Here is a 70,285-nt window from a genome sequence, read left to right as displayed (position 1 = left end):
GCCTCTCTTCATAGGAGAGGTGTTCCAGCCCTCTGACCATTTTTGTGGCCCTCCTCTGGACCCACTTTAATGACAATGTTGAACAAGATTGGACCCACTATTGTCCGCTGGTGTACACCATTCATGGCTGGCCTTCAGCTGGTCATTTTGCCACTGAACACAACCCTCTGGGCCCAGTCATTCAGTTAGTTTTCAGCCTACCTCACTGTCCACTGATCTAACTCATACTTTATCAGTTTGTCTATTAGGATGTTAAACCATTGAGAATGTTATACCACAGGACTCTCAAAATAATAAAATGTATATATTTCTTTAGCACTTGCCTGTATATAGAGCTAACCATAGTCTCCTAAAACATTTGGATTCTTAAATAACAGGTAGATTCTTAAATACTGAACACTTTAAGCCTGGCATCTATTTTCATGTTAGCTGGTGAACCAAATTTTCATAGAACCAAGGAAAAATTTAGATTTGGAGAGTCATCTGTGGAGTCTAGTCCAACCTCCTGCTCAGATGAGGTATAATTAGATCATGCTGCTCGGGGCCATGTCCAGTTAAGTCTTGAACATATCCAAGCTGGAGCTACAGATTCCCCAAATTTTTTTGCAGAGAGGTAGAACACCCTTAGTTTCCACTGCATATAGTGAAGTCACAGCACTGTAAAGTTACCTGGTATATGCTATGCATCAGAATACTTGGATACTCACAGGCCTTCAGTGCTTGCTGTAGTGGCTGCCTCCAAAGCTTGTATGTTATGTGTAGAGAGGAGACTAATTATGACTGTGTGTAACAGTTACAACTATAACGGTTGACAATATGAAGTACTTGAGGGGTACTGAGGCATCTAATGGTGGAAGTGACAATATACAGCTCTCATAATTACACTGAGTTGATTGCATAAGGAGAATTCCACAAATACCTTCGCTAGGTTTCAAAGATTTAACATGTATTCTGAGTGCCTGTGTCTAAGGTCTGGTTTCTCAAAGTTCCCATTGAGTTGACACTTAGCCCAGTGGTCATTACAGGTTTTGTTTGTAAATTTCCTCAAGTGTCTGCATTTCTTACTCAGAAGCACTGAAGCCTTGGCAAAACTAATCTGTGACCCTTTGCAGCTAATGAGCTTGATAATCCTCTGCCAATACTGCAAGCAGAACTCAGTCCGGTATGCAGTTATATTTTCTTAATTTATGTCAAGGTCTGCTGGGTGATTTGATCTTTAAAACCCGCCAGCAAAAATTGTAGCACTAACTCTGGGCACTCCCAGTCAAACATTTTATATCCCCATCTGCCTGGACCTTCCAGAGATCATGAGAACAGCAAGAAACCCAGAAGCTCCTGTAGTAATGCGGAAAGTATCATATGTCTGAAGCTTCAGCCCTTGTATGGGGTTGCATGATGAACAAGGTGACTTAGAAGGGGCAGAAAGGATGTTCAATCTGCTAGTAGGAAGCTTCAGAGCCAAAACTATCCTCTCTTATTGCTGACTTTTCAGGTGGTGCTGGGAAATGAATACTTCCTAAATCATGAGGGTACAGCAGAGTACTCAGTAAGAAAAAGAGGAAGGAATTTTATGTATCTTCTGTTCTTCTAGAGATGGGACTTGTGTACCTGGAATTTCTCTGATTTTATCCTTTAAGCAAAATGTGATCAGAGCTGCTTGGCATGAAGAGAAAAACAGAGTCATAAATAGAAAACCTTTCAAGCATACTTTACTTCTTCAGTGTGAGAGAAGGACGTGGCCTCTGACAGTCCTTTTGCAGTAGGCCAAAGTAGCTTATTAGCAGCTCACAGTTACCTTAATGCAAACTTGAACCATCAGGAAAAGATGTAGTGTGATGACAGACATCAGCACACATCAGTCGTGATGTCCAAAGGAAACTGCAGATGCATCAGCTTCATCAGTCCTACAGCGGTCTTCTGATCCAATGTTGTACCTAGTTCCTGTGTGATGAGTGGGGTAGAGGGAAGAGTAATGCTAACATAGCTGATCAGCTCTTGCAAGTCCTGTAAGGAGGTGCTTTAAAGCTTGCTCTTCAAAGATCAGAATGAATTCCAGATATAAATAATTAGAAGGAAGCTGGACTGTTTATGCCATCACTTTAGCACTTCTAAGCAAGAGGATAAAAAGCCTGTTATCCCACATGAATATAACTTGGACTCACAATGTCCACTACAGAAAAGCAGCAGCTGCTATGTTCAGCTGTGTGTAAAGCTGAGGTAGCTGTTTAAAATGAGGAAGCTTCCAGAGTCATGGGACATTATAGATCATTTCACCATGTCCTCAACATTCCTTCTCCCAGAAACTGGTCCTTGCTTTCACTTCAGAGCATCATGAAGTTACTATTTGCTTTGGCCTGAAAGTCTAGCAGGGTATCATGGGGTTCCCAAAGTCACCAAGGTTGCATCATACCTGTTTCCAGATCTGTTTAAGGTCCTAGGATGGGACTCAGCATAGATTTGATTTCCAGTGCTGGCAGAGAATTGTTGCTAGAAACCAGGCAGTGAATTTAGTTTTAATTCTCCAACTGTACAACAGGGCTGATAATAATTCCATGTTTCACAGAGCCATTGAGAATATATATTAATGTGCACAAAGCTCTCAGACTTTACACTGTAGACTTGAGGAAAAATCTGTTCAGTTGCTCTGTACAACTATATGGTATTAATCCAGCCAAATGAAAACTTCCGCTTTTACCCAAGGCCAAAAGTTTTACTATTTTGCCAGTTTAAGGATATTTACTAAGCATTAATACTCTAACCTTCAGTTTAGAGTCTGAAAATGGAATTAAACTGAAGGTATCTTCCACTGAATATTGGGACGGTGTTTGGCAACTAGTGTCTGGAGGTCACAACTTCAGCACTTCACTAGACTGTGAAGTTAACTGTAGATGTGCTCCTCCACAGTCTCATGTCAGAGGGCCTATCGAGTAATAGCATAACCAGCATCAGTAGTTCTTTTTCTATTCTTCTCAGCCAGCAAAACTAATAAATAATCTCATTATCTTATACATTTTTCATTTCTTTATGTCTAAAGGAAGTTTGTGGAATTCCAAAATTTCCTATAACTCAAGAAAAGCTCTCACTTCCTGCCTCTCTCTGCAATATTGCAGTAAGAAGAGGTATGAAGAAACAAGTCTGCTGATCTGGCTTGTAGCACTGTATACACACTTCTGGAGATTACCAGGAGGTGAAACTGGAAGCACAGACAGGTGTTAAAATGTTCCTCCTGTGTGGGACACCGCTTGCTGAAGGTCAGCAATCATCTGCTGCCACCTCTGAGCAAGTATTTCTGGTTTGCATAAGAAGATTCTTACTTGATATCTGAAGTGATGAGCTCCCTCTTGATAGTGTGTAACTATCAATCTTGTTTCTAAACTTAACACAGCCCACTTTTGTCATAGCTCCTGCAGGGAACTAGAGCAGGGAAGGACTGTGCAACAGTGGGAATGTCACAATCCTTGCTGAACTTGTAGGCTCTGATGAGCTGTAGAAAATGTAATAGGACATGCTTTGTTTCTATTTTCATACCCTGGAAAGCATTTTTTCAACTGATGATGCATAACATTGCAGCCTCGTTGCTGCAATATGAATGTGGTTTGCTCTACCAGGCAGTCAGCAGCCACTGGAGAAGCCAGTCAATTTCTTCAAGCCACATACAGCGGATGCTGCCACCACTTTTCAAGTCGTGGGAGGGACCCAAATCTGTTTTTAACAAGTCCAGCATGTTTCAAATTAAATGCAGCTGGCAGACTTCTCTTAGATTTTGGACCATGGATCCTGCTGGGTTACAGATATTTGATTTTTGTTAGTTTGGTGTTAATATTGTGAGCCAGTAGAGGGCACCCTGGCATTTAATTTTAATATTATTAACTTTTAAATAGATACATTTTCTTTTTGAAATTTAAAGTTTTAAAGGAAACTGTTAAAAACGTAAAGATTCCTATAGACAATGGCCATTGTGCAAAGGTAATTGTGAAAACCTGCTTTTTCAATATCCCCCAAACTGAACATTAAAATCAAAAAAACCCCAAACAACCCAAAACCCCAAGATGTGGAAATTGCTAAAGCTCACCTTACCTACTTTCATCTATCATATTTTCATAATGTAGGCAAATTTTTTTTCACGTGGATCTTCAGAATGGGTTAAACACACCTAAGGGTTGAAAAGTCCAGTAAAACAGTTGAATAGCACCCATATACTCACATCACCCATCTGTCCTGAATAAAGTTATTTTTAGCTGTCTCCTAGCTACAGATCCTTCCAGCACAAAGCTTTATAATTTCAATCAGGCACACACATGCTTATATGTAGCTTTTGCTCCCCTCTCCCCCATATAATAATAGAATTGCAGATGCCCACCTTCAGAAAACATAAAATAAAATAAAAAAAAATCATAATAGCTTCTGAAATTGTTCATTCAAGCACAAACTATTCATCATGAAATACATCTGTCAGCCTTTAGCTGGAAGAAGAGTTATGCTTACTTTGGGCCAAACTGTCTCAAGGAATATATTAGAATACGAATGTTTTGACAGTTAATAGGAGGTTTCATCTGAAGTTCCCCAAATACTTCATGTATATTAATTGAGGTTCCTTCTTGTAGCAAAATCTTTTTATTATACCCAGTTTACATTTGGGCCCTTGAGGCATAAGTGATTAAGACCCACTTTTTCCAAAGTGTGCCTTGAAGTAGTTGTCCCAGTTCCTGGTTGCTCCTCACTGTAAGATTAGGGTAATTTCAAACATGTTTTGCTTTGTTTCTTTGTTTCTCTAAAAATGTATCAAGAGTAAAAGGAGGTATGGGAACTAAGGTTGTCTAAGAATTTAATTAATCTGTAACTTGACTGTAAGAGGTAAGTATGAGAGTAAGGATCAAAAAGTGCTTTTAGGAGTATAGATAGGCTCTCCAGAGACATTCTAAAAGTTATTCATATTGGTAAACAGCTAACCTGAAAATGTGTGTTAAAAGTGCTGAAACAAGTACTCTTCGTGTGAAATCTTAAAACCATTCCCATGCACATGTGGAAAAGGAGAGAGAGTGTGGGGCAAGAGGATAATAACCTGAGGCATATGGCCTTGGTATAGACAAGGCAGACAGGACTCAAGATGTCAAAAGTACAGGAGCAATGATGGCAAATCATTGCCATGTGTACCCTGTGTGGCACCACCAGAGAACTCAGTTGATGTCATCAGCAATGCCAGTGCTTTGTAAAATGTGTTTTTGCCCAGTGGCACACAGAGACGCCTTTTCCTGAGACTTTCACCATCCCTAGCTGTCATTTTGACCCTGTAGAATGAGTTAAAAAGAAAACAAGAGTCTGACAAAAAGAAACTAGGTCTTTTTTGGCCTCACTGGAATCAAAAATTAAGTAAAGAACACAAGCACAGGGATAGAGCCCCATGGATAATGGGGACATTGCTGCATGGATACAGGCTTTTGCTTCCACCTGTACACCACTGGTGTAGGAAAGGCTTACCAGCTGTGCTGCAGGCATGACTGCATCAAGTATCTTGAATGTGCAAAGCAGAAATGTTTTATTGATGAGGTCTGGAAAATCCCTTCTAGCAACCAATCTTTGCTGCCTTTATTCCTGGGTCCTTTCAAAGCATCATTAGTGTCCGCACTTGCTTCAGCTAGTACTTTGTTCCTACAGACCTAATGGAATTCCTTACTACACAGTCCCAACTCCAAATTATTTGGATATTCTGTGTTGTGATAGATTTACAAAATTTCTGGACAGTACAGATGGCAAAATATCTTGTGATGGCTGAAAGCAAATCCGTTTCATAGGGTGTTTAATCTTTCATTCCTTTCCATATATTTAATTTGATATTTTTGTCTCCAAAATATTTTATTTGCTGGAGGAGGATCACAGCCTTTGTCCTTATTATAAGTAAGTAAGCATTATTAGCCATGGCTGACAGGCAAGCAAGCAAGCAAGAACTGAGTAGGATGAACCATGGTACAGATCATGGATCAGCAAGTGCCAGGAGAACACCACCTGAAACTGCTGGAAAGGCCTAGTATGATATCATCGTGTATCAATTTGAGACAGCATCTGGCTATAAAACCCCCCAGCAACAGAGTTTGGGAAAGCTGGTACATGGACATGTGGCACCATGTAGAAGCAGAAGACCCGAGATGCAACTGTTAAAACATTGCATGCCAAGTCCTTAGGCAGAGCCCATCATGGAGCGGCTGGAGACAGTGTCACGTCTTCTGCAGCCTCAACTTTCTGACATTGAACAGTGGGGGAAATCATTCACATAACTACATATGTTAACTATGTGTGTGTGCGCGTGTGCATGTGTGTGCATGTGTATGTATGTGCACAGTCCTTTACCTGACACAGCCTGTAGCACTTTTTTGGTTAACTTAATAAAGTCAACTCATCCATGTCATATTATCTGGTGTTCCTTTTCCCCCATGACGTTATATTATTACCAAAGAATGGAAGTTATTTTGCTTCAAAATATTTTCTCCCTTCTTGTGAGGGACTACAATTTTCCTTTACTTTTAAAATGTTTTCTGTAAATGTCTCAGCATTGGAGAATTTTTTTTTTAAGTTCTTGCTTTTAACCCAGTATGGAGACGGAAAAGGTTTAATGTTCTGCTCTCTTGTTTTAAGTGATAAATTTTGAAGTAAAAAGACCCCTATTTTCTCTGTTTTATGCATCCTATATACCAAGTTTTACCCAGGTTTCAGTAGAAAAGAAATAATGTGAAACAACAAAATGAAAAAATATGGGAATATTTCTAGCTTTGAAAAAAGTATTTAAAACTTTTATTCTTACACTCTTCAGGTATTCTGCTCTGAGTTGGTATTCTAAGGAAAATGCCACTGGAAACAATTTGTGGTTAAAAAGTCATAACATTTTTCTCTGACAAAAATAAGCTTTGGTAAAAGATTTTTAATTAGGTCTTGAGTATCTCTAATTCAGAGATATCACCTAGGTACAAGAAGACTTCTTAGGCCAAGATTAAGATATACTGGGTGTTATGTAAGATGACATCTATAGCTGCTTTGATATGAAAAATTACTGCATAACCTGCACCATGTCTTTGCTCCTATACTAGTTTTCCAGTCTGCAGATTGAAGCAACAGGCTTTTATTTTATATTTTTTTCATGTTTATATGGAGGATAACTTCTGTTTATGTAGAGGACGAACATCTACTTGTTAAGGAGTTTGTCCTGAAGGAGGTAATTTTGATAAATATAATACCAACTTCTAAGTCTCTGTTATCAAGATTATTCTTCTTACTTTCATTTTTTCCTGTCATCACATCTCTCTTGTGTATTCACTGTAAACCCTGAGAATGTGCTCATGTTCCAGAAGAGACTGAAAATAGTTACCCCTTTTCATCTCTTCTGGCTACATATTAGAGCAGCCTCTCCAACCCTTTTGCATTTGGCCTTTGTCCTCATCTACTTAACATTCTGTAAAACTTCACAGAGCTTTTTTTATTTTTGTGTTGGATGCTCAGACAACAAGAATCTAGCTGAAAAGCACTTTTAAAAATCCCCTAAATTTCTAACTCCTGCCTGCACTTAGCAGTGTGCTGCCACAGGCTGTGTGCATCTCCCCTATCTTTCAACTAGTTTGGTCCTATGCCTAGGCAATTGGTTACTTGACTTTATTTCTACAGCACTTACTACAGAAAGAGGGAAAATTTCTCCATATGTTTTTTTTAACTTTATGCCTGGCATGGTGCAAGTTCTACAGTAATTTTGCATATCAATCCTTAGCAGCTATAGACACAATCCTACATAATACCCTGTATATCTTAATCTTGGCCTAAGTAGGTTTTCTGTATATTTTCTATGATAGTATATTATTCAGACTTGCTTTTAAAGATCTCCAATACTAAGCTCTGTAATGGCAATCTAGGCTGTAAGGACAACCTTCAGATGCTGCTGCTCAAATGCACTTACAGAGAAAACAAGTAACAGGTGAAATGCATGTTGCATAAGCAACATTCAGGAACAGCTAACCCTGTGCAGTTGGTATCCTTGGGGCTAGCACTCCTGCAAACTGGAAGCAGCTAGTGGGGGTGTCTGCACACAGAGGGAGATAGAAAGGGATGATGAAGGCTAGCAGTCTGGTGAACAACTCTGGTGACAGGAAAGGGTAATTAGAAATTCCTGGCTGGCTGATATCAAGCAGGGTGCCATCCAAGGTCCCTGCTCAGCTTGACACAAATGAGACAAAAGAAGCAAGAAACTTCTGACTGAATGCTCTTCTCTCCAGAGTAATGAGGAAGAGCATCGGGATACATTCTTCTCTTCCCGTTAGGTCTGCAGACATTTTCTTGTGTGAGCATCTCATAGTTTCTGCTTTTATTATTTCCAGTTAAGAGCAAGAAAGATAAACCTTCCCACAAAACATATTTCCGAAGTGTTGATTTATCAGTCAAAATATTTTGTGTAAGCTTCTGTGTGACTATGCTTAACACAGTTTCTGACATCTTGAAAATGACTAAAGCATAGATAACCACATTGATAAGACATCACAAGTGGTTTTGTTTTGTAAAACTTAACCTTTAAAAAAGAATGGCTACATTTTCTGACCATCTTCTCTTATGTTACAGCTGCATAAATCCAGAAAAATTTCCTAATAATTTTGTGCAGGTAATCTGACATTTAGAGGAATTAATACTGACAACCTATGGTTGTTCTTTAAGAAGCAATCAAAATTCCATTCCTCATATCTGCTTAGGCTATCAGAAAAGTCTGAAGATTTGTGAGGTTTTTCTTCCCCTATCTCTTAATGTCTATGCTCTTTCTTCACCTCTACAATCTGTTGATGCATGAACAGAGCTGAGGAGTTTGCCCCATTCAAAACTGGTTTTCATTCTGGGCTGCTGTTAGAGGCTGATAAACAGATCATGATAAACAGTGTCAGAGACAACATCGGTATCAGTACTGAGACGTGGGCATAAAAACAAAGGTCACGAGTTTCTACACAAGACAACATGGTAAGAAGCAGAATTGGTGTCAGGTGCAATATCCTCATTAAGCATCACTGGAGAGAAGTGTTCAAAATAAAGCCTGGGCTGTAAATGCTAGTTTCTAATAGAAGACATATTGACTTGTTCACATAGTTGCTATGAATTTGCTACCTTTACAGCTGCTTCCAGCAATTCAAAATAAATACTACACTTCCATCCTAACAACAATGCCACTAATTTTCTGTAATATGTAAATAGGTTGGTAATCAGTAGATGCAGAGAAGTGATTTTTGTGAAACTGATGCTGGAATACTACATACAGCTCTAACATCAACACTTACAAAGAACTGAAAAATGGAAATGTGGGAAAATGCTTGCTAATTGTTTGAAGGCTAGTGAAACACCCTGCCAAGACCCAATCCTTGTTGAACTTAACAGCAAACAGAGGTAAGTTAATTTTGGTAGAAAAATATGTTTATCAGTATAAATGGGATAAAATAGAGATCATACTGGGTCTACTAAAGCTCATAAATAGAATAAAAAAAAGGCTGGTGGTCAAAATATGAAGGGAAGAGATACATCCACGGTCTGTTAGTGCTGGGTCCCTTCCAAAACACAGAGCATAATAAGGCACAGTTTATAGGTGTAATTACTAAGTGGCAATTGAAAGAAATTCTGTGACTTGAATAAATTTGTCTATGTGCTTATTAGCTCCTACCAGTCTGAAAGACAAGAAGTTGAAAGTGAAGAAACAAAGGGAATTGGAGGGTAGGGAAAGAAATGAACATGCCATTGAAGAAGAAGAGGTAGATAACAGGAAGGTAGAGCAACATCATGGTAACGACTATCCCTTGATTAAATGAACAGCGCTGACGGTTTATTAATAAGAAGTTTTGTCTGGAATGTGTGAAGAATGTTTTAAGTGATACATTATTTAAGGATTCCTCTCTAAATTCCTCTCTCTTTTCTTGAAAGGATGCCGAACAGGTCACTGTCCCTGACTGCCAACAAGTCAGACCAACAGTGTAGCCTCAGTTGAATGGGTTAATAGGATCTGAAAACCTCATATTTTATCTCTCTGGTATGCTGTCAAAAAGCAGCTAAATATCTTAATCTTTCATTATGGTAGCTAGTATTTAATGGTGATGAAGTCCAGATAAAATATGGTATATGGAAAGAATGAACTATGGAACTTACAAAAATGTGACAATATTTAATGTATTACTGTAAATCGCTATTCTGGGTCAAAAAAAGTGTCAGAAAAAATAGGCCTGTAGTGGGGTTTTTAACTACATAGTTTCTCAGTATGATTTAATATGATACAATTGCCTAAGACCAGCAGTTTTTACTCAAGTGTTTCAAAAAAGGGAAGAGCTTTGGAGAATGACTGAGATGTTGTTAATGTTTAAACTACATTTTCTCATATCTGTGGTTCACAGTAATTATGCAACATTCATGATCTGAGAGAACTTTGTTGTGATTGAAATAAACAAAAAAAATTGAAATATAAAAGCTAACTTTCGCACAAGATAAAACAGAAATATTTGTATTTAGGCACTATTTTTCTTTAGAAATTTACAACCAGTTTCTCCTCTCTCATACTTGGCCTTTTCTAGTGTTCTTCAAAGCTGAAGATTCAGACTTGTGTATTTCAAAAAGAGAATATAACACAAGGATCTTTCTAACATGGACAGCTATGTAAATTGTTTTATTTGCTGTTATAGTGTCAAACCCTTCAGCATCTTGCCTCCATAATCCCTGTACTGAAAATTTACCTGACTTCATCCATTTTAGTTTAATGGAATATGTATGTTTCTATAGTACATGAAGAGTAAGGCAATTTATGTTCATGATAGGTGATTTTAAAGTTTTTAATGGATGCTTTACCCCCAGCTAGACCTGGAGAATGTTCTTCTTCTGTATTTGGGTACTTGTAACTGCATGCTAGAACTGCACAGTGCAACAGAAGTGTTATCACATTTAAAATCTCTGCCTACCTGGCATACAAGTGCTTTTTCTTTTCTATTTCCTGTAATGGAAAACATTCCTAATGTCAAGCATTATTAGCACACCTCTGGATTCCCTGCATATTTTCATTTTACAAAAGAAGCTACATTGTCCTAGTTCTTTCTTTATGTAACTAGGGAAAGAAATGAATTCCTTGTAAAGTAAAACATATAATAATAATTGAGTAACCTTTGAAATATATCAAACAACTTCTTCAGATAGCATAAGTGGATAAAGTATATCACGTAAAGCTCATACAGGCTTTTAGTTAGAGATACACAAGACAAGCTGATAGATGACAAGAACAAATCTTTTAACAAATGATCTGTGGGCTCTTTTCCATACAAAACTAGGAAGGCTTTGTCTTACTTTCAGCTCTTCAACAACTTTGAGCAATTGGCACCAGGCCAAGACAGAAAGAAATGGATACTTACAAGTACCTTTAATGCAGTGAGAAAGGGTTACATACCATCCAGCCAAACTGAGAAGACCTTGGTGATGAAGAGGGAAACGCTGTTTGCATTTGGAAGTGTTCAATAGGTTGCTTCATTTTTTCATTTGTTCTCAGAAAGCACCTATTATAGAGTTTTGTTTACTTGATCATTAATACATTGAACTCAGTGATTCTCTTCCAAGCATCTCAAAAGTGGCTCATGAAAAGGTAAATTTCAGTTATAAATGTTGGAGGTGGAGAGGTACTGACAGAGTTGAGGAGGGAAATAATGTCCAGAATCTTCTGTCTGATATAATGGCTGCACCAAACATTCTGCTAGATCCTATATCACAGTATCTGGTACTTAATTGTTCAAACTTTCTTTATTGTCTTATATATCTTTGAAAGACTTCTAAGTTTTCCCATGTATTCTATGCATCTTAAAATCAGAATTATTATTCAACTGCATGGATAGTAAACATTAAAAATCCAAACTTCCTGGTATTTTTATGCTTTTATTTTCCTTTAAAGTGAAATCAATATCTTCTTTGTCTTAATAGTTCTAACACAGTTCACTGCTGCAAAATACTGAACATTGCCTTTCTATTTGGCCCAATTATTTGATAATTTATGATGCAGAAGATCTATGATTTATACTCAGATTTGATGTGATTCACTCTGTGCACCTGAGCAAAATACGTACTCCCTGCATACCTCAATAGCACTTGTTAAGCAAATATCCTTAATATTACCCAACCTGGTAAAAAACCTGCTGCCTATGTGATAGTTACCATACCATTTATTGACATCGCTCTAAGTACCAGTTTGCTGTGCTGTAAATAAAATGATTTTTGGTGGCTGCAAAACAGAATCTGTTACAGTGTGCACCAATTTATTCATTATTCACTATTTAAGGCAAATATATATATATATATTTATACTGGCATCACCTAAACTGAAACGTAATGTAGTGTTACATCTGGTTCAATGGGCTTTGTATCAGGACCAAAATCCTCTAGTGACTGCATCGATGACCTCTTCCCTCTACAGAAGCTTTAACAGGAAGAATTGTGTACTGATAGTGAAGTACTTGAAACACACTTAAAAAAAGCTGAAAAATAATCTCCTGGAGTTTGCCAGTCAAAATCCTCTTTAATCTGTTTATAGTCTTTCATCCTGGTTAGTTAGGCACAAGCACAAATAAGTGAAGTAAAATGCCACATGCTTCAGCCAACATAATGAGGAAAAAACTTTTTACTTTCTGTGTTTCTGTTCTGACCTGATAGAAAAATACTTCCCAGTTGTATTTCAGTAGATGATAGGTTACCAAGTTCTTTTAATATTTATTTCTGCTGCTCATCTTCAGCCTAAGATTTTGCAGCCCTCTGCAAATAGTTTAGCCTGCAGATTTGGTAGCTTTCTATGATGTGGTTATGGCGTTGGTGGATAAGGGAAGAGCAACAGATGTCATCTACCTGGACTTGTACAAAGCATTTGACACTGCCCCGCACGACATCCTTGTCTCTAAATTGGAGAGATATGGATTCAATGGACGGACTACTCAGTGGATAAGGAATTGGCTGGATGGTTGCACTCAAAAAGTTGCAGTCGATGGCCTGATGTCCAACTGGAGATCAGTGACCAGTGGTGTTCCTTCAGGGGCTGGTATTGGTACCGGCACTGTTTAACATCTTTGTCAGCGACATGGACAGTGGGACTGAGTGCACCCTCAGCAAGTTTGCTGATGACACCAAGCTGTGTGGTTGACACGCTGGAGGGAAGGGATGCCATCCAGAGGGACCTTGACAGGCTGGAGAGGTGGACCTGTGCAAACCTCATGAAGCTCCACAAGGCCAAGTGCAAGGTCCTGCACCTGGATCAGGGTAATCCCAAGCACACATACAGGCTGGACGGAAAATGGATACAGAGCAGCTCTGAGGAGAAGGACCTGGGGGTGTTGGTTAATGAGAAACTCAACATGAGCCAGCAATATGTGCTTGCAGCCCAGAAAACCAACCATATCCTGGGCTGCATCAAAAGAAGCATGACCAGCAGGTCAAGGGAGGTGATTCTCCCCCTCTACTCTGCTCTGGTGAGGCCTCGCTGGGAGTACTGCACTCAGCTCTGGGGCTCTCAACGTAAGAAGGAGATGGACCTGTTGGAGTGAGTCCAGAGGAGGGCCACGAAGATGATCAGCGTGTTGGAGCCTCTCCTGTGAGGACAGGCTGAGAGAGCTGGGGTTGTTCAGCCTTCCAGTACCTGAAGAGGGCCTACAAGAAAGCTGGAGAGGGACTTTTCACAAGGGAGCATAGTGATAGGAGAAGGGGCAATGGCTTTAAACTGAAAGAGGGTAGATTTAGATTAGACGTAAGGAAGAAGTTCTTTTCTATGAGGGTGGTGAGGCACTGGAACAGGTTGCCCAGAGAAGTTGTGGATGCTCCATCCCTGGAATTGTTCAAGGCCAGGCTGGGCGCAGCTTTGAGCAACCTGGTCTAGTGAAAGGTGTCTCTGCCCATGGCAGGGGGGTTGGAACTAGATGATCTTTAAGGTCGCTTGCAGCCCAAACCATTCTATGATTCTGTGATTCTTCGCTTCATTTTTGGTAAATTTGTCCTATCGTGTGTTAGGTTAAAGAGTTTGCAGGAGCACATGTGCCAAACAGAGAGGCAGGGGCAAAACCAGGCAATGTTAGCTAATGTCAGAACTACAGACTAGAAATGTTAACAGTCATTTGCTACGTGAAAACACCCTGAAATACTACAGAATTAAATCCTGGGTTCTTGCAGTCCTCCTCTTTTCAAAGGACCAGTGTTTTTCTCCTGTTTTTTCCCCTTCTCATAACTTCAAACTGCCTTTCAGCAAGGTTGTATAACAGTAGATAAACACATGGGTTGGGTCTTTTGTTTTTTCTACCTTTTTCTTTGGCCTGGGAGGTACCTATGCAAAGATCACTGCTTTTCAGCTTTAGCATATTACTGATAAAATGCTTTGAGACCTAAGGATGGAGAGTGCCACTTCACCAGCCTCAGCAAATGTGCTTGTTCCTAGGCAATTATCAGTGTACACTACACCTAGTGAATGGGCTCACTTACTAATAATTCCTTTTTTTGTTTTCCATGTCTCCACCAATATAAATGAAAATGTCACATGAAAAATCCTTATTTTTGGAGGGTTTTGGGGTGTATAGGACAGTTTAAAAAAAGCTAGGCAGGAACTGTACTTCAGATATTGCCCTGAGAAACTTAATTTGCAAGGCTTTCCTTGAGTGAGAAGCAGCAAGGTAAATGCAGGAAAGATAAGAGAAACTAGACTGATACTAAAAGTCTCGCTGCTCTGGTATGCTACCTCCTTTGGAAAAAAAAGGGTCAGTTCATTCCAAAGACTTTCAAAAAAGCTCCTGAAATCAATGGGGAGTGTTTCAATGAGGAATATTGCACTCAGTGATGCAATGTTTTGCAAAATACTTAAGGCAAATCTCACACTTATACAGGTGCTTCCCATGCCTTGTGTATATGTGTGTGTCTAAATATGTCTGACGAATTTGTTTTTTGCAAGTCATTAGGATATGACTGATTATTTGTTGGTATGACTTTGCACACTTAGCTAATGTTAATGCAATGTTTCAGATCCTTTTAATCCACATCTAATATCAGGTCACCACCAAGTAAGAATTAGTGCATTTCAAATTAACACACATTTTGACAAACAGGAAATGCTCTTGGTATGAATTCCTAGGTGTAAACACCTTTCACTAACCCTGGCTAGTAGCAGTTAGAAAAATATCTCAACATGCTATAATTATTTGAGAAGTGATTATGGGCTGCAGAGCACATGATAGGGTACAACTTTCTTTTGGAAATTCAGTAGCATGTTTACCAGACATTTTGTTAGCAATGGGATATAGATCTTAATACATGGTTCAATGACAGGATCACTTCAATTTGTTCCATACTACAGTATTACAAGCAAAAGACGAACAGCTTTTATTTTATTCATAGAAAACTCTGTGCTGCTTATAGTCATGCTGCAAATGCCCTACCTTGCAAATTTTCTTGCAGATTTGAACAGAATTACTCAGAAAATAATATGCCACTTATTCAATGAAAAGACAGCAAAGTTCAGTCCCTAATAAGCTCTATTTCTATTTTGCCTCCATATCCCCTGCAAATGAAGTGTTTTATTCTGCCCCTCTGTTTTTTGGTTCCTATGTTCTTCCTTCAGATCTAGGAAAATGTAGATGTTTTCAACTCTAGCACTCTTTCAGTCTGGCTATTTTACATTTTTCACCTCGGATTTCTTTCACTTATCTAACAGCTGCATAGTCGTGCTATCTCCCTAGGTGTCCCACATTTGTTCAGGTGCATACCTGCACCCCCACCAGACCATACATCCCCAAACGTGGTAGGATTTCCGGATCCCTGGGCTCCAAGAACCCACTGTTGGAGTCCAATTGCTCAAAAAACTTCAGAATTCATAATGTGTCAATTTTTCTTTTTCAGGGCACATTTGATTTTAACTCCTGGAAGGGCACGAATAGAAAATTTACAGCAAAGTAATATTCCTTAGGATTCACTACCAGTTCAGTCTGGAAATGACTTAGAAAGCCTACAAGGCTTCTTGTCAAGCTTCTGCCCCTTAGGTATTAGCTATTGGGTTGATTCATTAGGTTTGTGTGAGAGATATCTCGGTCATTTTCAATGCTGATACACTGTCAAGCTAGCTGCTTCTGAAATAAACAGATCAATTTCTAAGAAAAGATCTTGTTTAAAAAGCTGCCAGTGGGCATCCTACTGTTTGCCTCCTTTCCAACCCCTTTTTCTTTTTAGGTTTTGAACTTTTCTTCTGCTTGATCTGGATTCTGCCTTTTTAAAACCATTAGGAGTTTGTGCCATGGGATGAAGTTGGTAAAACAGGGGGAATAGGACCTAACTTAGAAATTTTTAAAGTTCAAGGACAAATATATGTACAACCTTGCCAATCATTTCTTGAAAGAGTTCTTATTACTGCGCTTAAAAAGCTTTGCTCTTTTCCAGTTTATAGCATCCTCCAATTTGATCCAGCACTGCAAGTCATAACAATGCTAGATTTGTGACACTGTCTTCGTTTCTACAGCAACAAAATACTAAGTCACAAATACAGGATTATGACTGTCAGCAAAATTGTTCTTATCTAAGCACAAATATGCTAGATAATAAATAGCAAAGGAAATGTAGAAAATTGTGGGCCAATTAAGTTGTTCTGTACAGAAACATAAAAGAATCAGTCTTAAGAGGCTACGCAAGAGACCACCAAAAATTGGTTGCCTAGCATTGGCTGTTTTAATTAGAGGTCAAATAAAATTGCATTAGAAAATTTAGGGATGTTTTCAACTGTCACTAAAGGCAGGAAGTTTCCTGCTGGAAATGGGATCCTTGGTACAAACATTATATTCTGCTAAGGGCCTTGTTGTGAAAAAGGCTTTAATAGGAAGACTTCCCGTGGGAATTTTCTGACTGTTCTTGACAATTTGTCTCTTAATAGAATCATAGAACGATTTGGGTTGGAAGGGACCTTTAAAGGTCATCTAGTCAAACCCACCTGCAATGAGCAGGGACATCTTCAACTAGATCAGGTTGTTCAGAGCCCTGTCCAACCTTGAATGTTTCCAGGGATGGGTCATCTACCACCTCTCTGGGCAACCTGTTCCAGTGTTTCATCACCCATCTCATAAAAGATTTCTTCCTTGTATCCAGTCTGAATCTACCTTCTTTTAGTGTAAAACCATTGCCCCTTATCCTATCACAACAGGCCCTCCTAAAAAGTCTGTCCCCATCTTTCTTATAAGCCCCCTTTAAATATTGAAAGACCGGAGCCTTCTCTTCTCCAGGCTGAACAACCCCAACTTTCTCAGCCTTTCCTCATGGAATAGGTGTTCCAGGCCTCTGATCGTCTTTGTGGCCCTCCTCTGGACTCTCCCCAACAGGTCTATATCCTTCCTGTGCTAAGGACTCCAGAGCTGGGGTCTCACCAGAGCAGAGTAGAGGGGCAGAGTCACCTCCCTCAACCTGCTGGCCTCGCTTCTTTTGATGCAGCCCACAATATGGCTGGCTTTCTGGGCTGCAAGCGCACATTGCTGCCTCATGTCCAGCTTTTCATCCACCAGTACTCCCAAGTCCTTCTCCGCAGGGCTGCTCTCAATCTCTTCATCCCCCAGCCTGTATTGATACTGGGGGTGGCCACAACCCAAGTGCAGGACCCTGCACTTGTCCTTGTTGGACCTCATGAGGTTCACATTGTCCCATTTCTCCAGCTTGTCCAGGTCCCTCTGGATGGCATCCTGTCCCTCAGGTGTGTCAACCGCACCACTCAGCTTGGTGTAATCTGCAAACTTGCTGAGGGTGCACTCGATCCCACTGCTATGTCACTGATGAAGATATTAAACAGTACTGGTCCCAATACGGACCCCTGAGGGACACCACTTGTCACTGTCTCCCATCTGGACATTGAGCTGTTGACCACTACCCTCTGGATGCAACCATCCAGCCAATTCCTCATCCACTGAACAGTCCACCCATCGCATCCATGTCTCTCCAGTTTAGAGAGAACGATGTTGTAGGGGACCGTGTCAAAGGCCTTACAAAAGTCCAGATAGATGACATCCGTAGCTCTTCCCTTGTCCACTGATGTAGTCATTCCATCATAGAAGGCCATTAGGTTACTCAGGCAGGACTTGGCCTTGGTGAAGCCGTGCTGGCTGTCTCAAATCACCTCCCTGTCCTCCATGTGCAAAGTCTATTTGGCGGCCATTAACTAGCAGTATACCCCAGGGGTCAATACTGAGTCCAGTCCTGTTTAACATCGTCATTAATAATCTGGATGATGGGGCAGAGTGTACCCTCAGCAAGGGTACACAAAACTGGGAAGAGTGGCAGGTACATCAGAGGGTCATGCTACCATCCAGATGGATCTCGACAGGCTGGAGAAACAGGCTGACAGAAAGCTCATGAAGTCCAACAATGAGAAGTGCAGAGTCCTGTACCTGGGCAGGAAAAGCCCCAGGCACCAATATGTGCTGGGGGCCACCCAGCTGGAAAGCAGCTTGGCAGAAAAGGACTTCGGGGTCCTGGTGGACACCAACTTGACCATGAGCCAGCAATGTGCCCCTGAGGTAAAGAAAACAAATGGCACCCAGGGCTGCATCAACTAAAGGATTGCCAGCAGGTGGAAACAGGTGATCCTTCCCCTCTACTCAGCACTGGTGAAGCCAGATCTGGAGTCCGATGTCCAGTTCTGCGTTCATCAGTACAAGAGAGACATGGATGTCCTGCAGAGAGTCCAAGAAAGGACCATAAAGATGATGAGGTGACTGGACCATCTCCTTACGAGAATAAGAAGGACTGTTCAGCCTGCAGAAAAGCAAGCTCAAGGGAATCTTAATAATGTATGTCAATACACAAAGGGAGGGTGCAAACAAGACAAAGCCAGGCTCTTTTCAGTGGTGCCCAGTGACAGAACCAGAGACAATGGGTGCAGAGTGAAACACAGGAGGTGCCGTCTGAATATCAGGAAACATTTTTTTACTATGAGGGTCACTAAGCACTGGCACAGGTTGCCCAGGGAGGTTGTAGAGTCTCCAACCTTGGAGATATTCAAAAGACACAGTCCTGAGAAACCAGCTCTGCGTGGCCCTGCTTAAGCAAGGCCATTGGACCGGATGACCTGAAGAGCTCCCTTCCAACCTCAGTCAATCTGATTCTAAGCTTACTGCAGACAGCTGAGTGGATGCTTTTCTTCCACGCACTTATGACGGAGTCTTCCACGGAGAATGAAGCTTGCACCAACGTGGTCTCGTTTCCCGGCCAATAGGGGACAGTAGCAGTGGAACTCTTGGGCAGCACCCCACCAACCTCTCCCACCCTGAGCTGTGAATTAGCTTGATGACAGTGTAACTGTCCACCTGAACTTGGCTATTCCCACATTCAATTCAAAGGCAAATGAGGAGAGCAACGTGGAAGGAGAGCAAAAGTGCCCAAGCTGTCCCTGCACAGTTGCACCCACTGGAGTGAGAAGGAGCTTACTTTGGTTTTCAGGCCTCCTATACTTAGCAGAGTAGCAGGGTTGATGGTGGAACCGTTGGCTTTAGGCTTCAGGGTTTACATCGGTTTGAGATGAATGGGTGTAGGTCCATACCGTCGTGTACTTGCTGTTGAAGATGTAGAGCTGAACCGGGCCAATATGCCCATGACAAAGACGGATGTTTGTGTCAACAGCATTCAGTTGGGAGCTGACTGTATCCTGGTGTTTCAAACACAGTGGGGGAACGGTGTCTCTCCTGAAGACAAGCAGAAGGCAGAAGGCAGAAGCAGAGGGCTGTGCCTGGGACTGCACAGGGGCATGGGGGACCTGAGCTAGGATCGCCCCCCTCCCTGGCGGTCAGGCTGCTCAGGCCTCCTCACATACCTCAGACACCCCTCACGGGTGGCACCCCGTGTGGGCCCCCATTACACCTAGTCCCCAGAGCCACGGTGCCCCTTGAATAGAATGGGCCGGTGCTTTGGGGATCATGGCCCCCAAATGCTGCCAGGCTCTGATGACTCCTTCCCGGGGCGAGATGGGGGGGCACTCCTCGTGCCAAAGGATTTTGTCAAGGAACTTGGGCAAGGAAAGGCTACGGGAGCATTGTCTCCTTTGGCTCAGTTAGGAAACATCCCTGTGGTGGAGAGAAAGTGGAAAGCCTGAGGAAGGGGCTTCAGCCTGCAAAGGGCAGAAGGTGGCAGCTTTGAGAGGGCCTCTGAAATGATATTGCTCTGCACCAGACTAACAGCCACGTCCCTCTGGTCTCTTTCTCCATTTTCGTCTTTAATTCTTATTGAGGGTAGGTCTCCACACGTGTCTGGCCGATGGCATTTGTTCCCACGGCCTTCCCATACACCTGCACTTGATAAATGCAGGTGTATCCTGGTTTTCCCCAGTTGCTCTGTATGACAAGCTTCAAAAACCGGAAGGCTTTGTGGATCCCATTCTGCAAAGAAACCGTAGCAAAATGCAGCGTCACTCCTGGGGTGCAAAGAGTGACAGCAGGCTCTGTGTGGCTTCCTCTGCCAGCCTGGCCCCTGCTCCGGGACCAGCTCCCGCCCTGGCTGAGGCGGCAGCTTCTCCCTCCTTCCTTTCTCCCACGCAGGTGGCAAAGGACCCCTGTGCCCCTGCAGACCAAACACCCGGCTTCAGAGAGCGTGGCGGGCAGCTGTGGAAACCTGAGGCTCACTGGTGCCAGGCAAACGGGGTCTGTGGAAAGTCCTGCTGCTGGGGCAAGGTGCTGGGCATCCTCCCTGCCAGGTAGCTCTGGGGACCCAGACGGCTGTGGGGCCAACACGGCCTTTGTTCTGCTTTTGCTGCCCTGCTGGATGCCACTCTCCCTCCCGATCCCGCCAATGTTTCTCTCGGCCAGGGTCGGGCCCCTGCCCTGGCAGGGACCGTCCACACTCCTTCTGCAAGCGACTTGCTGGCAAACAGGCATTTCTGCCCCGGCCTCTTGCCCACACGCCCTTGCTGTACCTGCAGAGGGAAGGTCTGGGTCGGCTCTTTCTGCATGGAGTAGGTGAATGTCCCCAGCAGAGTCTCGTCCTCGCCTTCCTCGTCCAGTCCCTTGGCGATAAAGCACAGGGGAGCAGGTCAGGCTCGATGGAACCACTAGGAAACGTTCAGGCCAGAAGCAGGCCCATGATCCCCACCCAGCTCCTGCAGTCCAGCACAGTCTGGTGCAGGATGCGGTGGGGCTGAGTCTCCTCCGTGTGTGTTGCTCAAGGACCCGGAGGTGCTAGGCCAAAACGTGCCAAGCAAGTCTTAGAAGGGGTGACACCACCCCGCGTGTGCCTTGAAATGTCCCCTCAGGGAGCAGCAGTGCTTGGGCGCACACAAAGCTCGGCAGATGCCCAGAGAGCAGCAAGTCCTCGTTACAGCTTTCTTTTCCCTGCAGCCACGGCCCAGCCCCCAGTGCCTGGCAGAGACTTACAGACACGGTGAAATCTCGGGGGGCACTACTGACAGTCCCCAGCGGAGAGGATATCTTTGGGGTGTGCTGTACAGTGACGGCCGTTGGTCGTACCGATGTGGGCAACCGGATAAGCACCTCGCTCCGAGACCCTTGGAAAGGCCAGCAGTATCCCAGGGAAGCATCCGGCTGAAAGCAGAGGGCAAGAGCAATGAACGCGAGGGTGTGATGGGGCCCACTGCGCTCCTGTGCAGCCAGAAGCACAGGCGGCAGTGTGTCTGTGGGCTGTGCTTGTGGCTTGTCGAGAAGCTGACAGAAGCACCGAGCCATCTTCCTGGCCCAGGAAAGAGGAAAATAGCCAGCCAGTGGGAAACATCTCCCACCCTGCAACTGAGTCAGGGCTTTAAAGGAACCTCTCTTTTTGCCCAGCAGCTCTGCAGCCTCCCCCGACCCTCTACCGCCCCATCGAGAGAGGGACAGTCAGAGCTGTGGCAGGGAAATGGGGTCCCCAAAGAGAATCTCCTTCACCCAGCAGTGACCAGGGATGGTGGGCAGGAAGCTCGGCTCAGCTCAGCCCCCTTCTGAGGGAAACTGCTGCTTCGTCGGGGGCCAAGCCCTGCGTGAGACCTCAGGTGTCAGGCACCGGACCAGTGCTCTGGCCTTGAGCAATACCACTGGCCTGAGGGGAGACACCCCAGGGCTCGCCCCCAACTTTAGAAGAGGCAAGAGAAGCAGCGCTGACAGTTTCTGCTACTGTACCTGCACAAAGGTATCCAGCAGGGGTGCAGCACAAAGGAACCAAAACACCCTGCAGAGCCGTGCAGAGCTGCTGGATGATCTTTGCAGGTCGATGGCAGCCCCTGAAGGGAGAAGAGAGCAGCTGACCGCTAGAGGCCCCAAGGCCAGGGGACCCGGTGGCTGCAGGCTATTTCTAAGGCTACCGGCCAGCCCTCCACGCAGCACCGCACCCTTGGAGGTGCCCCAGGAAAGAAGGGGATCCCTGTGCCTGGCTGTGGCATGTCTCTCCGAGCCACACACAGAGAAGGTCTGCGGGTGCTGGGAGGCAGCAGGCCCCCACGGGAAGGGCAGCAGACCCAAGCCAAGGCCTCACTGCAGGGACAGCAAAGGACAACCCAGCCATTCATCTTCGTTCCCCAGGAAAGCTCTGTGGAGTGGGAGAGGGCAGAAATGCTCGCAGGGGCATGCCAGGGGCACCAGCGAGGGGTCTGACAGCAGGGCTGCAGTGAGCCCAAGGGAGCTGCTCAGCCACAGTCGTGATCTTGGGTCCCATGGTTTTGTCCCATATCCCTATGCCTTGGAGAGCGGAGTCTGCCAGGCAGCCTCCGTTTGGGAGTGCTAAGCGGAAGCCCAGCGCGGTGACAGCCCTGCCTGCCTGTGTCCCTGCGTACCTGCGCTTTTCAGAGCCCAGCCAGACATCCTTGTGCTTGCAGACATTGCCTCTCTCATTTGATGAACTTCCTGGGAAAGACACAGATGAACAGGGGAAGCGACCACGTCAGACTTGACCAGGAGAAGGGGCTTTACAGCAGAGAAGCTCAACCAGCAGCCCCTGGCAAGGGACGGGTGTGCGGGCTGAGCAGGAAAAGCCCACGAACTGGCCCAGGAGGTGCCCTGCTCGTCCCAGCCCTCTTTCCCAAAGTGCAAGATCACCTTCTTCATAGCGCCCATCTCTGCAGACAGGCGCGCCACCTCAACCCTCAGCTCTTGCATCTCTTGCGATTGTTTCCCCAACAGAGTGAGCGTGTTCCTGCAGCCACCAGAAAAGCAGATCTTGTCAGAGAGCTGCCCAGACCCTCCCGGAGCCTCCAAGCTCAGGAGGAGCAGAGGCAGAGGTGCTTGAGCCCCGTCTTCTTTCCCTGGTTTGCAAATGCCTCCCTTCCCCTCCACGTTTAGCAAAAGGCCCAGGCAGGAGCGAAAGGCATGAGCCCTGGGCACTGTGCACGTGAATGCAAATAGCATGGGCTCATCTGCCGCTACCCCGCCAAACGTGCTGCAGGTCAGGAGAGACGAGATGGCTCTTACCGCAGGGACCTCAGGTCAGCTGCAGGCTGCCCCAGCAGCACCTGAAATGGAAAGGCTCTCCGTTTGAGTCCCAGAGATGCCGGGGCTTTCCAGAGCCAGCGACTCTAGGAAGGCATGGCAGAAGCTGCTGCTGATTCTCTGGGTCACTGCCTAGAACTGGAGGGGGACTGGGCGATTTACCCACCCACCTCCAGCAGTGCTCCGCTGTGGGACTTTCCTGTCCCACAACAGCAGTCACTGACCTGTGGCACATCCTTTGTCCACAGCATCCACATCAGCATCAAGGTCCCGCAGCAGGCACCAGCTGTAATTCACATCACCGAGACAGAGTTATTTTATTAGGGTTTCTAATGATCCCTGTAGCCACGCGGTCTCCTCCCACATCAGGCTGGCAAGAGGTTGCCTGCGGACACGGGAAAGGGGTGCCCAGAGAGGCTGCAGCTCCAAGCGGGGACCGTCCCCCTGGGCCTTGGGGCTCCGCACAGTCCTGGTTTCCGGGCGTGCTTGGTGTCCCACAGCTACCCCCGTTTCCCCCCCCTGCTGCAGTGAGCACCGACACTAGGTTCCACGGGCTGTGCACTCATTTCCTCTGGCGGCTCTGGGGCCGGGTGGGCTCTGCATATGGTGAGCATCTTGGGAGCTCCCTCAGCTGCAGACACGGGAGGCTGGAAGGGCCCCACCAGCGCCTGTCCCTCACGCTGGAGCTCGCACTCCGTGCCTCCGCTGGCATCAGGCAAATACTCACTGAGAGCACCTAGGCTCATCAAGAAGAGGATCGTGAAGAGCCTCTTCTTTTTCACGGTGATGATCTCTTTCCTGAAAAAGAGGGAGTCCTGGCGTTAGCAGTGCTTAAGGGCAGAGCCCTGCGCATGGGGGATTTTCTCTTAAGAGCCGAGAAGCAGCAATTTCAGAGGAGTCAGGGACTTCTGGTGGGGAGCACCACCAGCTTCCCCTGCTCGCCCTGACCCACCGGCACCCCTCGTCTCTGCGTCCATGCTGGACATGTGCTGTACTCACACGGTGGAGATGCCCGAGAGACATCTCTGGAGGGAGACCACAGCCACTTTCACGCTGAAGACCAACCCTGGGCAAAGAAACCGCAGAAAAGCCTGAGGACCCTACTTGAGGACACCAGTCCAGTGCATGCCAGATCCCTGTGGGCGCTGATCCTACACACTCCCTCCCTGGGGCAGGGGCAGGGCCATGGTTATGCTCTGGAGAGGGGCACAGCTGGGAGCAGGGGGCGGGGGGCCGGGCAGGATCCCGTCACAGGCAGGGCACTGACGGCGTGCCTGGGGAAGGGGGTGGCACGAGTTCCGGGCTACCCCGTAGTTACTACAGCATCCCACAAAGATATGGACATGGTGACCAGCGCTGTCATCATCGTGTCACATCACCCTGCTGGTTCTGCAGGGCTGTCAGGCCCGGCCAAGCCAGGCAGGCTTGATGCAAACATGGGGTGAAAGGCAGCACCGAACTTACCCTTATTTTCTGCAGCACTGCGCCGTTCAGGCCCTTGCTGGCAGGTGCCCTGGGCCTCCCGAGATCTTGCCTGACTGCTTCTGGCTCCTCTCCTTGGCGGGGCAGCCCCTTGCGCTCTTGAGGGAGACCTTGTCTTCCTCATCCTGGGGAGAAATGAAACTCTTCTGCAAGCTTATGTGCCCTCTTTCAGCTGCAGAAAAAAGGTTGCCTGTCTGGGCAGATCTCCTCCTGGAGACAGCCGGGAGGAGAGCGCCTGCCACAGGCACACAGCCAGGAGTGTGCTGCAAGCTCCTTCCAGGCCCACAGCTTATAGCCCACAGTGTCTGACCTCACAGAGGCCCGGCCCCGCATGGTGTGAGGTCACGTCTGTGACATCACAGAGGGAGCTACAGGGAGGCAGGGAGGAGGGTGGAGCGAGACCCCGCAGCCCGCTCGGTGCTGTGTTTTGCATTTGTGACTACAGTGTTGAAAACACACCAGTGTTTTAGCTGCTGCTGAGGAGTGCTCGCAGAGCACCAAGGCTTCCTCTGTTTCTCTCCGTGTGTCCCCAGGCGAGTAGGCTGAGGCTGGGCGAGAGGCTGGGAGGGGACACAGCTGGGACAGCCAACCCAAATTGACCAAAGGGGCACACCATGCTATGTAATGTCATGCTCCGCAATAAAGCCTGAGTCTTTTGTCTTTCCAAAGTAGCCATTGCTTGGGGACTGGCTGGGCATCGGTCTGCTGGGGTCAACCCACCACAGCCTGTTCAGAGAATGAAGGGTGTTCACTGTGTGCTTTATAGTCTCCCAGCAGACCAGGAAGGTTCCTCTGGTTCCAACCTCAGTCAATCTGATTCTAAGCTTACTGCCATCCTCTTGCAGACAGCTGAGTGGATGCTTTACTTCCACGCACTTATGACGGAGTCTTCCACGGAGAATGAAGCTTGCACCAACGTGGTCTCGTTTCCCGGCCAATAGGGGACAGTAGCAGTGGAACTCTTGGGCAGCACCCCACCAACCTCTCCCACCCTGAGCTGTGAATTAGCTTGATGACAGTGTAACTGTCCACCTGAACTTGGCTATTCCCACATTCAATTCAAAGGCAAATGAGGAGAGCAACGTGGAAGGAGAGCAAAAGTGCCCAAGCTGTCCCTGCACAGTTGCACCCACTGGAGTGAGAAGGAGCTTACTTTGGTTTTCAGGCCTCCTATACTTAGCAGAGTAGCAGGGTTGATGGTGGAACCGTTGCCAGAACAAGTCGCCGTCTTCATCGAGGAGCGCGCGCTCCTTACGCAGGCCCTCTCGCGCATGCGCAGATCGCAAACGCGTACGTGCGGTTTGTCACGGACGTGCTGTCCCTGCCCCTGCTCTTTTCGCGCCTTTAGTCCCTGCGCAGGCGCACGAGGTTGTTTTTCTCCCAACTGTGGAGAGGGTGGTTTTCTCGAAGCGTGACGCTGGATGGCGCTACAGCGGCAATGTCGAGGCAAAAGGGCAGTTGGTACCGGTTCTCTACACCACGCCGTGGCTCGACATTGCAGCTTGGTGGTGTAAGGGGGAGAGAGAGAGAGAGAGAAAAGAAGGGAGAAAGAAAGAAAACGCCGACTTGAGAGAGTTGGGGATAAGGCTGGAGGAAAATGGTGGGAAGGGAAAAAAAAGGGAACAGTGTGGGTTCGGGTAGGAAAGTGCTTTAGCAGGAATTAAACTAAGGTATTACTCAATGCAAACTTAAGTTCAAACAATTTTAACAACTTTTAACTTTACAGAGTAAACATGGGGGGTGAGTCAACAGGGTAGGTAATTGTTATAATAAATACAAACCAGCTGGCAGGTATGGTAGGGGTGTCAGTATGCAATTTCTTCCTCTGGAGTAAATTGGGAATAGGTTTAAATGGTAGGTACCAAGGTAGTTACTGAGGTTGGTTGTGGCCGATGGAGGGCATGGATTTTTTTTATGCCATCAGGTGAGGTGGTAGGAACAAATTGCATGTTTGACACAACATGTAGGATTAATTGAATAAAGCAAGGGATTATACAGGGTAGGAACATCAGGCCGGCAGTTACACATGACGAATACAATATTAACTGTTTGACACCCGGTGCCTCTGGTAACCAGGACCACAAATCGCCACTCCAGCCACTCCAGGTTTGCACGGGGATGTGAACTATTTTTCTGATATCTTTGGTTAATTGAAGAACCACTTCCCCCACGTCATCTATTTCTAGACAGCAGTTAGAGACATTCAGTTTTCCACACACCCCTCCCTCCTCGGCCAACAAATAATCTAAAACCATGCGGTGTTGAAGAATTGCCATGCGCATTTGTTGTGATTGTTGAGTTAACAGATGTATTGCGTCAGCGGTTTTGTTGGTGATGATCTCTAGAGCCGCTTGTAGCCTGATTATTCGATTTAGGTTATAGATTGGTTCTCTTGCCCCCGCAATGGGCTCATTAGGATTCCAAGTTGCTGGTCCGTAATGTTGAATTATTCGTTCAGGGGGCCACTCATCATTTCCCCATTTTTTGCGTCCCACCTAGATTTACCTTGGTAGAGTGCGTCTTACAGGCAATACTTCTACCCCCGAGGTCATCATATACCTTTACGCCTAGTCAGGGTCCGCCCATTTCTGGTAAAAGGAAGAATAAGGATCTGATGATCCCTATATAACAAACTCCCAACCACCCCGCGGGTAAGCATTGATATGCTGTGTGCCCACAAATCCAATAATGTCCCTTTTTAGCCCTATTGCCTTGAGTGAATGGCCCATCTTTCCCTGGTGGAAATTGAAAGTAAGTTGTGTCTCTGTCACCCAGAGGGCTGAAAAAGGTGGTTGCCCCATCCCTTATTCGGCCAGTACAATACCAAGCCCCATAAGTACCCCTCCATTCACAAGTTTGCTTGTAATGCCGGAGAACTAAGGTTTCATTTTTGCTTGACCAATATCCCTTAAACCCCTGATTACGCCCTGTTTCATTAGGCCACACCCACAGGTCCCTTTCCTTGTAGAGGGGCTTACGTGTGAGGGTCCATTGACATTTGCTTTCTCCCATTTCGATCCCTCCCTTCTGAGTGCGATTCAAACGATATTGCGCTTTAGTTGGAAACCGAATTGGCCAGATCCCACTGTCATCCCACAGATAGTCTGCAGTTTCGCTATATTTGCTTACGATTTGGTCTGGGGTGAGGGGTGCAGAAGTCCGCGGCCAACTTGACAGCCCTAGGGGTCCACCACAAACCCAACAGTGGCTCAGATTGAAAGTTTGGCTCACGGCTTTTGCCAGCAACGCAAACTCGTCGTTCTCAAAGGGATTGTATGGAGGAGGGGAAGGTAGAGGGAGTGGTTGTTCATCACTTTCATGGAGGTGTCCCTGAGTTAAAATGATCCAAAGTAACAGGTGCATCATGGTCGTATCGCTGCCCTTAAAAACAGAAATAGGAACAAACTCCCTCCTCAAGTCAGAAGGAGGGAACACTCCATTTTGTGTGGATTTTATGGGTTCTCCCATTGGCACCTTTCACTTTCCAAGTATATTTGTTCAGCGGGGTGTCTAATATGAGGGGTACAGCTCCCACGGTGGGGAGCTCAACCAGAACCAGCTGGCCAGGGGAGTAAGATGATGCACCGGAGGAATTAAGAGTTTTGAGAGATGACTACCATGGTTGGGGCTTGTGGACAAAATGTCGCCATTTTCGGGCACCTGTTTGTACCCCAGCAATTATTGACATTGGCCACTGCCTCCCCCACCCGCTCAGCCCATCCCAGTTGGTGGGGTTTTAGAAAGCGCTTAAGCAGCCCGTTAGTCCGTTCCACAATCCCGTTTGCCTGTGGATAATACGGGGTGTGGAACACCCACGAAATCCCTTCCCGAGCCACCCACTCTTGAACTATTTTGGTGGTGAAGTGTGAACCGTTGTCTGACTGGATGGCCTGCGGTTTAGGGAAGGTCCCGAACCATTCTTGAAGGGCCCTTACAGTATTTTCCCCAGTCACTTTTGCACAAGCCCGGGCTTGTACAAGTCCGGAGACTATTTCGACCCCCACCAGCACATAACACTTCCTTGCGGACTTTCAGAAGGGTCTGATATAGTCGACCTGCCAGGCCTCCCACAAACCTTTCCCTTCTCTGAGGTGCAGGGGCTCGTTTTCTAGGGGGTGCCGGTCTAAGTGTACATGGCATTGTTCACAAGAGGATATGCAGGTTTTGCACTCCTCCCTGGTGATCGGCCATCCCCGAGCTTGTGCTTCCCGGTACAAATCGTTGACCCCTGAGTGCCTCCGCTTTACATGTCGCCACTCTAGCAGGTATTCCCAGTTCTCCTGCACTTGGGTGCTCTGTAGTGGGGCTAGTCAGGCCAATTTGTCCAACTCGGCATTCCACCGGCCCGCTGGGGTAGCAGCCTTTAAACACCGCAAAGGAGTCTGTATAAATGTCTACAGGGGAAGTAGCCTGGCTTTCGTGTTGCTCAGGCCTCCTCAGGCAACCTCTTGCCAGCCTGATGTGGGAGGAGACCGCGTGGCTACAGGGATCATTAGAAACCCTAATAAAATAACTCTGTCTCGGTGATGTGAATTACAGCTGGTGCCTGCTGCGGGACCTTGATGCTGAGTGGATGCTTTTCTTCCATGCACTTATGACGGAGTCTTCCACGGAGAATGAAGCTTGCACCAACGTGGTCTCGTTTCCCGGCCAATAGGGGACAGTAGCAGTGGAACTCTTGGGCAGCACCCCACCAACCTCTCCCACCCTGAGCTGTGAATTAGCTTGATGACAGTGTAACTGTCCACCTGAACTTGGCTATTCCCACATTCAATTCAAAGGCAAATGAGGAGAGCAACGTGGAAGGAGAGCAAAAGTGCCCAAGCTGTCCCTGCACAGTTGCACCCACTGGAGTGAGAAGGAGCTTACTTTGGTTTTCAGGCCTGCTATACTTAGCAGAGTAGCAGGGTTGATGGTGGAACCGTTGGCTTTAGGCTTCAGGGTTTACATCGGTTTGAGATGAATGGGTGTAGGTCCATACCGTCGTGTACTTGCTGTTGAAGATGTAGAGCTGAACCGGGCCAATATGCCCATGACAAAGACGGATGTTTGTGTCAACAGCATTCAGTTGGGAGCTGACTGTATCCTGGTGTTTCAAACACAGTGGGGGAACGGTGTCTCTCTTGAAGACAAGCAGAAGGCAGAAGGCAGAAGCAGAGGGCTGTGCCTGGGACTGCACAGGGGCATGGGGGACCTGAGCTAGGATCGCCCCCCTCCCTGGCGGTCAGGCTGCTCAGGCCTCCTCACATACCTCAGACACCCCTCACGGGTGGCACCCCATGTGGCACATGGCGGCACCCCATGTGGGCCCCCATTACACCTAGTCCCCAGAGCCACGGTGCCCCTTGAATAGAATGGGCCGGTGCTTTGGGGATCATGGCCCCCAAATGCTGCCAGGCTCTGATGACTCCTTCCCGGGGCGAGATGGGGGGGCACTCCTCGTGCCAAAGGATTTTGTCAAGGAACTTGGGCAAGGAAAGGCTACGGGAGCATTGTCTCCTTTGGCTCGGTTAGGAAACATCCCCGTGGTGGAGAGAAAGTGGAAAGCCTGAGGAAGGGGCTTCAGCCTGCAAAGGGCAGAAGGTGGCAGCTTTGAGAGGGCCTCTGAAATGATATTGCTCTGCACCAGACTAACAGCCACGTCCCTCTGGTCTCTTTCTCCATTTTCGTCTTTAATTCTTATTGAGGGTAGGTCTCCACACGTGTCTGGCCGATGGCATTTGTTCCCACGGCCTTCCCATACACCTGCACTTGATAAATGCAGGTGTATCCTGGTTTTCCCCAGTTGCTCTGTATGACAAGCTTCAAAAACCGGAAGGCTTTGTGGATCCCATTCTGCAAAGAAACCGTAGCAAAATGCAGCGTCACTCCTGGGGTGCAAAGAGTGACAGCAGGCTCTGTGTGGCTTCCTCTGCCAGCCTGGCCCCTGCTCCGGGACCAGCTCCCGCCCTGGCTGAGGCGGCAGCTTCTCCCTCCTTCCTTTCTCCCACCCAGGTGGCAAAGGACCCCTGTGCCCCTGCAGACCAAACACCCGGCTTCAGAGAGCGTGGCGGGCAGCTGTGGAAACCTGAGGCTCACTGGTGCCAGGCAAACGGGGTCTGTGGAAAGTCCTGCTGCTGGGGCAAGGTGCTGGGCATCCTCCCTGCCAGGTAGCTCTGGGGACCCAGACGGCTGTGGGGCCAACACGGCCTTTGTTCTGCTTTTGCTGCCCTGCTGGATGCCACTCTCCCTCCCGATCCCGCCAATGTTTCTCTCGGCCAGGGTCGGGCCCCTGCCCTGGCAGGGACCGTCCACACTCCTTCTGCAAGCGACTTGCTGGCAAACAGGCATTTCTGCCCCGGCCTCTTGCCCACACGCCCTTGCTGTACCTGCAGAGGGAAGGTCTGGGTCGGCTCTTTCTGCATGGAGTAGGTGAATGTCCCCAGCAGAGTCTCGTCCTCGCCTTCCTCGTCCAGTCCCTTGGCGATAAAGCACAGGGGAGCAGGTCAGGCTCGATGGAACCACTAGGAAACGTTCAGGCCAGAAGCAGGCCCATGATCCCCACCCAGCTCCTGCAGTCCAGCACAGTCTGGTGCAGGATGCGGTGGGGCTGAGTCTCCTCCGTGTGTGTTGCTCAAGGACCCGGAGGTGCTAGGCCAAAACGTGCCAAGCAAGTCTTAGAAGGGGTGACACCACCCCGCGTGTGCCTTGAAATGTCCCCTCAGGGAGCAGCAGTGCTTGGGCGCACACAAAGCTCGGCAGATGCCCAGAGAGCAGCAAGTCCTCGTTACAGCTTTCTTTTCCCTGCAGCCACGGCCCAGCCCCCAGTGCCTGGCAGAGACTTACAGACACGGTGAAATCTCGGGGGGCACTACTGACAGTCCCCAGCGGAGAGGATATCTTTGGGGTGTGCTGTACAGTGACGGCCGTTGGTCGTACCGATGTGGGCAACCGGATAAGCACCTCGCTCCGAGACCCTTGGAAAGGCCAGCAGTATCCCAGGGAAGCATCCGGCTGAAAGCAGAGGGCAAGAGCAATGAACGCGAGGGTGTGATGGGGCCCACTGCGCTCCTGTGCAGCCAGAAGCACAGGCGGCAGTGTGTCTGTGGGCTGTGCTTGTGGCTTGTCGAGAAGCTGACAGAAGCACCGAGCCATCTTCCTGGCCCAGGAAAGAGGAAAATAGCCAGCCAGTGGGAAACATCTCCCACCCTGCAACTGAGTCAGGGCTTTAAAGGAACCTCTCTTTTTGCCCAGCAGCTCTGCAGCCTCCCCCGACCCTCTACCGCCCCATCGAGAGAGGGACAGTCAGAGCTGTGGCAGGGAAATGGGGTCCCCAAAGAGAATCTCCTTCACCCAGCAGTGACCAGGGATGGTGGGCAGGAAGCTCGGCTCAGCTCAGCCCCCTTCTGAGGGAAACTGCTGCTTCGTCGGGGGCCAAGCCCTGCGTGAGACCTCAGGTGTCAGGCACCGGACCAGTGCTCTGGCCTTGAGCAATACCACTGGCCTGAGGGGAGACACCCCAGGGCTCGCCCCCAACTTTAGAAGAGGCAAGAGAAGCAGCGCTGACAGTTTCTGCTACTGTACCTGCACAAAGGTATCCAGCAGGGGTGCAGCACAAAGGAACCAAAACACCCTGCAGAGCCGTGCAGAGCTGCTGGATGATCTTTGCAGGTCGATGGCAGCCCCTGAAGGGAGAAGAGAGCAGCTGACCGCTAGAGGCCCCAAGGCCAGGGGACCCGGTGGCTGCAGGCTATTTCTAAGGCTACCGGCCAGCCCTCCACGCAGCACCGCACCCTTGGAGGTGCCCCAGGAAAGAAGGGGATCCCTGTGCCTGGCTGTGGCATGTCTCTCCGAGCCACACACAGAGAAGGTCTGCGGGTGCTGGGAGGCAGCAGGCCCCCACGGGAAGGGCAGCAGACCCAAGCCAAGGCCTCACTGCAGGGACAGCAAAGGACAACCCAGCCATTCATCTTCGTTCCCCAGGAAAGCTCTGTGGAGTGGGAGAGGGCAGAAATGCTCGCAGGGGCATGCCAGGGGCACCAGCGAGGGGTCTGACAGCAGGGCTGCAGTGAGCCCAAGGGAGCTGCTCAGCCACAGTCGTGATCTTGGGTCCCATGGTTTTGTCTCATATCCCTATGCCTTGGAGAGCGGAGTCTGCCAGGCAGCCTCCGTTTGGGAGTGCTAAGCGGAAGCCCAGCGCGGTGACAGCCCTGCCTGCCTGTGTCCCTGCGTACCTGCGCTTTTCAGAGCCCAGCCAGACATCCTTGTGCTTGCAGACATTGCCTCTCTCATTTGATGAACTTCCTGGGAAAGACACAGATGAACAGGGGAAGCGACCACGTCAGACTTGACCAGGAGAAGGGGCTTTACAGCAGAGAAGCTCAACCAGCAGCCCCTGGCAAGGGACGGGTGTGCGGGCTGAGCAGGAAAAGCCCACGAACTGGCCCAGGAGGTGCCCTGCTCGTCCCAGCCCTCTTTCCCAAAGTGCAAGATCACCTTCTTCATAGCGCCCATCTCTGCAGACAGGCGCGCCACCTCAACCCTCAGCTCTTGCATCTCTTGCGATTGTTTCCCCAACAGAGTGAGCGTGTTCCTGCAGCCACCAGAAAAGCAGATCTTGTCAGAGAGCTGCCCAGACCCTCCCGGAGCCTCCAAGCTCAGGAGGAGCAGAGGCAGAGGTGCTTGAGCCCCGTCTTCTTTCCCTGGTTTGCAAATGCCTCCCTTCCCCTCCACGTTTAGCAAAAGGCCCAGGCAGGAGCGAAAGGCATGAGCCCTGGGCACTGTGCACGTGAATGCAAATAGCATGGGCTCATCTGCCGCTACCCCGCCAAACGTGCTGCAGGTCAGGAGAGACGAGATGGCTCTTACCGCAGGGACCTCAGGTCAGCTGCAGGCTGCCCCAGCAGCACCTGAAATGGAAAGGCTCTCCGTTTGAGTCCCAGAGATGCCGGGGCTTTCCAGAGCCAGCGACTCTAGGAAGGCATGGCAGAAGCTGCTGCTGATTCTCTGGGTCACTGCCTAGAACTGGAGGGGGACTGGGCGATTTACCCACCCACCTCCAGCAGTGCTCCGCTGTGGGACTTTCCTGTCCCACAACAGCAGTCACTGACCTGTGGCACATCCTTTGTCCACAGCATCCACATCAGCATCAAGGTCCCGCAGCAGGCACCAGCTGTAATTCACATCACCGAGACAGAGTTATTTTATTAGGGTTTCTAATGATCCCTGTAGCCACGCGGTCTCCTCCCACATCAGGCTGGCAAGAGGTTGCCTGCGGACACGGGAAAGGGGTGCCCAGAGAGGCTGCAGCTCCAAGCGGGGACCGTCCCCCTGGGCCTTGGGGCTCCGCACAGTCCTGGTTTCCAGGCGTGCTTGGTGTCCCACAGCTACCCCCGTTTCCCCCCCCTGCTGCAGTGAGCACCGACACTAGGTTCCACGGGCTGTGCACTCATTTCCTCTGGCGGCTCTGGGGCCGGGTGGGCTCTGCATATGGTGAGCATCTTGGGAGCTCCCTCAGCTGCAGACACGGGAGGCTGGAAGGGCCCCACCAGCGCCTGTCCCTCACGCTGGAGCTCGCACTCCGTGCCTCCGCTGGCATCAGGCAAATACTCACCGAGAGCACCTAGGCTCATCAAGAAGAGGATCGTGAAGAGCCTCTTCTTTTCACGGTGATGATCTCTTTCCTGAAAAAGAGGGAGTCCTGGCGTTAGCAGTGCTTAAGGGCAGAGCCCTGCGCATGGGGGATTTTCTCTTAAGAGCCGAGAAGCAGCAATTTCAGAGGAGTCAGGGACTTCTGGTGGGGAGCACCACCAGCTTCCCCTGCTCGCCCTGACCCACCGGCACCCCTCGTCTCTGCGTCCATGCTGGACATGTGCTGTACTCACACGGTGGAGATGCCCGAGAGACATCTCTGGAGGGAGACCACAGCCACTTTCACGCTGAAGACCAACCCTGGGCAAAGAAACCGCAGAAAAGCCTGAGGACCCTACTTGAGGACACCAGTCCAGTGCATGCCAGATCCCTGTGGGCGCTGATCCTACACACTCCCTCCCTGGGGCAGGGGCAGGGCCATGGTTATGCTCTGGAGAGGGGCACAGCTGGGAGCAGGGGGCGGGGGGCCGGGCAGGATCCCGTCACAGGCAGGGCACTGACGGCGTGCCTGGGGAAGGGGGTGGCACGAGTTCCGGGCTACCCCGTAGTTACTACAGCATCCCACAAAGATATGGACATGGTGACCAGCGCTGTCATCATCGTGTCACATCACCCTGCTGGTTCTGCAGGGCTGTCAGGCCCGGCCAAGCCAGGCAGGCTTGATGCAAACATGGGGTGAAAGGCAGCACCGAACTTACCCTTATTTTCTGCAGCACTGCGCCGTTCAGGCCCTTGCTGGCAGGTGCCCTGGGCCTCCCGAGATCTTGCCTGACTGCTTCTGGCTCCTCTCCTTGGCGGGGCAGCCCCTTGCGCTCTTGAGGGAGACCTTGTCTTCCTCATCCTGGGGAGAAATGAAACTCTTCTGCAAGCTTATGTGCCCTCTTTCAGCTGCAGAAAAAAAGGTTGCCTGTCTGGGCAGATCTCCTCCTGGAGACAGCCGGGAGGAGAGCGCCTGCCACAGGCACACAGCCAGGAGTGTGCTGCAAGCTCCTTCCAGGCCCACAGCTTATAGCCCACAGTGTCTGACCTCACAGAGGCCCGGCCCCGCATGGTGTGAGGTCACGTCTGTGACATCACAGAGGGAGCTACAGGGAGGCAGGGAGGAGGGTGGAGCGAGACCCCGCAGCCCGCTCGGTGCTGTGTTTTGCATTTGTGACTACAGTGTTGAAAACACACCAGTGTTTTAGCTGCTGCTGAGGAGTGCTCGCAGAGCACCAAGGCTTCCTCTGTTTCTCTCCGTGTGTCCCCAGGCGAGTAGGCTGAGGCTGGGCGAGAGGCTGGGAGGGGACACAGCTGGGACAGCCAACCCAAATTGACCAAAGGGGCACACCATGCTATGTAATGTCATGCTCCGCAATAAAGCCTGAGTCTTTTGTCTTTCCAAAGTAGCCATTGCTTGGGGACTGGCTGGGCATCGGTCTGCTGGGGTCAACCCACCACAGCCTGTTCAGAGAATGAAGGGTGTTCACTGTGTGCTTTATAGTCTCCCAGCAGACCAGGAAGGTTCCTCTGGTTCCAACCTCAGTCAATCTGATTCTAAGCTTACTGCCATCCTCTTGCAGACAGCTGAGTGGATGCTTTACTTCCACGCACTTATGACGGAGTCTTCCACGGAGAATGAAGCTTGCACCAACGTGGTCTCGTTTCCCGGCCAATAGGGGACAGTAGCAGTGGAACTCTTGGGCAGCACCCCACCAACCTCTCCCACCCTGAGCTGTGAATTAGCTTGATGACAGTGTAACTGTCCACCTGAACTTGGCTATTCCCACATTCAATTCAAAGGCAAATGAGGAGAGCAACGTGGAAGGAGAGCAAAAGTGCCCAAGCTGTCCCTGCACAGTTGCACCCACTGGAGTGAGAAGGAGCTTACTTTGGTTTTCAGGCCTGCTATACTTAGCAGAGTAGCAGGGTTGATGGTGGAACCGTTGGCTTTAGGCTTCAGGGTTTACATCGGTTTGAGATGAATGGGTGTAGGTCCATACCGTCGTGTACTTGCTGTTGAAGATGTAGAGCTGAACCGGGCCAATATGCCCATGACAAAGACGGATGTTTGTGTCAACAGCATTCAGTTGGGAGCTGACTGTATCCTGGTGTTTCAAACACAGTGGGGGAACGGTGTCTCTCCTGAAGACAAGCAGAAGGCAGAAGGCAGAAGCAGAGGGCTGTGCCTGGGACTGCACAGGGGCATGGGGGACCTGAGCTAGGATCGCCCCCCTCCCTGGCGGTCAGGCTGCTCAGGCCTCCTCACATACCTCAGACACCCCTCACGGGTGGCACCCCGTGTGGGCCCCCATTACACCTAGTCCCCAGAGCCACGGTGCCCCTTGAATAGAATGGGCCGGTGCTTTGGGGATCATGGCCCCCAAATGCTGCCAGGCTCTGATGACTCCTTCCCGGGGCGAGATGGGGGGGCACTCCTCGTGCCAAAGGATTTTGTCAAGGAACTTGGGCAAGGAAAGGCTACGGGAGCATTGTCTCCTTTGGCTCGGTTAGGAAACATCCCCGTGGTGGAGAGAAAGTGGAAAGCCTGAGGAAGGGGCTTCAGCCTGCAAAGGGCAGAAGGTGGCAGCTTTGAGAGGGCCTCTGAAATGATATTGCTCTGCACCAGACTAACAGCCACGTCCCTCTGGTCTCTTTCTCCATTTTCGTCTTTAATTCTTATTGAGGGTAGGTCTCCACACGTGTCTGGCCGATGGCATTTGTTCCCACGGCCTTCCCATACACCTGCACTTGATAAATGCAGGTGTATCCTGGTTTTCCCCAGTTGCTCTGTATGACAAGCTTCAAAAACCGGAAGGCTTTGTGGATCCCATTCTGCAAAGAAACCGTAGCAAAATGCAGCGTCACTCCTGGGGTGCAAAGAGTGACAGCAGGCTCTGTGTGGCTTCCTCTGCCAGCCTGGCCCCTGCTCCGGGACCAGCTCCCGCCCTGGCTGAGGCGGCAGCTTCTCCCTCCTTCCTTTCTCCCACCCAGGTGGCAAAGGACCCCTGTGCCCCTGCAGACCAAACACCCGGCTTCAGAGAGCGTGGCGGGCAGCTGTGGAAACCTGAGGCTCACTGGTGCCAGGCAAACGGGGTCTGTGGAAAGTCCTGCTGCTGGGGCAAGGTGCTGGGCATCCTCCCTGCCAGGTAGCTCTGGGGACCCAGACGGCTGTGGGGCCAACACGGCCTTTGTTCTGCTTTTGCTGCCCTGCTGGATGCCACTCTCCCTCCCGATCCCGCCAATGTTTCTCTCGGCCAGGGTCGGGCCCCTGCCCTGGCAGGGACCGTCCACACTCCTTCTGCAAGCGACTTGCTGGCAAACAGGCATTTCTGCCCCGGCCTCTTGCCCACACGCCCTTGCTGTACCTGCAGAGGGAAGGTCTGGGTCGGCTCTTTCTGCATGGAGTAGGTGAATGTCCCCAGCAGAGTCTCGTCCTCGCCTTCCTCGTCCAGTCCCTTGGCGATAAAGCACAGGGGAGCAGGTCAGGCTCGATGGAACCACTAGGAAACGTTCAGGCCAGAAGCAGGCCCATGATCCCCACCCAGCTCCTGCAGTCCAGCACAGTCTGGTGCAGGATGCGGTGGGGCTGAGTCTCCTCCGTGTGTGTTGCTCAAGGACCCGGAGGTGCTAGGCCAAAACGTGCCAAGCAAGTCTTAGAAGGGGTGACACCACCCCGCGTGTGCCTTGAAATGTCCCCTCAGGGAGCAGCAGTGCTTGGGCGCACACAAAGCTCGGCAGATGCCCAGAGAGCAGCAAGTCCTCGTTACAGCTTTCTTTTCCCTGCAGCCACGGCCCAGCCCCCAGTGCCTGGCAGAGACTTACAGACACGGTGAAATCTCGGGGGGCACTACTGACAGTCCCCAGCGGAGAGGATATCTTTGGGGTGTGCTGTACAGTGACGGCCGTTGGTCGTACCGATGTGGGCAACCGGATAAGCACCTCGCTCCGAGACCCTTGGAAAGGCCAGCAGTATCCCAGGGAAGCATCCGGCTGAAAGCAGAGGGCAAGAGCAATGAACGCGAGGGTGTGATGGGGCCCACTGCGCCCCTGTGCAGCCAGAAGCACAGGCGGCAGTGTGTCTGTGGGCTGTGCTTGTGGCTTGTCGAGAAGCTGGCAGAAGCACCGAGCCATCTTCCTGGCGCAGGGAAGAGGAAAATAGCCAGCCAGTGGGAAACATCTCCCACCCTGCAACTGAGTCAGGGCTTTAAAGGAACCTCTCTTTTTGCCCAGCAGCTCTGCAGCCTCCCCCGACCCTCTACCGCCCCATCGAGAGAGGGACAGTCAGAGCTGTGGCAGGGAAATGGGGTCCCCAAAGAGAATCTCCTTCACCCAGCAGTGACCAGGGATGGTGGGCAGGAAGCTCGGCTCAGCTCAGCCCCCTTCTGAGGGAAACTGCTGCTTCGTCGGGGGCCAAGCCCTGCGTGAGACCTCAGGTGTCAGGCACCGGACCAGTGCTCTGGCCTTGAGCAATACCACTGGCCTGAGGGGAGACACCCCAGGGCTCGCCCCCAACTTTAGAAGAGGCAAGAGAAGCAGCGCTGACAGTTTCTGCTACTGTACCTGCACAAAGGTATCCAGCAGGGGTGCAGCACAAAGGAACCAAAACACCCTGCAGAGCCGTGCAGAGCTGCTGGATGATCTTTGCAGGTCGATGGCAGCCCCTGAAGGGAGAAGAGAGCAGCTGACCGCTAGAGGCCCCAAGGCCAGGGGACCCGGTGGCTGCAGGCTATTTCTAAGGCTACCGGCCAGCCCTCCACGCAGCACCGCACCCTTGGAGGTGCCCCAGGAAAGAAGGGGATCCCTGTGCCTGGCTGTGGCATGTCTCTCCGAGCCACACACAGAGAAGGTCTGCGGGTGCTGGGAGGCAGCAGGCCCCCACGGGAAGGGCAGCAGACCCAAGCCAAGGCCTCACTGCAGGGACAGCAAAGGACAACCCAGCCATTCATCTTCGTTCCCCAGGAAAGCTCTGTGGAGTGGGAGAGGGCAGAAATGCTCGCAGGGGCATGCCAGGGGCACCAGCGAGGGGTCTGACAGCAGGGCTGCAGTGAGCCCAAGGGAGCTGCTCAGCCACAGTCGTGATCTTGGGTCCCATGGTTTTGTCCCATATCCCTATGCCTTGGAGAGCGGAGTCTGCCAGGCAGCCTCCGTTTGGGAGTGCTAAGCGGAAGCCCAGCGCGGTGACAGCCCTGCCTGCCTGTGTCCCTGCGTACCTGCGCTTTTCAGAGCCCAGCCAGACATCCTTGTGCTTGCAGACATTGCCTCTCTCATTTGATGAACTTCCTGGGAAAGACACAGATGAACAGGGGAAGCGACCACGTCAGACTTGACCAGGAGAAGGGGCTTTACAGCAGAGAAGCTCAACCAGCAGCCCCTGGCAAGGGACGGGTGTGCGGGCTGAGCAGGAAAAGCCCACGAACTGGCCCAGGAGGTGCCCTGCTCGTCCCAGCCCTCTTTCCCAAAGTGCAAGATCACCTTCTTCATAGCGCCCATCTCTGCAGACAGGCGCGCCACCTCAACCCTCAGCTCTTGCATCTCTTGCGATTGTTTCCCCAACAGAGTGAGCGTGTTCCTGCAGCCACCAGAAAAGCAGATCTTGTCAGAGAGCTGCCCAGACCCTCCCGGAGCCTCCAAGCTCAGGAGGAGCAGAGGCAGAGGTGCTTGAGCCCCGTCTTCTTTCCCTGGTTTGCAAATGCCTCCCTTCCCCTCCACGTTTAGCAAAAGGCCCAGGCAGGAGCGAAAGGCATGAGCCCTGGGCACTGTGCACGTGAATGCAAATAGCATGGGCTCATCTGCCGCTACCCCGCCAAACGTGCTGCAGGTCAGGAGAGACGAGATGGCTCTTACCGCAGGGACCTCAGGTCAGCTGCAGGCTGCCCCAGCAGCACCTGAAATGGAAAGGCTCTCCGTTTGAGTCCCAGAGATGCCGGGGCTTTCCAGAGCCAGCGACTCTAGGAAGGCATGGCAGAAGCTGCTGCTGATTCTCTGGGTCACTGCCTAGAACTGGAGGGGGACTGGGCGATTTACCCACCCACCTCCAGCAGTGCTCCGCTGTGGGACTTTCCTGTCCCACAACAGCAGTCACTGACCTGTGGCACATCCTTTGTCCACAGCATCCACATCAGCATCAAGGTCCCGCAGCAGGCACCAGCTGTAATTCACATCACCGAGACAGAGTTATTTTATTAGGGTTTCTAATGATCCCTGTAGCCACGCGGTCTCCTCCCACATCAGGCTGGCAAGAGGTTGCCTGCGGACACGGGAAAGGGGTGCCCAGAGAGGCTGCAGCTCCAAGCGGGGACCGTCCCCCTGGGCCTTGGGGCTCCGCACAGTCCTGGTTTCCAGGCGTGCTTGGTGTCCCACAGCTACCCCCGTTTCCCCCCCCTGCTGCAGTGAGCACCGACACTAGGTTCCACGGGCTGTGCACTCATTTCCTCTGGCGGCTCTGGGGCCGGGTGGGCTCTGCATATGGTGAGCATCTTGGGAGCTCCCTCAGCTGCAGACACGGGAGGCTGGAAGGGCCCCACCAGCGCCTGTCCCTCACGCTGGAGCTCGCACTCCGTGCCTCCGCTGGCATCAGGCAAATACTCACCGAGAGCACCTAGGCTCATCAAGAAGAGGATCGTGAAGAGCCTCTTCTTTTTCACGGTGATGATCTCTTTCCTGAAAAAGAGGGAGTCCTGGCGTTAGCAGTGCTTAAGGGCAGAGCCCTGCGCATGGGGGATTTTCTCTTAAGAGCCGAGAAGCAGCAATTTCAGAGGAGTCAGGGACTTCTGGTGGGGAGCACCACCAGCTTCCCCTGCTCGCCCTGACCCACCGGCACCCCTCGTCTCTGCGTCCATGCTGGACATGTGCTGTACTCACACGGTGGAGATGCCCGAGAGACATCTCTGGAGGGAGACCACAGCCACTTTCACGCTGAAGACCAACCCTGGGCAAAGAAACCGCAGAAAAGCCTGAGGACCCTACTTGAGGACACCAGTCCAGTGCATGCCAGATCCCTGTGGGCGCTGATCCTACACACTCCCTCCCTGGGGCAGGGGCAGGGCCATGGTTATGCTCTGGAGAGGGGCACAGCTGGGAGCAGGGGGCGGGGGGGCCGGGCAGGATCCCGTCACAGGCAGGGCACTGACGGCGTGCCTGGGGAAGGGGGGTGGCACGAGTTCCGGGCTACCCCGTAGTTACTACAGCATCCCACAAAGATATGGACATGGTGACCAGCGCTGTCATCATCGTGTCACATCACCCTGCTGGTTCTGCAGGGCTGTCAGGCCCGGCCAAGCCAGGCAGGCTTGATGCAAACATGGGGTGAAAGGCAGCACCGAACTTACCCTTATTTTCTGCAGCACTGCGCCGTTCAGGCCCTTGCTGGCAGGTGCCCTGGGCCTCCCGAGATCTTGCCTGACTGCTTCTGGCTCCTCTCCTTGGCGGGGCAGCCCCTTGCGCTCTTGAGGGAGACCTTGTCTTCCTCATCCTGGGGAGAAATGAAACTCTTCTGCAAGCTTATGTGCCCTCTTTCAGCTGCAGAAAAAAAGGTTGCCTGTCTGGGCAGATCTCCTCCTGGAGACAGCCGGGAGGAGAGCGCCTGCCACAGGCACACAGCCAGGAGTGTGCTGCAAGCTCCTTCCAGGCCCACAGCTTATAGCCCACAGTGTCTGACCTCACAGAGGCCCGGCCCCGCATGGTGTGAGGTCACGTCTGTGACATCACAGAGGGAGCTACAGACGGCTGTGGGGCCGTGAGGGCACTGGGCATCTGGCATGGCAACACGGGAGTACCAAGCATGGCCCCCTGCCTTCCCTCGGCCTGGGCTGGGCCAGCCCTGCTGCACAGGGTGGTCTTATGGAGCAAGGAGGGGTCACTGGCTCCGGGTGACATGGGCTGGGGCTGCATGGGGCTTTGGCTCACTCAGACCCTCTGGCTCCACATCGTCATGGGGAGCTTCAGCTACTAAAGTGGCCCCAGGCATATTGCCAAGGGGCTGCTGTGTGCCTCCATGCTAAACGAGACCCACGAGCGCTCAGGACACTGCAGGATAAAGACAGAGCCCTGCTCAGGATAAAGACAGAGCCCTGCTGTGAACTGTCTCACTGCCTTGTGAGCAAAGAGCGGGGATAGCCACCTATGCGGAGTCCCTGGCCAGAAGACAGGCCTTGGAAAGCCTCTCGGCAGATGTCTCTGCCACAGCTCCTGCAGTGGCCACAGTCCGTCCACCTAGTCCACTGCTAGTCCTTGCCCAGACACCTGCGCTGCTCCAGACACCCTCACCAAGTGTATTGGTGCATTGGGTGTCCGTGTCCAGGTGTTGGCAGCATGGGGACTGCTGAGAGAGCCTCTGTGAGGAAAGGCCATGGCTGCCCTGTGGCCCTGGGCATCTCTTATACAAGGAAAGGCTGAGAGAGCTGGGACTGTTAAGCCTGGAGAAGAGAAAGCGCAGGGGGGATCTTATTAATGTTTGTAAATACCTGAAGGGAGGATGCAAAGAGGGGAGAGGCAGGCTCTTTTCAGTAACGCCCAGTGACTGGACCAGAGGCAACGGGAGCAAACTGCAACACAAAAGGCTCCGTCTGAACATTAGGAAACACCTTTTTACTGTGATGGTGACTAAGCACTGGCACAGGTTGCCCAGGGAGGTTGAGTCTCCATCCCTGGAGATACTCAAAAGCCTGGACATGGTCCTGGGCAACCAGCTCTAGGTGACCCTGCTTGAGCAAGGGCATTGGACCAGATGACCTCCTAGAGGTCCTTTCCAACCTCAACCAGTCTATGATTCCATGGTTTATTTCAAAGGCAGTTTTCTACTAGGAATTGTGTTTTAATATCTTTCTTAGTTTTCAACTTACAGTGTATGAACTAAGATCACTATTTTAAAACAGTGCAAAGAGATAGATAGGTGGCTTCAGAGCTATGTTCCTGTGGCAGACACCACTGAAAATGAGGCACCTTGGACCCTGGTGGCTCACAAAAGCAGGCCTCCGCATCAGCCTGCACCCTCCACCATCAAAATCAAAAACAGATATGAAGCCTTAACAGCTGAGGACACCCATGAGCAAGGCCTGCAAAGTCCCCTGCAAGGGGAAACTGTACCAGCAACACACAGTGGGCACCGTAAAAAGAAACGACGAGTACTCGTAGTGGGTGACTCTCTGTTGAAGGGTACTGAGGCACCCATCTGCCAACCTGACAGGGAGTCACAAGAGGTATGCTGCCTTCCAGGAGCTAAGGTTCAAGACGTGGCTGAGAGGGTGCCACAAGTCATCAAGAAAACGGATTACTATCTGTTGTTACTATTTCATGTAGGCATGAACGACACTGAAAGCCAAAACCTGTGTAAAATCAAGGAAGACTTTCAAGCCCTGGGGGTACAAGTGAAAAACATTGGTGCCCAGGATATCTTTTCCTCCATTTTGCCAGTTTGAGGGAAGGGGGTAGCCAGAAATAGGCACATAATGCATATCAACTCCTGGCTACATGGCTGGTGCCATCATGAGGGTTTTGGCTTTTACGACAATGAGGCATTCTTCGATGACTGTAACATGCTAGGGAGGGATGGAATCCACCTGTCTAGAAGGGGCAAGGGAATCTTCAGCAACAGGCTGGCTAACTTGGTGAGGCGGGCTTTAAACTGAAGGACTCAGCGGGTGGACTCCAAAACAGAAATGCTCATGCTGCCTTATCCAACTGGGGAGTAAGTCAGGCCAACCAGAGCGGCAACGGGTGTTCCCTAGCTGTCTCCCAAGATGTGTACCAAAGGAGCAACCACCTCAAGTGTATGTATACAAATGCACACAGTCTGGGAAACAAACAGGAGGAACTGGAGCTCCGTGCCCAGTCAGAAGGTTATGATATCATAGGAGTAACTGAGACATGGTGGGACAACTCACATGACTGGGGAATTGCGATGGACAGTTACAGGCTATTTTGCAAAGACAGGCAGGGAGAAAGAGGTGGAGGAGTTGCACTCTATATTAAGGAAAACCTTGAATGTATCAAAGTCAACTACGGTGATTGTGAGTGCTCTATTGAATGCCTCTGGGTTAAAATCAGAGGGGTCGTCTCCAAGCAGGACCTTACAGTGGGCATCTGCTACCAACGCCCAAACCACAACGATAAGCCGACGAAGCAATATTTGGGACACTAAGGCAAGCTTCTGGTCAACAGAACCTGCTTCTCATGGGTGACTTCAACTACCCAGATGTTTGCTGGAAGAACAATACAGCAGCTCACATGTCATCCATCAGGTTCCTGGAATGCATAGAGGACTGTTTCCTCTTACAAATGTTAGATGTGCCAACCAGGAAGGAAGCAGTACTGGACCTGCTATTCATGAACCAAGAAAACCTGCTTTGTAATATCTGGGTCAGTAACAACCTTGGCTACAGTGATCACAATATTGTGGAGTTCGGGATCTGGCTGAGCATGCTGAAGGTTAGCACCAAGACAAGGGTTCTAGATTTTAGAAGAGCAAACTTCAGCTCACTCAGAGCTCAGTTGGGAGGGATTCCGTGGGAAGCTTCCATAGAGGATAAAGGAGCCAGTGAGTGCTGGGAGTTCTTCAAGAATGCTCTCTTGGAAGCACAAAACCAGTTTATCCCCTATAAAAGAAAAGGAAGTAAGTGGAGCAAGAGGCCCCCTTGGCTCAACCACAAGCTCCTGGCTCTGCTTAAAACCAAAAGAGGTGCGTACCAGAGATGAGAAGTGGAAGATTGTCCACTGAGAACTACAAGGGCATTGCCAGAGTGTGCAGAGATGCAGTTAGAAAAGCAAAAGCTCAGCTTGAATTGGAACTGGCCAGAGATGCCAAAAATAACAAGAAAGGGTTCTTCAGGTATGTAAGTTGCAAGCAGAAACAGAAGGAAAACAGGCCCACTGTTAAACAGTAGAGGTGAATCAGTCACCAACAATGCTGAAAAGGCAGAGGTTCTCAACACTTTCTTCACCTCTGTCTTTACCAACACTGTTGGATCCCAGGTGTTGGGAACAAAAATCCAGGAGGATTCAAACATAGACCCACCATCAGTGATGAAGGAGTTAGTATGTGAATTATTACAGGAGCTTGACCCCTACAAATCAATGGGCCCTGACGCCATCCACCCGAGGGTGTTGAGAGAGCTGGTTGATGTCATTGCGGGGCCACTCTCTATAATCTTCAAGAAGTCGTGGAGATTGGGGGATGTCCCAGAAGACTGGAGGAAGGCAAATGTTACCCCTATCTACAAGAAGGGCTCAGGGTAGGATCCGGGTAATTATAGGCCCATCGGTCTTACTTCAATCCCCGGGAAAGTCATGGAATGGATCTTCCTGGGGGCCATCACGAGTCAAATGAAGCATGTGACTGGCAAAAGCCAACACGGCTTCAGAAAAGGCATATCGTGCCTGACAAATCTAGTGGCTGCCTATGATAAAGTGACCTGCTTGGTTGACATGGGGCAAGTGGTCGATGTTGTCTACTTGGACTTCTCCAAGGCCTTCAATATGGTTACCCACGGCCTTCTCCTGGAGAAACTGATGTGTTATGGCCTGGACAAGTGATCTGTGCAGTGGGTGAGGAATTAGCTGACAGGACACACCCAAAGGGTGGTGGTAAATGGCTCTTTTTCAAACTGGCAACCTGGCACAAGTGGGGTCCCCCAGGGATCGATATTGGGCCCAATGCTATTCAGTATCTTCATAAGCGATCTGGATAATGGGATCAAGTGTAGCCTGATGAAGTTCGCAAATGACACCAAATTGAGTGGGGAAGTAGACACTCTGGAAGGGAGAGCCACCCTGCAGGAAGATCTGGATAGGCTGGCAAAGACAAGTGTAAGGTCTTGCACCTGGGAAAACATAATCCAGGAGTGCAGCACAGGCTGGGATCTACCCGGCTGGGGAGCAGCTCTGTGGAAAGGAACCTGGGGGTCCTGGTGGACAGGAAGCTCAATATGAGTGAACAGTGTGCTGCTGCGGCCAAGAAGGCCAATAGGATGCTGGGTTGCATCAAAAAGGGCATCACCAGCAGAGATAAAGAAGTCATTATCCCACTCTACTCAGCGCTTGTCAGAGCACACCTGGAATACTGTGTACAGTTCTGGTCCCTGTTATATAAAAAAGATGTGGACAGGCTGGAGGGGGTCCAGAGAAGGGCCACCAAGATGATCAAAGGACTGGGAAGCCTGCCATATGAGGATAGGCTGAGAGAGCTGGGTTTGTTCAGCCTTGAGAAAAGGAGGCTTAGAGGTGATCTCATCACCACATACCAGTACTTAAAGGGGAGCTACAAAGAAGATGGAGACTCCCTTTTTACAAGGAGTCACATGGTGAGGACAAGGGGTAATGGGTACAAGTTACTCCTGGGGAGATTCCGATTGGACATGAGAGGTAAATTTTTCACAATGGGAACAGCCAATCATTGGAATAATCTCCCCAGGAAAGTGGCTGACTCCGCTATGCTGAACATGTTTAAGATTCATCTGGACAGGGTGGTGGGCCATCTCATTTAGATTGTGCTAGAAAGGTTGGACCAGATGATCCTTGAGGTCCCTTCCAACCTGGTATTCTGTGATTCTATGATTCTATGAAAGTTTTATACGCAATCTTTAGGCCACCCAAGCTCCCACTCTGCTGAGTTGGTGTGGTAAAGAAGTTTTCATCAATTAGTATACATGGGAATTTCTCTATCATGAACTGCCTTGTGTTCCTACTAGGTCAGTTACAAATGTTTACTAACTTCTGCAAAGCCCTTCTATATCTAACGCTCCTTTACACAGCAGCTAGCATAGGCATATGGCATAGGTTTTTATACTTTTGACTATAGCCGTTTGCTGAAGCTGTCACTTGAAGTGATAAACAACCTCAGACAAACCCTAAAATTGTCTTTATTAAGTCAGCAGATTGGAATAGCACTTGGGAGTACCCAGATCTGGAATGCACACAGGCTACATAAAGCCACCTTTTAGATTTTCATGTACAATTTGAGTAGCGCTGCTCAAGTGTGTTAAATAACTAAATGATAAATAATAAATATTATAATAAATATTTGGTACCAGCTTTGAACAACGCAACACTTGTATATCACATCTATCATACCAATCAGGTGCCACTGGGTGAACATGAAAGTCTAAGAGACTTTTACATGTTGCTTATACAGTTGCTTCTCCATTAGTCAAACTCCAATAGCTTCCCAGAGAGAGAGCAGAGGTTCAGATGGGGAACTGGAAGTTCATTCTGGGATATCACTTACCAAAACTGTGAGCACTGTGCTGGAAGGGCAGAGACCAGAGCCTGATCTCCAAGCCCTACTCAGTCGAGCTCTATCCTCAAGCTGACTGAAATACCTGAATGAGAGCTGACCTTGGGTTTCTGTCTGGAATTGCATTTTGATTATTTTTTCTCATTCTCTTATGTTTCCTAGGGAAAATGCCTAACAACCAAGGGAGCACTTGTGGTGTTTGTCCTCCAGCATAGACTAGATGATGTTAATTGCTTCTGTTGACAGCGATGAGGGTGGCATAGAATAAGATTTATTAGTGCAAGTATATAAGCATGGAATCAGATGCTAGAAATAATGTTACGATATATGTGGGAAGCCCAATAAAAGGAAACAGTTGAAGAAGAAAGTGATCACAGTGTTCTGGTCAATAGGAACTTGCTTTTGAGAGGCCAGTGTATCATAGCTGCAAAAAACCTCACAGTTCTATCAAGAGATATTTTTATAAAGTCAGGGAAGCACCAGTAGTATTTTATATCATACAGTTGTCATCATGTATGTTGAAGAAAGATTACCTGAAATTGGAACAGGTGCACAGAAGGGCTACTATGAAGATTTGCAAAATAGAGTATCTAAGGAAGATGAAACACTTTTTAAGTTATAGGATAACAAGAGTGCATATTCAAATGGTTATACATTAGTTATGGAGAAATTAATCGTAACTGAACACTAAAATACTAACCCAAATACTGTTACAAAAGTATTTCCAACCATTTAGGAAGTCCTGTAATATTCTCTGACATCAGATAAATGGTCAATAAGTTCAAATAGTTCTAATATGAAGCTTGAAAAACTTAGGAGCAGGGGTTTATGTTTAAAATAAGTCCACTCCTAGGAGATTGGGAATAAAGTTTTGGATATGTGAGTACATCATAGTCCAAAAGGAGTTTGAAAAGAGCCTTGGATTACTGTTTGTTTGCAGTCTGGTTTTACTGTATTAATATGTGCTTTGAGTCTTCTGCTAGTTGTTATGGAGGCTTATTTCTCTGCCAAGGAAAGAAGACTCTCTTCTCCTCCCTCCCACTTTTCCTCCCTCCTTCGCCCCCCTCAGCAAGCACCTGAAAGATTGATTGGCTGCTGGGCATTACCATCTTACTCTGAAGCACTGGACTGAAAATAAATACAAAGTGTGATTACTGATAGCAATTTTTATCTCGTGTCTGGCTGATGTGACCAATTAATAATATGCTCAGGATTTAACCAACTACCAGGTTTAGGATAAAGAAGTAATTTTCCTTTAGATCAAAATGGAGGAAAAATTATAATTTGTTTCTTTCTCTTCAGTAATAAAAGGCATGGCTTCCTTTGAGGATCAACTGGGAGGTTCATCAAAGGGACTCCCTGCTAGATCAGGAAGCTATGAGATTTGTGAGACCTTCTGTCCTTTCTGCTCACTTCCTATGCTTCTTTATAGTTGTAGATTTTCTTCATTTGGCTTTAACTTTTCTGTAGGCTATTGAGAAGTGCTATGGGTTCTATGATGACACACAGAATAGAAATCCTATAGACAGTTATCTAAGCTGAGTGCTTTTTTCATTGCAGGAACTGGACTTGGCTATCCCTCTGATCCTCTCCAACCTTATTTTTCTAAAACAGACTTATTATTGCCTTACTGAATTGCTGCAACCACAGACTCCAGGGTTATACCTAGGAGTATCATTAAATCCTCAGTTACTCATCTTAAATTTCCAGTAAGAGTGTTGACTAATTTTGATTGTTATAATAGCTTTGGAACAGCACTTTTGTTTAGCTATAGAAACCACTGCATCTTAATATCAGGCCTGTGAGATCTGAGTGTTTCATTTGACATGAATCAAAGAATTTATTCCTGCTGTTTTCTTAAAGGTTTCCTGTGATTCATGTTAATAGCATTTATTCCTCTAATAAATTAAATGGCTGCAGAAATGAGACACATTCACTCCCTCACCATCCTTCCCCTTCCTGTGTCTCTCATGAAGCAAAGCTAGGTAGAACTGTAGGGCAATTTAACGGCTAGTTATAATATGGTAACTATCTGTTTTACCTACTGCTTCCGTGGGCAAATGAGAGGTGATCCCTGCCAGTGTAGATGCCTGCTGTCCTCTTACTTTGATCATGATTACTGATGATCTCGATTTCACTTATCTAACTAAAGCTTCAGAGCAATAAGTGCAAGTGATGTCCCATTTCCATTTCAGTATGGATATCATCCAGTCTCTTTGTGCTGCCTGCCTGAAAATCCTTGGAAGCTAAATAGCTAGTTCATTGCTCTTTCTTAAGTCCCAGGACTGCGATTTCATTTACTCACCTTGGCTCACACCAAAACTTCAGCCTATGTGAGGAAGGTTGTATAAAGCTGGAGAAGGCAGTAGTGTGTTTAGGATCCGATTTTGAATCGCTGGTCAAGGCTTGATCTCTGTGTAATTAACCTGATAGTAGACATAGAGTGAAAACAAGAATTAAATTATATTCATGGCTCATTACATGGTATTGTTTTAGCTCTCTTGAACAGTGCAGTCAAAAAGCAAAGTTCATTGTAAGTACTTCTTGCAATATCTCCAGTTTTATTTAAAAAGCTGTAACATGTAAACATGACTGGATACATGAGCAATCTTTTAAGTATGTTTCTTGCTCTCGTAGAAGTTAAAAATACTTATAAGATTTCCAGATGCTTTCTAGAGTCTCAAAAAAATGGGGAGAGCTAAAAAGGGCATTTACAACAACATGAATTTAATGATTTTTAAGAACCTTCTATTTTTGAATGGCAGTTGTGACTGTAGTCTTCATGGTGTTGATACATGTCTCTCTGAGAAGTCATGAAAGACAAAAATATATTGTGAAAGAAAAGGAAATTCTACTTCCCCAAATTCTCCACTGAGAGAAAAAATTTGTGTTTCAAAGGTGGTTTTGTTACCCTGCTGCTGTTTTAGCCTTCTGGGTGAAGAACTCTATAAAAATACAGGCACTCCAGGCTTTTAATGATAGCTGACTAGTCTTTGCAATCAATCTCCTCAGTGAAGGTGTAATTCAGTCCCCTGCAGAGGAGTGGATAAACGTGCAGTTTCACTTCTATTTCTGCTAGGCTTTCAGGCGTACCACTTCTGAAACTCAACTTCTGGATGAGGTGAGGCACTTGTACAATGTGATCTGTACCTAAGGAAAGAGGACAGAGCCCCTGCTGCCCAGGGGAATACCAAGCATCTTCCAGACACCAGAAGTACTTGGCAGATCTGCAGGTTTTGACAGATTTTTTTTTCTTTGCAGAGAGACTAAAGCAGGGAATGGATAAGTCAGGCAGATTTCTCCATGGGGGAGCAAGGAAGGAAAGAGGGAGAGAAACGGCAACTACTAGTATCAGCAGATGCTGAGCACCTGTTTTGTGGCAAGAGCTTAAAGTTTTCAAACAGTCATTTTCCTGGCCAGGTATTTAGGTCAACATTCTTAACTGTGTGCATTTACAGGTACCACATTTATTATAGTGGGGCTCAGACTTTGTATATCTCTGGCTCACAATAGTTATTCTCTGAAAAACTGCTGTCAGGTGCTTTTTGTCTAAGTATTTCTATCTCACATGATATAGATGAAATAATTAAAATAACTATCTTTAAAAGCAATAGCATTTGAAGAAGATAATACATGTCTCTGGTACAAAATGAACTAACCTGTGTGATGGCAGACAAGGAAATAAGGAAGTGTTCTTTATTCATGTTTCTATTCAAACAAAAAATGCTTCTTATCTTGCAAGAGAAAATATTCTGGTGAATACAAAAGATCTTCAAGATTTCTAAACAACCTATGTAAAATCTTAAGAATTCTGACTGATATGTGAGAAACCATGCTATAAAGAAGCAAGCAGTTCAATAGATGGTGCTTTGTGCTTACCAAGCAAAGTAATACTATATGCAAACAAAACCAATGAAAAGCATTTAGTTGCCTCTTAAATATACAGTAAAAGCTGGGACTTATGGACACATAATGCCTGTACGTTCCATGGGACTAGTAAAGGGTGCACAGTTAAAATTTTACCTAAGTGAATATGTGAATGAGTTCTAAATAAGAAAATTTAAAATTAATTAATCCATTTTCTTAATATGGTAAAGCATCTCTTAACATCTATTTCAAAATGGTTTGGTTTTTACAAAGCTCAATCTTTTTAGTGGCTCAGAAACATCTAAAATGCATGTATTGTAACTGGGCCAGATCTACAAACTAAGGTCCAAATGCAGACATCTTTAAAACTCAGATATGATCAGATCCAAGGCTTTGGTTCAGCTCATTACAAGACAGCTGCAAAATCTGGATTCTGATGCAGTAACTTCCTCAGAGTTTGCAGATGTTTGGTGGGGAGTGTTTCTTGCTTGGGCCATTCTATCTGTTTGGTTTTTGCCTTACCTTTTTTTTTATATTCTTACATTTTTATTTTCATCTTATATCTGACATACATCTTTTGAGACAAAGTTTTATGTTGATTGTATTTGGAACACTGAAAATCCTTTAATCCTGTTTTTCATAATGCAATAGAAACAGAGGATAAGCATGATACTGTAGAGAGACTATACTGCATTAATTCACTGTGGGATTCTACTGCTCGCCACTATCTTGAATTCAGTTTTGGAGTGATTCAATGTATCACTTCAGGGGCTGGAAATCTTCAAGATGTTGCTACTGCCTTGTAAGACCAGTTAAGCTAACCATTGCAAATTTAAAAATGAAGAAAAAATATTTTTCTAATGTGAGTTTTCAATTAAAAGGTTTATCTCACTAACACAATTGTGTCATGTTCATACTCTGTTACAAAGATGTCATTCGGGTTAAAAAATCCAAGGTAAGTTGTTTTCAAAACCGGAACCATATAGATAATGAAGACCACACAGTTTGTAATACACTGGCAGATCTAGCATTTTCATATATTGAGAAGTTTTTGTTCCTCCTTTTGGAATTGCTTAACTCCAACATGTCAGCTCCACTCCCCATTTGTTACTGACTTGTTGCTTCCTTTACACATGATAATCATTCCAATGAGTTGAAAAGTACCATTGTTCTTGAATGACGGTACCTTCTCTGAACTGTTCATGGAAATGAACCTGAAAAGGTAATTCTTTATAATTTAAGCTAATGATATCACTGAAGTAAGTATCTTAAGCATAGCAGACTACACTTCAAGAAATTTTGCTTTCTGATGAAATTAAGCCCAGAGGCCAAAACCAGGGATGGACTTCTAGGTCAACTTACCTAATTTAGAAAACAAGTATACTGTGATGGTAAGCACCTTTCACTAAAAGCAGTGAACAGTCTACTGACTCTGTTGTAGGCTGTGCAGCGTGCAAACAAAACCTTCATCTAGGAGAAGCTGTATTTGAAAATAATTTGTTCTGTGGCATCTAGACAAAAAGAGAAAATTAATTCCCTGCCTCATGAACATACTTCTGTTCTACAGAAGTGTACTGCGGGTGGTGACCATCCGGAGGCAAAGCTGGGAGCACCTCTCAGCAGAGAGCTGGAAGATGTGACATTTCTGCATTCTCTCCCTGCTAGAAAGCCATGGGCTGTAAAATGGTGTGTGTTGGGGTGGGGAGGGCCAGGCCATTCTTTGTGTGTCTCCTGTGCCCTACGATCAGTGTTCACTTGGAGCATGCTACTTTCAGTCAGTATGACTTCATTAGCAGGGGACAGTTTCCACATGTGAGGCAAGGAGGAGCAGTGCCTTCTAAGTCACAGGGATGTTGACAAAGCTGAGCCTGAGCTGCACAGGAACAGCGTGCAGACAAATGTTTGGCATCAGAATTACACTTGGGCTCCAGCAGTGTAGCTGCTCAAGTCCGGTGAGGCTCCGCAGCCAAAATCACAATGCTCTGACTTCTCACTTTATAAAGACCAGTTTTATATAAGGCGTCAATCTCTGCTCAGTTTAACCTACTTCACAGTGTGTTAGGAGGAACTACTTGCAGCACCCTGCAAAGGTGTAAATATTTACATACAAAGACAGCATGAGATGTGTATTTTTGTTTGAAAAGGAATGACAAAATTACTGTATCAGGAGCTGAGCAGGACTTCCAGCTTCTGCAACTCAGGATAGTCTGAAAGTATGTGTACTGGCTAAACTCCTACTGAGCTGCCTAATAACAAGAATTTTAAAAGGAGGGCTCAGGGGCTATTCTGTGTGCCATCTTTACTGGCAATGGAATACTATCTTATTTCATAAGTAGCCTTATTGATCTCTGAGGGAATATTTGGATGGTAAATTACTGTTTCAAATATGTAAGAAAAGCAAAATTAGATCATGAAGCAGAGCTACCTTTACAATCTTGGGGAATCCAAAGCAAGTGGCCTTACAGTGGGGCCAAGGAATTGCTGGCCTTTTTTTAGAGCTCTGCTCGTCTAATCCATCTCAACAAGCAGGGCTCATTCTCTGGCATTTAGCAACAGTGTCAGGGAGTGTACAGAGTGTACTTCCAGCACCAGAAGAGAAGTAGGAGGCTCCTCATTTGCTTTCTTTATGATTCCCCTTTAAAGAGTGCCTCTAGTGCATCTGGCAGTCTCCATTCACCTACATGTAGGGGCAGAAGCATGTTGTACTTCTTCATGTACTTTTTCCTGGCAACCTGCTCAATAGGAATTTTTGTACTCCTTTTAGAATATACGCAAGATCAAAGGTGACATTTTGCTCATTTCTTAAATTAACTTTTAACTCTTGTATTAATAAATGTTGAACATTTTGCAGAACAATCAGATATGCATAAGTTAGTGCTATGAAAAGAGAATCCTTCCTTTTCCTGAAACACGATAGTTACTCACAAAGAAAGGATGGAGAATTGTTTTGGGTGGTACCATATAGTAGAGCTGGGATTACTGGAGTCAGATGGTAATAAAGAGAAATCAGCATAGGCTGAGCAATCAGAAAAAGTTCTTAATGCGTTAGCATCCCAAGAGGCATAGGGAAAACCCTGTCATATGGAATGCTTAACATTTCATGTTTAACGTTAGACTGCAAAATGCATTGAATGAGGGAATAATCCTGCTCTGGCAGAGGAAGGTACTTATAATGCAACTAATAATTTCAGGGCCAAATTCTCTGCTAGCATAAATAAGCCAAACTCTGCTAAGTCAAAGGAGACCCACCCTTTCATGCCAACAAAGGATATAGTCTTCCCTGCTACTCTGAATGTAGCACAGCTTTGAATGGGGATCATTAATCCCCATGAAGCAGAGGCCTGTGTGAGTACTTGGCTTTCCAGGAGGGTTTCTTTCTTTTTTCTTTTTTTTTTTTTATTTTTTTTTTTCCATTATGATGAAAGCCTGAATGAGAAAAAGCAAACTGTGGCATGCTTTCTTTAACCCCCAATGTGTGGTGTTTGTTGACCCTCATAGCAGTCTTTGTCCTAGCTGTGCCTCATGAGGCTGTGTGATTTTTTTCAAATCAGGTACTGCCAAACAGAATTGCATTGAACTAAATCTTTAATTTTTTAATGAATATGCTTGATGCAGCTAAGGGCATAAAAACAAGGAACTAGCATTCTAACTGCATGCATGTTACTAAACTCCCTTTGGGTTTTTTTGTGGTCCGTCTCCCTTACTACTTATTACTTAGTTTAAACAGCTAAATCTCTCTTCCCTCTCTCTTTCTTCCCTCTGCTTCCACCAGCTTCATTCCAATAAATAACAGACTCAAATGTGGGCTTAAGATGTATCCTGGGAGATCATCTAACCTCGCACTTTCAGACCTTCAAGTTTCACATGCCTAGCAGCAATTCACAATTTATTTGTTCTTCTTGCTAGCTCCTTTGCAAGGCTTGAGGGAATTATCAAGAATTACTAGCAATTGCAGTGGAGAACTTTTCAGCCAGGAATGAAAGATGCTGTCATCAGGTAAACAAAATCTGATGATATTTAGTCAGAAATAAAAATTAAGCCAGCATAAACCTGCTGGGCTGTGACCCTCCTCTATTCACAATGCCCACAGGAATTTGGTTGAGTAGACCCAGGCAAAACATTGCTTGAAACCCCAAAGGGAAAGAGCTAAGTGTGATTCAGTGCATTATGCAGGCAGAGGCGGCACACAATTTTTACAAGCGTATCAGAATATCTTTAACTCCAGGTTTGGGATCTGAATGGGCTTGACTCTTCGTCTGTTTCCCTTCAGTCTGCGCAGGATCACTGCATTTAAGAAATTAAGAGAAATCTTGCCACTGACACCCATAGAAGTAGGTGGAAGTGCCCTGCAGAGGTAGCATCCCAGTTGATCTGGTCTGATCCTTATCCTGACTAATTGTATGCCTATGCCACTTTGATGTGTCTAGTATTTATTTATTTATTATAGGAAAAAGCAGTTTGCTGGTTCTTCAGCAGGTTTAAGAAGAAACTTTTGCTTTTAGGGAATGTGGGGAAGAAGGACAAATTGTAAGTCCATAGTGCTTTCTACCTACCCTATATGCCAAAATGATGCAATGATGCCAAAATGATGCAATGATGCCAAAATGGCAATATATTGAAATGATGCTTTGGTACAAAGCACTTTGCATCCATTCAACCTATCCAGAACCCACCCAGCCTACTAAATTAAAGCTTCGTTTCTGATTTCAGTTTGAGGTTTTCTCGACTGTAAGTTTTACTCCAATTTGGATGAGGGTGGAAATGCCTTATCCAGTGCTCTCTTTTCAGTAGGCACTGTTGTGATGTGTAGACTTGGATGGAGACATGCCTATGGTAGCCTTGCAGGGAACAGGCGTTTGAAGGACACTCTTCTACTACTCAGGCTTTGAATGAATCTGCAAATCTTTTTTAGCATGTGTATCTCTTAGGGTGTTAATGCGATGCTCCCCTTCAATGTATTCTGAATTTCAATTCAATTTCAGAAATGGCCTTTATCAGGTCACCAGAAGCAGTGCAGAATATTGCTTTCCTCTGCCAGGGAGAGGACCGATCAACAGCTCCAGGAGGGACAGACACTGGGAGATCATGTTCCCAAGTCTGCACTGACAGCAATGCGAGATGTCAGTCCATGTCCTCTCTATTTACTGATGAACACCAGCCTTTTTTATTTTCAATGTGTAAAGAGCCAACCGCTCTGTCTGGAAAAGACCAGTCCTTAGCCTAAAAGCCTCTGGAGTAGAAGCGTTTAAATTGGCAACCAGATACACATGTGGTACCTATGTAACTTTTTCAAACGCTTCTAAAAAGAATAGGGACTTGAAGGGATGCAACCTGGAGGTTGTCTCTGGGATTCTCAAATAACACCATATATTTTGTGTTGAGAGTGACTGTGCAGCTCTTTTTACCCTTGCAAAATCTTTCTGGACACTGAGATTCCTGTGATGCCCATACTTAGTAAAAGCTTTCTCAGTTTCATTGCTCTCACAAGCAGAGTTCATCAAATCATTGATCACAACCATATTTACTTTACTAGGGGGAAATAAATGGTTATCACTGTGACTTTCAGATGAGTCCTCCACAAATTTGATAAAAGAATATTTACAGAGCAGTTCCTCCCAACAACAGTCAGACCACACATTATTCTGAGGCATAACAGAGAGGTAATGGTTGGTGTTCTCCAAAAGACTTTTCAGAAAATAAACATTCCCACAGTTGCTAGGCCGTGCCAGAACAGCAGAAGAGGGGTGCTTCCAGCACATGCCCATGATCAAAACTGTAGGGGAGACTTTCAAAATTTTGGTCAGTACTCTTTGTCATAGACTACCTTCTGCATCTTCTGAAGGGTCCTGGTTTCTGTTGCCCACTTCTCCTCATTCCTGATGATAGAGCATTGCTCTATCACCCTCTTAAAGTCATCACTGGCTCAGTTTATAACACAGTCCACCACACGACGCCTCAGTGCTTCAAAATTGATATTTTCTCTGTTTGTTGCATTTAGAGTGATACTTTTAGCCTTTAAACAACACTTGCCTCCAGACAGCAAGTAGCCATAGGATTTGGGTCCTGAGGACACAGACTCCGTAATGTGCTCATTTGGCAGCAAATCACCTGTCTCACCTAAATAGTCCCTGAGCAGCGGCATCCAATCCCACAGATGACTCACTAGTGTCACAGAGTCTCTCAAGGTAAAGGCAATGCTCCTGCAGGGCATGTAAGAGATGGTAAAGCTTGAGGCACGGGTATGCTGTGGTGAAGAGCACTATGAAAGTGTTACACTCCAGGGTCACACATCCTTTGGAATGCTTCCATGAGACAGTGACCACATCAATACAATCACAGGAGAACACATTGTAAGCCAGAGCAAAGAGGTAACCCTACAACTTGTCTGGTTCTCTTACAACGGTGGTGTTGGGTAGGTTGGGTCTCTCTCTCAATTTTCCCCACAGGGAATTTAAAAATGGTTTTGCAATTTGACATTTGGCAGAGTTTTTCTTAATATGCTCAGGCCACAGAATTACATCTTCTTTCTGCCTGTAATCTTCAACATATTAGCTTTTTTGTCATCATCTGTGCACCAGGCTGGGTAGCCTGAAGCTTCCTGCTTCTGGCAGAGGTAGAGTTTTATATAATCTGGGAAAGTACTCCTACCCCCTTTTCAAAATGTCAAACCACATAAATTTCACAGATCCTGTAGCTCTTCTCCAGAGACCTGTTCAGTTCCAGGGAATGCCATGTGCCCACAAGGGCTCCTTCTTTGTCGCTGTGGATGCAGAGAGCCTGGCAGCTTTTTGCATAAGTGCGGCACAAGGGCAACAGTAGCTTGCCATTTACCCTTATGGGAAGCACAGGGAGAAAGAGACCATGAAGTGAGCAGACCTGTACTTTGAACATCACAAAGTAGGCTGTCAGGGTGTCAAAACTCTCAAAAATAACTCCAGGGTGTCTAAGAGGATAATGTTTTATTTTATTGATGAAGGGATAGAGGCTAGCAAAATCATACTAATGTATTTTTCTGTCAGTGGCTTGTTTGTAATACTCACAAATGGTTATTTGTCCTGCTGCCAAAAACCACATCTCTGGGGACCAACAGTGTGAGCAGTTTGTCTGCAAGCTCCATGTCTGATTTTATCATAGTGACCCACTCATGCACCCATTTAGATCTGATGTTAAAACCTGCTCTCTTCAGGTGGTCCACCTTTTGTTGTGTTGTGATAATAAACATATCCAAAGCTGGCCCCTGCCAGAGGATTCCGGTCATTTTCATAGTAGCATTTGATACAGCCATGGAAAAAGCACCCATTAAATTAAAAAGCTGTTGGCACCCTATCAGTGACTGCATGGCCATCTATGAAGTAGGATCCTACTTGATATTCACCATCTTGTAACACATGACAGATTTGACTATTTTCATTTTTGGCCACATACATAAGCCATTGAATAAAAAGAGTTGAATACCTCTTTTTTCTCTGGTGATAGCTGTCTAGAGAGAGGAGTGTAACCATGCCAGGTTTAAGGAACATAAACTGGTACATGGACATGCAGGTAAACACCAGCGTAATGTACTGCAAGGGATCTCTAAAGAAATAAACCTTCACCTTTTCACTGTCCTTTTCCTGAGAATGTGTGATGGTCATCGCTATAATCTCATTCTTGTGTGATCTGCAGGCCTCCCTCAACATTCTTAGATATTGTTGGTAATGGTAACTCTTCATTTTGCAAGTCAAAAATCTCCTGATTAGTTTTGTGCCATGCCAAGAACTGATTTTTTTCTTCGAGCATCATGCTGTCCACCCCATAGTATCCCAGTGGTGGAAGAGGGCCCACATAACTCTGATTTTCAGCAGTGTTGGAAAAAATGGGGAAAATAACTTTTTGAGATCTTGATACTCAAAGCTTGGGGAAGGCTGCTTAGTTCCACGGGTAAAAAATTTAAAGAGTCTAGGAAGTGTATACTTAGGCTGAGTACTTCTATGCATGAGTTTACCACTTTAGGTGATTAATTGCACATGCATTTTTTCATTGAGAAGCTGATTAACAATGAAGTAGCCATCATAGCCTTTGGCATTATGTGCTAGGAAAGTGTAGTCACAAAACTTTGTGTCCCTAAACAACCAAATAAAGTCCACGAGACACATATCCCGTTTAAACTCCCATTCTCCTTCAGTTTTCCTTTCTGGCCCTTCTTCTTCATCCCAAGGGGCATCCAGTGATAACTCCATGGCACAAATGTAGTCTGGGGTATGTGTTGTCGTCTCCTGCATACATTCCCTGTCATAGATAATACAGCCTTGACCTCCTCCTGGACTTTTGATCATGGGCATGAAACATTGGTGCTGGTTTACATTACAGACCTGTGTATAGCACATTTGGCACTTCCAGCTTTCACATTCATGCTGTTTTTCTACAGAGACATTACACTTTTCACAAAAAATCATAGCCAAACAATCAATTATTTTTTTAATAGCCAGAGCTTTGTGCCTCTCTGTAAGCATTCGCCAGAACAGCACAACAAGCTGAAGCTGGGGTACCTTACTCTTTTCCCCAAGATAAATGCATGGTCATGAGACAAGCAGAGCCAGCAATAATAATAACAGCTATGGACAGGGTTATACAACTTATGACAAAACTCACAAAAGTTTCTCACCCCAAATATCTTCCTGACTTCCTTAACACCGTAATAATGTTCATCATGTAAAAGGAGGAAACAGGTCTTGGGCTATTTAAGAGTCTTGTTTGGCTTAAACACCACCACCCCCCCCTAGCCTTTTAACCCCTCAGGTAGGGTGATGATACATATATTAGCATGTAGCAGATTCTCATGCAAGGGTATGTCACTTGACATGACCTTTCCATGGACAGACCACCACAGTTCGTCATGTAGCTCTTTCGCTCTGCTTAACAGTTCTGCATCTGTCAGGTCCCTCTTGGCTGTAAGTGCTGCAAGACTCACAGCAAAACAGAGATTATTGTCACTGTTACTTAGAATAATTAAATAGTTCTGCTTTTTGTCTGCAATTTTGGATTAGGGGACAGGCTGCAGGGTTCTGCAAGCCCTGCCCGCTATGGCTTTCACCATAATGACAGCCAGAATGAAAGTTCATCAAAACACAGGTCTCTCTTACTTTGCAGGAGAGTACTGACCCAATCTAAAAATTCTGTTGCATTCACATTGTTTAAATGAATAGTGAGAGAATATAAAGAGTCAGGCATGCTGACAGCTTCAAGATGCAGCTGAGCATAATCACCAGGTTCAAATAGCTGGCATAAATGATCAAAAATTTGCTCTACACCCTGAACAAATGTTTCATAAGCTTCAAGTAGGGAGACTGGATCTAAAGCAACAAATCTGTATTCTTCTACATATCACCCAGCACCAAACCTCTGTACTGGCCAGTCCCACTGCCTGACAGGCTCCACGGCAGCCACAGGGTCGACTGCTGCCTCCTCCACCTCTGCTGCAATAACTGGTAAGTCCCTTCCAGGAGGTCATCTTCTACCCTAGTGGGAGATTTGTTCACTGGCCCACAGGTTCAGAAAAGCAGTTTGCACCTAAGGGCTCTAGTGGTTCCCCCTTGCCAATAAGACACTTGCTGTGATGCAAAATCCATTTGACTTTCCTAATAAGCAGTCTTTGTTCTAACTTTTTTTTTCTGTTTTGCTGGCCTGTAAGCCAAGGCCCCAGAACTAACAGCCCCACCAGCCCTTTTATCACCAGCATCCTACTGATGTTCTCTGAGAGCACAGGGCTGCAGTCAGTGTCCCAAAGCCTGGGTCTTGCTGCTTTTGCAGTTATTGGGATGTTCTTAACAAGACAGTCTTGATGGCACGCGCAATCCTCCACCTCTTATTTGCAGCATCAACCTAAGGATACGGAGACACATATAGCACCAGCTGGCATGCCATAATGGTGTTACAGGTAGCTGTAGGAGCCCCTGCAACCACAGGGAAAGGGAGCTTCCCACTGCTACCCATCCTTTCTGTGTGACACTGACTTTGAAATCCAGTTTGTGGTTCATGGGCCCATTGGCTGGTTCTTCTGGTTCACCTGGTCTCTTTTGGCATCCCCTTTGTGCCTTTTCCTTATTGCCCCCAAGTGCATGTTCTTCTGAAGGTGGCATTTTGCTCTGTTTTTCCACTTTTCCAGACAGTGTTGACTGTGTCTTGCAGCACCAAGCAAAGCCCTGAGCCTGTCCCAGTTGCCCTGTGTGGCCATCCTGTTGTGCTGAGCGTAGGCCAAACCTCTTGGTCCGGCTCATGGGATCAGTCTCTTCTTTGCACACAAGAGGGTCTGTACCATAGGCCCCTTGGTGGGCCTCCTAGGAAGGGTCCATAGCCTCTGGGCGTGTTCCCCCACCCTTTTGGCACCCCTCAGCCTTCTTGAAGTCATCCTCCCTCAATGTGTTGGGCTTGTTCTGCAGCCTGGTGAAGTGGGGGACCCCAGCGTGGCCCCAACTTCTGTTTAGTTGCTTTCTATTCACATTTAAACTTTAATCATCCAATTAGCTCTTATTTAATAATGCTATACCCATTTTATACCTATGCTTTCATGGATTATATATATTTAATTTCTATATTTTTATAAATGCATATATATAAAATTTATATATATATAATTTTGTATCTATCTATACATTAATATATATGTATATATACATATTTTTACACTCCTTTATACATATACATTTTGATTATATATATATATATAGGATATAAATGCATGTATTTCTGTATCTGAGCTCTTCCGTGCCCAAAGGACACAGGCAGCCAATCACAGGGCTGCCTGAGAACATGTGGGTATGGCAGTGTCAAGAAATGGCCATCAGCCAATCCTAGTACGGTATGAAAATACATGGGTTGCTGTGTTTAACTAAAGGTGCCATAAAATGTATGAAAATACATGATTTTCCTGTAACTGTTCCGGTACTGTGCGGTCCCTTCACGCCACGTGGTGTCCATATCCCAGCTCCCTGAATTAGGTGTTGATTTTGTGGAACTTGCCAGATGCACAGATGTCCTCATTTTTGGGGGGATTTTTTGGGTTTTTTTGTTTGTTTGTTTTGGTTTGGTTGGTTTTTTTTTAAATAATTCCTCTTTTTGTTTGCTTTTTAAGTTTGGAACTAGCAGAAAAAAAAAGCAAAGCAGTTGACCCAAACAAGCAAGTAACATCTCTTGCAAATGTTCCACAGCCTTAGAAAAAATGGGGTGTAGAGGTTGAAACTGCCTCCAGGCAACTTGAAGTTTTAGGATTGGCACTTACATAACTGATCATACTAGGCCTTACTGAATTTGGCAGCCATGTAGGGGTTATGTTTTTCACATGGATGAACTGTTCTTGAACAATTTCTCCAATGTATTAAGCACAAACAGGCTTTTCTTCAACATCAAGCATGCAGGTCTCCTCTCTCTCTCTTTCTCACCCTTTCCTCCCCTCTCCCATCCTCCTAACAACAAATGAAGTTATTGTGGCCACAGTGGCGGTGGAGTGGATTCTGTCTAACAAAAAAAGTATTTCTGATAGCATGGTGCTATTAAGAACAGGGAAACGGAGAGAAGCAAAATCACTTTGGGCTGGGTCGCAACCCACACAGTTGTGCCAGAGAGGGAACGTACAAGGATATTGCCCCCGTGCTCACGCACTCTGCAGATTAGCAATAACCACAGTCCCCCGAGGATTAGCAACGCTCCAGTACAAACAGCTGAAATCCGTGACAGGGCGGAGGGAATATCGCGGGGCCCCCGCCTGCTCTGCACCGCACCCGCCAGCAGAGAGCACGGAAACTGCTGCTCCGGGCCGGGGAGCGGGGGGACAGCCCGCACTGCCCTGCCTGGAGCGGGGGGACCGGCGGCACTGCCCTGCCTGGAGCGGGGGGACAGCCCGCACTGCCCTGCCTGGAGCGGGGGGACCGGGGGCACTGCCCTGCCTGGGGAGCAGGGGAGACACCCCGCATTGCCCTCCCTGCCCAGCGGTGTGGTTCAGGCCTTCAGCGGGGGGTGGAAAACTTCTTTTCCTTACATCCCAGGATCCAACAGGCACGGGGCGGGGGAGTGGTGGGGTCGTGGGTAACATACTGATGATGTGTTGTGGGTGGCTGTGTATACTCGGCCCACCTTTTGTCCAAGTTTCGGGTTGTTTTCTAAGTGGTTTCTGTAGTTCTCACTACACGAGCAGCTCAGAGATAAACAAGGGCTTTCTGAAATTCTGAGAAAATGGGAAACATAATTATTGTTACAGTTTGAGAGAGGACTCTGTTGCCAAAAAATATGCTCGATAGCTATTGTAGGAGGAAGAGGAAAACTGGTACGTTCATTTTCCAAAACAATGGCATCCAAATAAATATTGCAAAACACATTTCCATCTTTTTTTTCATTTGAGATACTATCAGGAATACACATTGGGAGAGTAACGATATATAACTTAGTCACTCTTTCTGAATTAGTCTGTGAGCTAATAAAAGCTAAGAAACCCCATATATTATGTGGGACTTAACACAATCAGTGAAAACCTGATAGCCCCACCTGGAATTTCCTGTCAGATTTTTTGATTCTATTGTTTCACTAGCCAGGGGTGCATGAATGAAATTTTGGGCCTATGGATGTTTCATTTTGGTTATAGTCGATCTGATTTTTCTCATTTATTAAATTTTTATATTCCCTGCTAGATTTCTTATGGCTCCTTTTGTTAACCTCATAGTTTAATATAACATCTATGTAAATGTGATGATTTTACTTCCTGCATTTGTGCTAACAGCAGTATTTACTTTGAAGGCACGTTGCCCATGTTTTCCAGTTCTGGGAGATTAAGACACCAAACTATGTTTTAACATATGGAGAATCTATTTTACTAAATCTTGCAGCCATTTTACATGACTGTCTGTTTTCTCGACTTCCCTAAAATGCTGGAGCATGGGGACTGCAACTCTTCATTAATTACAGATGAACTAGGGACTATCTGTGAGGAGGAACATAAATATTGCAGCAAGTCCTACACTGTGCCATCTGCTATTCTAAAATCAGTCTCCAAACAGACCTTAAAGTGCTATAGGACCTGGCACATTCAAACCACAGCCTGACTTGCCTTCAAACTCCCAGCTTAGCTAGTGTGCTACCACAAAGATAGCCCTGTAGTAAACTGTATCTTCCAGGCAATCAATATTGTGCTTTAACACTATGTACCAAAGTAATGGGAGAGATTCAAAAAGTAAAAGCAGTGAAACAGTGGTTAATTAACTAGTTGATTATCAGACATGTTGGGCTAGCCAAGCTACTTACAAAAAGAGCAGCAGGTGTTTCAGTACATTTTAAAATCAGAGTATAAACAGGGAAGAAATGAAGCACGGCAGCTTTAAAGAACATCTGAATGCAAAATGAATGCAGGGAGACACTTCCTAAAAAAGCCCCATGCAGTTGTGCTTAAATAAAACTGTTCCTTGTTGAATAGTGGATATTCCCCATAGGACATTCTAGCAGGATGATGTAAAGTAGTTCGGGTGTGGGAGGCCATACCATGAAGCACAGGAAATAGTTGAAATCTTTTGATATGTTTATAATGCTAAGTAAATGGGAAATGGCTACAGCTGAGGCTGTCAACCACTTCACAGTCATTTTTTCTGGCAGATGGTCACTTTTCACTGTCAACATTTCTCTGAAATTGCATACACAAGCAAGGTATGTGGGCATGTTCTGCAGCTAGTGCTCAGGATATGCTCTTAAAGCAAGTTGCTTTCAATTTAAAAGTTTTCCTTTGTTATTCCCCATCTCCTCTGTGAGGCTCCTGAATGCTCCACACACACTTCAAATGTTTAAATATGGTGGCTTTTTCTTTTCACTGATGGAGTTTGAATGCTCTTTACTGTACAGCACACACTTTTAAAACAGCCTGCAACACCAGCCATGACAATCTTGGAGGGCACTTCTGTTCCCTTTTTATGCTATTGTAAAGCTGATTTCCAAACCACTGAAAACACAGCAGAAGATTTTTTTCTTTTCATCCTTATCTCCTTCCCTCTCTTCCTCCCACCCCCCCTCCCTCTCTTCCTCCCTCCCTCCCTCCCTCTTTCTTCCTTCCTTCCTTTTTTCCTGCCTTCCTTCCTTCCTTAGAATCAGAATCATAGAATCATTTAGGTTGGAAAAGACCTTTAAGATCATTGAGGCCAACTGTTAACCTAACACTGCCAAGTCCACCACTAAACTGTGTCACTAAGCGCCATATCTACACGTCTTTTAAATACCTCCAGGGATGGGGACTCAACCACTTCCCTGGGCAGCCTGTTCCAGTGCCTGACAATGCTTTCAGTGAAGAAATTTCTCCTAATATCCAATCTCAAGCTCCCCTGTCACAACTTGAGTCTGTTTCCTCTCATTCTATCGCTTGTTACTTGGGAAAAGAGACCGACACCCATCTCACTACAACATCCTTCCTTCCTTCCTTCCTTCCTTCCTTCCTTCCTTCCTTCCTTCCTTCCTTCCTTCCTTCCTTCCTTCCTTCCTTCTTCCTTTCTCTCTCCTCTTTCTCTCTCCTCTTCTCTCCTTCTTTCTTTCTCTCTGTCTCTTCCTTTTCTCTTTTATTTTTCCCATAAAAAGCCAGCATTCCCCTATAGGATGCCTCAGTGCAGGTAAGTTTGTGCCTGCCTCTCCTGTATGCCTGACAATCTGGTTGCTACAGAGGCTCTTTGGAGCTTTTGACAGGGGGAGTAATTCAGAGTTGTTTAGAAAGGCTCAGGATGAGGGGACACTACAACAGAAAATGAAAAGCATTGAGACCCTGATCCAGGAAAATGTCTTCATTCAGTGCACTCTTGTCTACTCCTGAAACCAGTAAGCCTGAATCCAAAGCTTAAATTTAGGTGTTTAGAATCACAAGTGTGTTTTTCCAAACATTGTGTAATATCTCTCATTTTCGACTGATTGTAAAGAAAAAAAAAATATAAAGTCAAAAAGCACTGACCAAAAGGAAAGCCTGACCAAAAAGGAAGTTTTTTTGCAGAGTTATGTTTTTTTCAATTTCAGTGTTAACATGTACTGTTTTCATACAGGGGACTGACAATTCCTATTCCTGTTCCTGTTCTGCATGGGTGGTGTGCTCCACTGTTCTGTTCCCCTGTGTCTCTGGAAGTGCAAAACAGCCCATCTCTGCCGGCCCCTGCAGCCTTCTTTCTAAGGGAAATGAGGGCAAGCAGGGGGATAATACACATGCTGATCTTAGCAGCAGCTGGGAAGTAGCCACAGGATGTATGTGGATCTGGGAGCCTTCTTCCTTGCTTTAGATGCATTTATTCAGTGCTCTTCAAGTTTCTTGCTTCTTGCAAGTTCTGTCTTCTAGCTTCTTCTGTCTTCTAGCTTCTTCTTGTAGCTTCTTGCTAGTTTTGTCTAGAACTCAATGACGATTGAGCTCACCAAGTGAGTGGTGCTTACCAAGCCACTTTCCATCATCTATCAGCAGTCCTGGCTAATCAGTGAGGTCCCAGTTGACTGGAAGTTAGCAAATGTGATGCCCCTCTACAAGAAGGGTCGGAAGGAGGATCCGGGGAACTACAGGCCTGTCAGCCTGACCTCGGTGCCGGGGAAGGTCATGGAGCAGATCATCTCGAGTGCCATTACACGGCACGTGTGGGACAACCAGGGGATCAGCCTCAGCCAGCATGGGTTTATGAAAGGGAGGTCCTGTTTCACTAACCTGGTCTCCTTCTATGACAAGGTGACCGGCTTAGTGGATGAGGGGAAGGCTGTGGATGTTGTCTACTTGGACTTCCGTAAGGCCTTTGACACTGTCTCCCACAACATTCTCCTGGAGAAGCTGGCTGCTCACGGCTTGGATGGGTGCACTCTGCGCTGGGTTAAAAACTGGCTGGACGGCCGAGCCCAGAGAGTGGTGGTGAATGGAGTCAAATCCAGTTGGCAGCCGGTCACGAGCAGTGTTCCCCAGGGCTCAGTGTTGGGCCCGGTCCTGTTCAGTATCTTCACTGATGATCTGGATGAGGGGACTGAGTGCACCCTCAGTAAGTTTGCAGATGACACCAAGTTGGGTGGAAGTGTCGATCTGCTGGAGGATAGGAAGGCCTGCAGAGGGACCTGGACAGGCTGGATTGTTGGGCCGGGGCCAACTGTATGAGATTCAATAAGGCTAAGTGCCGGGTCCTGCACTTGGGTCACAACAACCCCATGCAACGCTAGGGGTTGGAGGAGGCTGGAGAGCTGCCTGGCAAAAAAGGACCTGGGGGTGTTGGCTGACAGCCGCCTGAACATGAGCCAGCAGTGTGCTCAGGTGGCCAAGAGGGCCAATGGCATCCTGGCTTGTATCAGGAATAGTGTGGCCAGCAGGACCAGGGAGGTGATAGTGCCCCTGTACTTGGCACTGGTGAGGCCGCACCTCGAGTACTGTGTTCAGTTTTGGGCCCCTCACTACAAGAAGGACATCGAGGTGCTGGAGCGTGTCCAAGGAAGGGCAACAAAGTTGGTGAAGGGTCTAGAGCACAAGTCTTATGAGGAGCGGCTGAGGGAACTGGGGTTGTTTAGTCTGGAGAAGAGGAGGCTGAGGGGAGACCTTATTGCTCTCTACAACTACCTGAAAGGAGGTTGTAGCAAGGTGGGGGTTGGTCTCTTCTCCCTAGTAACAAGCGATAGGACGAGAGGAAACGGCCTCAAGCAGCTTCTTCACTGAAAGCATTGTCAGGCATTGGAACAGGCTGCCCAGGGAAGTGGTTGAGTCTCCATCCCTGGAGCTATTTAAAAGAAGGGTACACGTGGTGCTTGAGGACATGGTTTAGTGGTGGACTTGGCAGTGATAGGTTAACGGTTGGACTCGATGATCTTAAGGGTCTTTTCCAACCTTAATGATTCTATGATTCTATGATTCAATCACTAGCCAGAACCCAAAACTACATCTGTCCTAAGAGACTTAATACATAATGGGCATTAAGGCAACTACATACAAAAAATGTAAATAGTAGGAATCTATTTGATAACGTTAGTTTGAGAGATCTTATGAAACACACAATTTAAGCTTAAAGCTGATGTTGAATACACAGGAAGAGTTCTTAGGCTGAATGACATATAAGTTCTTTTATATCAAACAACCATTTTGATATCTCAAATTATCAATATCTGTAAAGTTCTCTGCTCCCTGTAGTTTATCATCTTCCTTGTCCTTTCCTAAACTTAACTTACAAGCAAGCCACCCCTCATTACTTCCAACAAATATGATTGCTGTGATTGCAAGATCAAGGTATGAATGTTTTGTGAGCAAGAGAAAGAAGTAGTTTATACCATGAGATTTTGTTCTTTAAACTGGAGGGACTTTAGACCTTGCGTAATCCTACAGCAGGTAAAATACAAAAAGTGGTACTGCAAGGTTCAGCACAAGCATATCTGAGCCCTGAACTGGACAGGTTGTCCTCTATGTCCTGTCTGCTGTAACTACTATAAATGAACTAAGTGGTTGGTTCTAGTTTTGCTGTTGTTTTTATCCCATCAAAATCGAAAATCCGTTTATCTATCTTGGAAGAAATTATTGGAATTAGTAAGAATGCTTTCAGCACAATCAGAGCCTCAGCACTACTCCATTTTGCCTGAAATTTTTATCTATAATACAGTACTTTCTCATAAGATAGACTGCAGGGAAAGGGTACTACTTTGGGACTTTAAAATCCAGGAAAAATAGATGGTTATTCAAAAATTCTCATAGGAAACTGTAAAATGATATATATGTCTTTAAATCTATAGTGAATCTTTTTCAAGGTCTTAAGGAAACACTACTTACTGCACACAAAAGGTACATTCTTTGGCCCAGAAGCTACACATTAAAGTGTTCACTGTTTACTAGAAAAAGCAAACAACAAAACCTGCTTTTCTCCGTTCAGGTAGTTTAATATACATGAATTTATAATCCCATCTAAGGTAGGGTGAATGCCATATATATAACAGAAAATCCCATACAGAGCCTCTTATAACAAGAACATCTTTCTTGTCATAGAGCTTGTGAAATGGCTGTAAGCTTGCCCATAACACATAGCAGCCTTCAGTACGAGTGTAGCAGACAGTCATCTATTTAGGCAATGAACTTAACTCTTCATTCTGACCTCTATGAATTACTTACTATCAATGACACTATAAGGGGGAGATATAATTCATATGTGAATGATGTTTATCTCCCCTAACCCTATTATTTGTGACAATTTCCACCTTATAAGCAAGTTACCATATCTCTGTGTGCTTTTCTTTCCCAATCTATGAAACAGAGATCTTTATACTTTGGTTTGCAAGGCATGTTGGAAATTGCTAATGGAAGAACAGTGCCTAAACCAATATTTTGGTTTTGCTCCCTATAAATACATTTTTCACACTTTTTTTTTACAGCACCTGGTTATTGCCAAATCACTGGTAACAAATGCTTATCTTATTACCTGCTCTTTTTCTGCTTACTTTTGAAGGAATGTTATGAATTTATTGGGCCAAGTTATTTTCCTCATCACAATATGAACAGCCAGACTTAAATCAAGAATACTGAATACTCTTCATGGCAGATGCCACTTCAACAGCACTGGAAGATACCACATCCACAGGGGTAGAAGCAGTGCCTACAACCATAGAGTTCTTAAATCTGATCTACACGCACCAGCATCCACAAAACAGCACATCTTGGCCTCTATTGCTACTTAGTTTCTTCTAAGACTATCAA

General features: G+C 47.0%; 3 protein-coding genes across 3 annotated transcripts; all 3 read right to left on the bottom strand.

The window, feature by feature from the left end:
* Nucleotides 1-20,237: 20,237 nt before the first annotated feature.
* Nucleotides 20,238-25,238, bottom strand: LOC148050582 (sperm-associated antigen 4 protein-like). The gene is made up of 10 exons (XM_087741178.1): nt 25,216-25,238; nt 24,103-24,221; nt 23,648-23,709; nt 23,406-23,446; nt 23,034-23,130; nt 22,772-22,841; nt 22,122-22,222; nt 21,384-21,551; nt 20,927-21,016; nt 20,238-20,393 (listed from the first exon to the last, which is right to left on the bottom strand). Exons 1-10 carry the CDS (start codon nt 25,236-25,238, stop codon nt 20,238-20,240), a joined length of 927 nt encoding a protein of 308 aa, XP_087597304.1.
* Nucleotides 25,239-30,584: 5,346 nt separating this feature from the next.
* On the bottom strand, nt 30,585-37,178 carry LOC148050581 (sperm-associated antigen 4 protein-like). The gene is made up of 11 exons (XM_087741177.1): nt 37,150-37,178; nt 36,518-36,659; nt 34,450-34,567; nt 33,995-34,056; nt 33,753-33,793; nt 33,381-33,477; nt 33,119-33,188; nt 32,469-32,569; nt 31,731-31,898; nt 31,274-31,363; nt 30,585-30,740 (listed from the first exon to the last, which is right to left on the bottom strand). The coding sequence occupies exons 1-11, from the start codon at nt 37,176-37,178 to the stop codon at nt 30,585-30,587; spliced, it is 1,074 nt and encodes a 357-aa protein (XP_087597303.1).
* A 15-nt stretch (nt 37,179-37,193) lies between these two features.
* LOC148050580 (sperm-associated antigen 4 protein-like) lies at nt 37,194-42,197 on the bottom strand. Its single transcript, XM_087741176.1, has 10 exons — nt 42,175-42,197; nt 41,059-41,177; nt 40,604-40,665; nt 40,362-40,402; nt 39,990-40,086; nt 39,728-39,797; nt 39,078-39,178; nt 38,340-38,507; nt 37,883-37,972; nt 37,194-37,349 (listed from the first exon to the last, which is right to left on the bottom strand). The coding sequence occupies exons 1-10, from the start codon at nt 42,195-42,197 to the stop codon at nt 37,194-37,196; spliced, it is 927 nt and encodes a 308-aa protein (XP_087597302.1).
* Between the last annotated feature and the right edge of the window lie 28,088 nt (nt 42,198-70,285).

Source organism: Nipponia nippon, unplaced genomic scaffold (assembly GCF_047370975.1).
Source record: "Nipponia nippon isolate SJK-2023a ecotype South Korea unplaced genomic scaffold, ASM4737097v1 scaffold_8, whole genome shotgun sequence".
Classification (NCBI taxonomy): domain Eukaryota; kingdom Metazoa; phylum Chordata; class Aves; order Pelecaniformes; family Threskiornithidae; genus Nipponia; species Nipponia nippon.
This window is presented reverse-complemented; position numbering and strand designations above follow the sequence as displayed.

What these genes read in the sequence shown, in the direction of transcription:
- LOC148050581 (XM_087741177.1), bottom strand. Translation starts at nt 37,178, where the DNA reads ATGGAGAAAGAGACCAGAGGGACGTGGCT. An exon ending in TCAACAGCAAGTACACGACG is followed by an intron (nt 34,568 to 36,517) that starts GTATGGACCTAC and finishes CCTCTTTTTCAG; the next exon opens with GAAAGAGATCATCACCGTGA. An exon ending in TGCTGGATACCTTTGTGCAG is followed by an intron (nt 31,899 to 32,468) that starts GTACAGTAGCAG and finishes CTCTGCTTTCAG; the next exon opens with CCGGATGCTTCCCTGGGATA.
- LOC148050582 (XM_087741178.1), bottom strand. Translation starts at nt 25,238, where the DNA reads ATGCGGGGCCGGGCCTCTGTGAG. An exon ending in CGGGGCCGGGCCTCTGTGAG is followed by an intron (nt 24,222 to 25,215) that starts GTCAGACACTGT and finishes CCTCTTTTTCAG; the next exon opens with GAAAGAGATCATCACCGTGA. An exon ending in CTGGGCTCTGAAAAGCGCAG is followed by an intron (nt 22,223 to 22,771) that starts GTACGCAGGGAC and finishes TTCTCCCTTCAG; the next exon opens with GGGCTGCCATCGACCTGCAA.
- LOC148050580 (XM_087741176.1), bottom strand. Translation starts at nt 42,197, where the DNA reads ATGCGGGGCCGGGCCTCTGTGAG. An exon ending in CACGGAGTGCGAGCTCCAGC is followed by an intron (nt 40,666 to 41,058) that starts GTGAGGGACAGG and finishes TGTGAATTACAG; the next exon opens with CTGGTGCCTGCTGCGGGACC. An exon ending in CCCGAGATTTCACCGTGTCT is followed by an intron (nt 37,973 to 38,339) that starts GTAAGTCTCTGC and finishes TTTATCGCCAAG; the next exon opens with GGACTGGACGAGGAAGGCGA.